The 72089-nt window shown below is 42.4% G+C and overlaps 3 protein-coding genes across 4 annotated transcripts; 2 read left to right on the plus strand and 1 right to left on the minus strand.

The window, feature by feature from the left end:
- Positions 1 to 4479: 4479 nt before the first annotated feature.
- LOC135550632 (transcription initiation factor TFIID subunit 9-like) lies at positions 4480 to 18105 on the minus strand. Its single transcript, XM_064981624.1, has 7 exons — positions 18029 to 18105; positions 17416 to 17497; positions 17152 to 17288; positions 16920 to 17054; positions 16724 to 16805; positions 16399 to 16509; positions 4480 to 4851 (listed from the first exon to the last, which is right to left on the minus strand). The coding sequence occupies exons 1-7, from the start codon at positions 18062 to 18064 to the stop codon at positions 4694 to 4696; spliced, it is 741 nt and encodes a 246-aa protein (XP_064837696.1). The 5' UTR covers positions 18065 to 18105; the 3' UTR covers positions 4480 to 4693.
- Positions 18106 to 18379: 274 nt separating this feature from the next.
- ap4m1 (adaptor related protein complex 4 subunit mu 1) lies at positions 18380 to 28062 on the plus strand. 2 transcript variants are annotated; one of them, XM_064981625.1, is made up of 16 exons: positions 18380 to 18599; positions 18763 to 18824; positions 18950 to 19035; positions 19146 to 19252; positions 19427 to 19523; positions 19685 to 19795; positions 19966 to 20046; positions 20183 to 20245; positions 23759 to 23825; positions 23981 to 24034; positions 24452 to 24558; positions 24675 to 24766; positions 24966 to 25010; positions 25254 to 25304; positions 25448 to 25565; positions 27698 to 28062. In XM_064981625.1, exons 2-16 carry the CDS (start codon positions 18767 to 18769, stop codon positions 27887 to 27889), a joined length of 1329 nt encoding a protein of 442 aa, XP_064837697.1. In that variant the 5' UTR covers positions 18380 to 18599; positions 18763 to 18766; the 3' UTR covers positions 27890 to 28062. The 2 variants fall into 2 exon arrangements, with proteins under 2 accessions (XP_064837697.1, XP_064837698.1); XM_064981626.1 differs by lacking the exon at positions 18763 to 18824 and having other exon boundaries at positions 18881 to 19035.
- Positions 28063 to 41168: 13106 nt separating this feature from the next.
- Positions 41169 to 60159, plus strand: LOC135550634 (arrestin red cell). The gene is made up of 14 exons (XM_064981627.1): positions 41169 to 41357; positions 43756 to 43786; positions 43900 to 43960; positions 44111 to 44155; positions 44260 to 44456; positions 44548 to 44607; positions 44781 to 44848; positions 44996 to 45216; positions 45338 to 45410; positions 48549 to 48686; positions 48966 to 49049; positions 57833 to 57909; positions 58392 to 58446; positions 58679 to 60159. The coding sequence occupies exons 1-14, from the start codon at positions 41335 to 41337 to the stop codon at positions 58761 to 58763; spliced, it is 1218 nt and encodes a 405-aa protein (XP_064837699.1). The 5' UTR covers positions 41169 to 41334; the 3' UTR covers positions 58764 to 60159.
- Positions 60160 to 72089: the final 11930 nt, after the last annotated feature.

The raw sequence follows: 72089 nt of genomic DNA on the forward strand, positions 1-72089 counted from the left end.
GTTGGTAAAACATGGCACTTGCACCACCAAGGTTGTGGGTCTGATGCCTGGGGCCACCCATACGTAAACTGTATGCAAGCATGACTGTAAGTGGCTTTGGATAAAAGCGTCTGATAAATGGCAAATATATAGTGAAGTACATTGACAAAAAAAGATAACAAACACATACCTGCACAAAGGACTGGCTATAATAGAGTATCAGAGGCATGAGGACCGGTTTCATGGGCTTAGTAGCCTCAAATGCAGAGAACTTGCTTACGCATTGGCACATCGAAACAACATTCCTCTCTCAGACAACTGGTCAAGAAAAGGGTAAGCGCTATTGAACAGAGATAGTTATATCTGAATGTTGGCATACATTTGAATGTCGGCAAAAATAGTGTTTAACATGATTTTTTAATGACTACCTCATCTCTGTACCCCACACATACAATTATCAGTAAGGTCCCTCAGTCGATCAGTGAATTTCAAACACAGATTCAACCACAAAGACCAGGGATGTTTTCCAATGATTTGCAAAAAAGGGCACCGATTGGTAAATTAGTAAAAATAAGAAAAGCAGACACGGAATATCCCTTTGAGCATGGGGAAGTTATTAATACACTTTCAATGGTGAATCAATACACCCAGTCACTACAAAGATACAGGCCTCCTTCCTAACTCAGTTGCCGGAGAGAAAGGAAACCGCTCAGGGATTTCACCATGAGGTCAATGGTGTCTTTGAAACAGTTACAGAGTTGGTAGAGTGGCCAGACTGAAGCCACTCCTCATTAAAAGGCACATGACAGCCCGCTTAGAGTTTGCCAAAAGGCACCTAAAGGACTCTCAGACCATGAGAAACAAGATTCTCTGGTCTGATGAAACCAAGATTGAACATCTCTGGAGAGACCTGAAAATAGCTGTGCAGCACCGCTCCCCCATCCAACCTGACAGAGCTTGAGAGTGTCCGCAGAGAAGAATGGGAGAAACTTCCCAAATACAGGTGTGCCAACCTTGTAGCGTCATACCCAAGAAGACTCAAGCCTGTAATCACTGCCAAAGGTGCTTCAACAAAGTACTGAGTAAATGGTCTGAATACTTATGTAAATGTGATATTTCCGTAATTTATTTTGCTTTGTCATTGTGGGGTATTGTGTGTAGATTGATGAGGGGGAAACAATTTTTTTAATCAATTTTAGAATAAGGCTGTAACCTAACAAAATGTGGAAAAAGTCAAGGGGTCTGAATACTTTCCGAATGCACTGTAGGTATTCCTCTTATCTAGGTGGGTGAGGTTAGTGTTGAGTGCAATCGAGATTTCATAGTCTACGGATCTGTTGGGGCGGTATGCAAATTGCAGTGGGTCTAGGTCAGGATTCCCCAACTGGTGGCCCATGGGTGATTTTATTTAGCCCCCCAAGTTTTCTTTCAAACAATTATGATTTTACTTTTTTAATCTGTTCCAAAGTATTCCCATGCTAACAGAGATATACACTGAGTGTACAAAATATTAGCAGGAACACCTGCTCTTTCATTGACAAACTGACCAGATTAATCTAAGTGAAACCTATGATCCCTTATTGATATCACCTGTTAAATACACTTCAATCAGTGTAGAGAGGTGACAGGTTAAAGAAGGATTTTTAAACCTTGAGATTATTGAGACTTTGAATGTGTATGTGTGCCATTCAGAGGTTGAAGGGGCAAGACAAAATATTTAAGTGCCTTTGAATGGGATATGGTAGTAGGTGCCAGGCGCACCAGTTTGAGTGTAACAAGAACTGTAGCGCTGCTGGGTTTTTCACACTCAACAGTTTCCTGTGTGTATCAAGAATGGTCCGCCACCCAAAGGACATCCAGCCAACTGTAAGAGGCATTGGATTTAACATGGGTCAACATCCCTGTTGGATGCTTTCGACACCTTATAGAGTCCATGCCTTGATGAATTCTGGCTGTTCTGAGGGCAAAAGGGGGTGCAACTCAACATTAGGAAGGTGTTACTAATGTTTTGTACACTCAGTGTATGTGATCCTATACAGTAAGCAAGAAATTATGTTTTAGTCAAATAGATCTGTTTGGGCTTCCTGCGGTTAATTTGCAGTACATATTATTTGCAATTATGTTCCAGTCCCCTGAACATCCACTCAATAAAAAAATTGTCCCGTGACTGAATCTAGTTGATGATCCCTAGTCTAGGGTGTCTGGGATGTTGGAGTTTATGTGTGCCATAACCAGCCTTTCAAATTACTTCATGCTTACATGTGAGTGCTACAGGGTGGTAATCATTATGGCAGGTCGTCTTAGATTTCTTGGGAACAGGAATGGTGGTGGTCAGCTTGAGACATGGGGATTAGAGACTGGGAAAAGGAGAACTGTGTGCGCGACCAATAAACTTTGATTTGGTCGGTTTCTTGGACCATACATCCATCCATCACTAATCCAGTTAAGAAGAATTTAGACCCATATGTCCTAATGTACATCTATACTTATGTTACTCCGTTATTAATGTGCAATATCTGATTGTTGTAGTAGCTGGGGAAGTTTTGACAGGACAATCAGTTTCTTACTGTTCATCTCAGGACAATGACAAAAAGTGCGCAAGTCTACTGCTTTGATATTCAAGTGTATATTCCCAATAAAATAATCAGATCATGGAGTCATCAGATTGATGTCTCCCTCTATTAGCAACTGAGTGGAACAAGTCCTCTAAACTATTCCCAGACTGAAGTGTAAAAATCCTATTGTATTCACTCATATCTTGCTTTCTGCATTTGAAGTGCCATTAGAAGTTTCAAGCTTTATATATACAGTGCCTTGCGAAAGTATTTGGCCCCCTTGAACTTTGCGACCTTTTGCCACATTTCAGACTTCAAATATAAAGATATAAAACTGTATTTTTTTGTGAAGAATCAACAGCAAGTGGGACACAATCATGAAGTGGAACGACATTTATTGGATATTTCAAACTTTTTTAACAAATCAAAAACTGAAAAATTGGGCGTGCAAAATTATTCAGCCCCTTTACTTTCAGTGCAGCAAACTCTCTCCAGAAGTTCAGTGAGGATCTCTGAATGATCCAATGTTGACCTAAATGACTAATGATGATAAATACAATCCACCTGTGTGTAATCAAGTCTCTGTATAAATGCACCTGCACTGTGATAGTCTCAGAGGTCCGTTAAAAGCGCAGAGAGCATCATGAAGAACAAGGAACACACCAGGCAGGTCCGAGATACTGTTGTGAAGAAGTTTAAAGCCGGATTTGGATACAAAAATATTTCCCAAGCTTTAAACATCCCAAGGAGCACTGTGCAAGCGATAATATTGAAATGGAAGGAGTATCAGACCACTGCAAATCTACCAAGACCTGGCCATCCCTCTAAACTTTCAGCTCATACAAGAAGAAGACTGATCAGAGATGCAGCCAAGAGGCCCATGATCACTCTGGATGAACTGCAGAGATCTACAGCTGAGGTGGGAGACTCTGTCCATAGGACAACAATCAGTCGTATATTGCACAAATCTGGCCTTTATGGAAGAGTGGCAAGAAGAAAGCCATTTCTTAAAGATATCCATAAAAAGTGTCGTTTAAAGTTTGCCACAAGCCACCTGGGAGACACACCAAACATGTGGAAGAAGGTGCTCTGGTCAGATGAAACCAAAATTGAACTTTTTGGCAACAATGCAAAACGTTATGCTTGGCGTAAAAGCAACACAGCGCATCACCCTGAACACACCATCTCCACTGTCAAACATGGTGGTGGCAGCATCATGGTTTGGGCCTGCTTTTCTTCAGCAGGACAGGGAAGATGGTTAAAATTGATGGGAAGATGGATGGAGCCAAATACAGGACCATTCTGGAAGAAAACCTGATGGAGTCTGCAAAAGACCTGAGACTTGGACGGAGATTTGTCTTCCAACAAGACAATGATCCAAAACATAAAGTAAAATCTACAATGGAATGTTCAAAAATAAACATATCCAGGTGTTAGAATGGCCAAGTCAAAGTCCAGACCTGAATCCAATCGAGAATCTGTGGAAAGAATTGAAAACTGCTGTTCACAAATGCTCTCCATCCAACCTCACTGAGCTCGAGCTGTTTTGCAAGGAATAGGAAAAAATTTCAGTCTCTCGATGTGCAAAACTGATAGAGACATACCCCAAGTGACTTACAGCTGTAATCGCAGCAAAAGGTGGTGCTACAAAGTATTAACTTAAGGGGGCTGAATAATTTTGCACGCCCAATTTTTCAGTTTTTGATTTGTTAAAAAAGTTTGAAATATCCAATAAATGTCGTTCGACTTCATGATTGTGTCCCACTTGTTGTTGATTCTTCACAAAAAAATACAGTTTTATATCTTTATGTTTGAAGCCTGAAATTTGGCAAAAGGTCGCAAAGTTCAAGGGGGCCGAATACTTTCGCAAGGCACTGTATATTTTTTTAACTTAGTTTCAAGCTAAATCCTGCACTGTGGTAATGTGTCCAGCTAGTGTTCCATAAAATACATTTCATAGACTACATTTATTCACACTTTTTTATTTTTATATACAAAAATTAGTGGCACACAAGCATGACACGACACTTACTAAATGTCCACAACAATGATGGGGGAAATTGTAGGCTGGCTGGCTAACCTCAAAACTACCTTCTACTATATTTACAGCACACTCTTGATTTCATCTAGCGGACTCCTTTATCAGATTATCCATGAGGTCATAATGCATCATAGTCATCGTCGTCTTCATGCTTCCTCTTCAGCGATTCGCTGGCCGAGTTCTGTGACACCATGTTTGTGGTGATGAGGATCTTTTTGGATCCGATCAGGGAGGGGTTGATGAGGACATTTTGAACCATTGGGGTGGATGGTGTGGCTGTCGGAAAACAAAAGCCAAAAATATCAGGATTTATTATGAACATTTAAAATGCACATTTTATTAAGTGAATAAACAACTGAATTGAAGCGTCTGAGAGACTTGAATTCAATTAAATCGCATTGGTTACATGCGCCAAATACAACAGGTGTAGACTTTTACAGTTGAAAAAATACAAATATTTGCCAAATAAAAATATTAACAACAATAAAAACAATAACAAGGGTATATACAATGAGTACCAGTACAGAGTCAATGTGCGGGGGTACGAGGTAGTTGAGGTAATACAGTATCAAGGGGTAGGGGTAAAAGTGACTAGGTAATCAGGATATAGAACAAACGGAGTAGCAGCAGCGTATGTAAAAGTGTGTCCGTGTGTGGCATCAATAAGCATATGTGGTTGTATGTACTGTGTGTGTTGAAGTGTCAGTGTAGTGTGTATGTGTGTGTGGATAGAGTCCAGTGAGTGGGCCAGTCAAGGGAGTCAGTGCAAAACAATTAAATTAAGATAAATAAATAAATAAATGGGAGGTCAATGTAAATCATTTTCAGTGCCTTCTGACACTGCCTGGTATAGAGGTCCTGGATGGTAGGGACTTCGGCCCCAGTGACGTACTGGGCCGTATGCACAACCCTCTGTAGTGGCTTGTGGTCGGATGCTGAACAGTTCCCATACCAAGCTGTGATGCAACAATTGAAGATACTCTCAATGGTGCAGCTGTAGAACTTTGAGGATCCGAGGGCCCATGCCAAATCTTTTCAGCCTCCTAAGGGTGAAAGAGGCATTGTCCTGCCCTCTTCATGAATGTGTTGGTGTGCTTGGACTACGATAGGTCATTAGTGATGTGAACACAGGAACTTTAAGCTCTTGACCTTCTCCACTACAGCCCTGACGTAAATGCGGGTGTGTTCGGGCACACCTGTTTCCTGTAGTCTACAATAAGCTCTTTTGTCTTGCCCACGATGAGGGAGAGGTTGGTGTCCTGGCACCACACTGCCAGGTCTCTGACCTTCTTGGGCACAGTCACTATGGTGGTCTGCTTAAAACATATACAGTGAGGCAAAAAAGTATTTAGTCAGCCACCAATTGTGCAAGTTCTCCTACTTAAAAAGATGAGAGGCCTGTAATTTATCATAGGTACACTTCAACTATGACAGACAAAATGAGAAGGAAAAAAATCCAGAAAAATCACATTGTAGGATTTTTAATGAATTTATTTGCAAATTATGGTGGAAAATAAGTATTTGGTCAATAACAAAAGTTTCTCAATACTTTGTTATATACCCTTTGTTGGCAATGACAGTTTGTCAGTCTTCACAAGGTTCACACACTGTTGCTGGTATTTTGGCCCATTCCTTCAGGTAGATCTCCTCTCGAGCAGTGATGTTTTGGGGCTGTTGCTGGGCATAACGCACTTTCAACTCTCTCCAAAGATTTTCTATAGGGGTGAGATCTGGAGGCTGGCTAGGCCACTCCAGGACCTTGAAATGCTTCTTACGAAGCCACTCCTTCATTGCTCGGGCAGTGTGTTTGGGATCATTGTCATGCTGAAAGACCCAGCCACGTTTCATCTTCAATGCCCTTGCTGATGGAAGGAGGTTTTCACCCAAAATCTCACGATACATGGCCCCATTCATTCTTTCCTTTACACGGAGTCGTCCTGGTCCCTTTGCAGAAAAACAGCCCCAAAGCATGATGTTTCCACCCCCATGCTTCACAGTAGTTATGGTGCTCTTTGGATGCAACTCCGCATTCTTTGTCCTCCAAACACGACGAGTTGAGTTTACCAAAAAGTTCTATTTTTGTTTCATCTGACATTCTCCCAGTCTTCTTCTGGATCATCCAAATTCTCTCTAGCAAACTTCAGACGGGCCTGGACACTGCAGGATTTGAGTCCCTGGCGGCGTAGTGTGTTATTGATGGTAGGCTTTGCTACTTTGGTCCCAGCTCTCTGCAGGTCATTCACTAGGTCCCCCCGTGTGGTTCTGGGATTTTTGCTCACCGTTCTTGTGATCATTTTGACCACACGGGGTGAGATCTTGCGTGGAGCCTCAGATCGAGGGAGATTATCAGTGGTCTTGTATGTCTTCCATTTCCTAATAATTGCTCCCACAGTTGATTTCTTCAAACCAAGCTGCTTACCTATTGCAAATCCAGTCTTCCCAGCCTGGTGCAGGTCTACAATTTTGTTTCTGGTGTCCTTTGACAGCTCTTTGGTCTTGGTCATAGTGGAGTTTGGAGTGTGACTGTTTGAGTTTGTGGACAGGTGTCTTTTATACTGATAACCAGTTCAAACAGGTGCCATTAATACAGGTAACGAGTGGAGGACAGAGGAGCCTCTTAACCTCTTGAAACTCTGGGGGCGCTATTTCATTTTTGGATGAAAAACGTTCCCGTTTTAAACAAGATATTTTGTCACAAAAAGATGCTCGACTATGCATATAATTGATAGCTTTGGAAAGAAAACACTCTGAAGTTTCCAGAACTGCAAAGATATTGTCTGTGAGTGCCCCAGAACAGGAGCTACAGGCAAAACCAAGATGAAACTGCAACCAGGAAATGAGCAGGATTTTTGAGGCTCTGTTTTCCATTGTCTCCTTATATGGCTGTGAATGCGACAGGAATGAGCCTGCCCTATCTATCGTTTCCCCAAGGTGTCTGCAGCATTGTGACGTATTTGTAGGCATATCATTGGAAGATTGACCATAAGAGACTACATTTGCCAGGTGTCCGCCCGGTGTCCTCCGTCAAAATTGGTGCGTCATTTTCAGCTGCTGGTATTTTTCCATGGGATTCTGAGACGAAAGCAGGCTTCCACGAACGGCATATCAATGAAGAGATATGTGAAAAAACACCTTGAGGATTGATTCTAAACAACGTTTGCCATGTTTTGGTCGATATTATGGAGTTAATTTGGAAAAAAATTGACGTTTTGGTGACTGAATTTTCGGTTCGGTAGCCAAATGTGATGTACAAAACGGAGCGATTTCTCCTACACAAAGATACTTTCAGGAAAAACTGAACATTTGCTATGTAACTGAGAGTCTCCTCATTGAAAACATCCGAAGTTCTTCAAAGGTAAATTATTTTATTTATTTGGTTATCTGGTTTTTGTGAAAATGTTGCGTGCCAAATGCTAAGCTAGCTTGCAATACTCTTACACAAATGCTTGATTTGCTATGGTTCAAAAGCATATTTTGAAAATCTGAGATGACAGTGTTGTTAACCTTTTGGAACTCTAGGGGCGCAATTTCATTTTTGGATGAAAAACGTTCCCGTTTTAAACAAGATATTTTGTCACAAAAAGATCGACTATGCATATAATTGCTACTGTTCGAAAGAAAACACTCTGACGTGTCCAGAAATACAAAGATCTTCTCTGTGCGTGCCCTTTAACGTTTGCAAAACCAAGAAGATGGCATCCAGGAAATGACAAGGATTTTTGAGGCTCTGTTTGTCATGATCTCCTTATATGGCTGTGAACGCAAGAGGAATGAGTCTGCCCTTTCTGTCGTTTCCCCAAGGTGTCTGCAGCATTGTGACGTATTTGTAGGCAGATCATTGGAAGATTGACCATAAGAAAATTTACCTTGACGACGTGTCCAAAGATCTTCTCTGTGCGTGCCCTTTAACGTGAGCTTCAGGCAAAACCAAGATGAGATGTCATGATCTCCTTATATGGCTGTGAACGCAAGAGGAATGAAAATTGTCCTGCGCCGAAATTGGTGCGCAAAAAGTCACCTGCCAGTATTTTTCCAAACAATACAGAGAGTTTCCACGAACTGCATGTCAATGAAGAGATATGTGAAAAAAACACCTTGAGGACTGATTCCAAACAACGTTTGCCATGTTTCGTCGATATTATGTAGTTAATCCGGAAAAAGTTTTACGTTGTAGGTGACTGCATTTTCGGTTCGTTTCAGTAGCCAGGCGCAATGTAGAAAACGGAACGATTTCTCCTACACACAGACGCTTTCAGGAAACACTGCGCATTTGGTGTGTAACTGAGAGTCTCCTCATTGAAAACATCAGAAGCTCTTCAAAAGGTAAATGATTTTATTTATTTGGTTATCTGGTTTTTGTGAAAATGTTGCGTGCTACATGTTATTCAAAATGCATTGCTAGCTTTGCATACTCTTACACAAATTAGTCAATTTCTATGGTTCAAAAGCATATTTTGAAAATCTGAGATGACAGTGTTGTTAAGAAAAGGGTAAGCTTGAGAGCAGGCATATTATTTTCATTTTCGTTAACGTTGCGTTATGCTAATGAGCCTGAGGCTGTATTCACGATCCCGGATACGGGATGGGTAGTATCAAGAAGTTAAAGAAGAAGTTCCTGGTCTGTGAGAGCAATAAATCTTGCTTGTTTGTAGGTGACAAAATACTTATTTTCCACCATAATTTGCAAATAAATTCATTAAAAATCCTACAAATGTGATTTTCTGGATTTTTTTTTCTCATTTCGTCTGTCATAGTTGAAGTGAAGTCTATGATGAAAATTACAGGCCTCTCATATTTTTAAGTGGGAGAACTTGCACAATTGGTGGCTGACTAAACACTTTTTTTGCCCCACTGTAGGTATTACAGACTCGGACAGGGAGAGGTTGAAAATGTCAGTGAAACTTGCAAGTTGGTCAGTGCATGCTCGCAGTACACGTCCTGGTAATCCATCTCGCCCTGTGGCCTTGTGAATGTTGACCTGTGTTACTCACATCGGCAGCGGAGAGCGTGATCACACAGTCTTCCGGAACAGCTGATGCTCTCATGCAAGTTTAAGTGTTATTTGCCTCGGATCGAGCATAGAAGTAGTTTAGCTCATCTGGTAGGCTTGTGTCACTGGGCAGCTCTTGGCTGTGCTTCCCTTTGTAGTCTGTAATGGTTTGCAAGCCCCATCACATCCGACGAGCGTCAGAGCCGGTGTAGTACGACTCGATCTTAGTCCTGTATTGATGCTTTGCCTGTTTGATGGTTCACCGGAGGGCATAGCGGGATTTCTAATAAGCTTCCGGGTTAGAGTCCCACTCCTTGAAAGTGGCAGTTCTAGCCTTTAGCTCAATGCGGACGCTGCCTGTAATCCATGGCTTCTAGTTGGGGTATGTACATAGTCACTGTGGGGGCGAAGTCATCAATGCACTTATTGATGAAGCCAATGACAGATGCGGTATACTCTTCAATGCCATTGGAAGAATCCCAGAACATATTCCAGTCTGTGCTAGCAAAACAGTCCAGTAGCTTAGCATCTGCTTCATCTTACTTTTTTATTGATCTGGTGGTTCCTGCTTTAATTGTAGCTTGTAAGCAGGAATCAGGAGGAAGGAATTATGGTCAGATTTGCCAAATGGAGGGCGAGGGAGACCTTTGTATGCATCTCTGTGTGTGGAGTACACAGTTGAAGTCGGATGTTTACATACACCTTAGCCAAATACATTTAAACTCAGTTTCAGAATTCATGACATTTAATCATTGTAAAAAAGTCCAAGTCTTAGGTCAGTTAGGATCACAACTTAATTTTAAAAATGTGAAATGTCAGAATAATAATAGAGAATTATTTCTTTCAGCTTTTATTTCTTTCATCACATTCTCCATGGGTCAGAAGTTTACATACACTCAATTTGTATTTGGTAGCATTGCTTTCAAATTGCTTAACTTGGGTCAAACATTTCAGGTAGCCTTCCACAAGCTCCCCACAATAAGTTGGGTAAATTTTGGCCAATTCCTCCTGACAGAGCTGGTGTAACCAAGTCAGGTTTGTAGGCCTCCTTGCTCGCACACACTTTTTCAGTTCTGCCCACACATTTTCTATAGGATTGAGGTCAGGGTTTTGTGATGGCCACTCCAATACCTTGACTTTGTTGTCCTTAAGCCATTTTGACACAACTTTGGAAGTATGCTTGGGGTCATTGTCCATTTGGAAGACCCATTTGCGACCAAGCTTTAACTTCCTGAATGATGTCTTGAGGTGTTGCTTCAATACATCCACATAATTTCCCCACCTCATGACGCCATCTATTTTGTGAAGTGCACCAGTCTCTCCTGCAGCAAAGCACCCCACAACATGATGATGCCACCCCAGTGCTTCACGGCTGGGATGGTGTTCTTCGGTTTGCAAGCCTCCCCTTTTTCCCTCCAAACATAACAATGGTCATTATGGCCAAACAGTTATATTTTTGTTTCATCAGACCAGAGGACATTTCTCCAAAAAGTACAATCTTTCTCCCTATGTACAGTCGGAAACCGTAGTCTGTTTTTTTTTAATGTTGGGTTTGGAGCAGTGGCTTCTTCCTTGCTGAGCAGCCTTTCAGGTTGTGTTGATATAGGACTCGTTGTACTGTGGATATAGATACTTTTGTACCGGTTTCCTCCAGCATCTTCACAAGGTCCTTTGCTGTTGCTCTGGGATTGATTTGTACTTTTCGCACCAAAGTACGTTTATCTCTAGGAGACAGAATGGGTCTCCTTCCTGAGCAGTATCGCGGCTGCGTGGTCCCATGGTGTTTATACTTGCATACTATTGTTTTTACAGATGAACGTGGTACCTTCGGGCATTTGGACATTGCTCCTAAGGATGAACCAGACTTGTGGAAACTAACCGACATGCCAAAACTATAGTTTGTTAACAAGAAATTTGTGGAGTGGTTGAAAAACAAGTTTTAATGACTCCAACCTAAGTGTTTGTAAACTTCCGACTTCAACTGTAGGTGGTCCATAGTTCTTTCCCCTCTGGTCGCACATTTAACATGCTGATAGACCAAATTTCTATCTTATTTAAGTTTCCCTGCATTAAAGTTCCCGGCTACTAGGAGTGGAGCCTCTGGGTGAGCGTTTTCTTGTTTGATTATGGCAGAATACAGCTCATTCAATGCCATCTTAGTGCCAACCTCTGACTGAAGTGATATGTAAAAGAGCTATGAAGAATACAGATGAGAACCATCTTGGTAGGTAGTGTGGTCTACAGCTTATCATGATATACTCAACCTCGGGAATGTAATAGCTCGAGACTTCGTTAGATATAGTGCACCAGCTGTTATTTACAAAAATACAAAGTCCGTCGCCCCTTGTTTTACCAGGCGCCGCTGTTCTAACCTGCCGGTACATTACGTGTTATTTCTTACATTAGTACCCCAGGTCATCTTAGGTTTCATTACATACAGTCGAGAAGAACTACTGTATATAAGATCAGCGTCAACTCACCATCAGTACGACCAAGAATATGTTTTTCGCGACGCGGATCTTGTGTTCTGCCTTACAAACAGGACAACGGAATGGATCGCATGCAGCGACCCAAAAAACCGACTCCGATAAAGAGGGAAACGAGGCGGTCTTCTGGTTAGACTACGGAGACGGGCACATCGTGCCCCACTTCCTAGCATTCTTCTTGCCAATGTCCAGTCTCTTGACAACAAGGTTGATGAAATCCGAGCAAGGGTAGCATTCCAGAGGGACATCAGAGACTGTAACGTTCTGTGCTTCACGGAAACATGGCTCACTGGAGAGACGCTATCCGAAGCGGTGCAGCCAACGGGTTTCTCCACGCATCGCGCCGACAGAAACAAACACCTTCCTGGTAAGAAGAGGGGTGGGGGTGTATGCCTTATGGCTAACGAGGCATGGTGCGATGAAAGAAACATACAGGAACTCAAATCCTTCTGTTCACCTGATGTAGAATTCCTCACAATCAAATGTAGACCGCATTATCTACCAAGAGAATTCTCTTCGATTATAATCACAGCCGTATATATCCCCCCCAAGCAGACACATCGATGGCTCTGAACGAACTTTATTTAACTCTTTGCAAACTGGAAACCATTTATCCGGAGGCTGCATTCATTGTTGCTGGGGATTTTAACAAGGCTAATCTGAAAACAAGACTCCTAATTTTTAAATTTTATCAGCATATCGATTGCGCAACCAGGGGTGGAAAAACCTTGGATCACTGTTACTCTAACTTCCGCGACGGATATAAGGCCCTGCCCCGCCCCCCTTTCGGAAAAGCTGACCACGACTCCATTTTGCTGACACCTGCCTACAGACAAAAACTAAAAAAAGAAGCTCCCACGCTGAGATCTGTCCAACGCTGGTCCGACCAAGCTGACTCCACACTCCAAGACTGCTTCCATCACGTGGACTGGGACATGTTTCGTATTGCGTCAGATAACAACATTGACGAATACGCTGATTCTGTGTGCGAGTTCATTAGAACGTGCGTTGAAAATGTCGTTCCCATAGCAACAATTAAAACATTCCCAAACCAGAAACCGTGGATTGATGGCAGCATTCCCGTGAAACTGAAAGCGCGAACCACTGCTTTCAATCAGGGCAAGGTGTCTGGTAACATGACTGAATACAAACAGTGCAGCTATTCCTTCCGTAAGGCTATCAAACAAGCTAAGCGTCAGTACAGAGACAAAGTAGAATCCCAATTCAACGGCTCAGACACAAGAGGCATGTGGCAGGGTCTACAGTCAATCACGGACTACAGGAAGAAATCCAGCCCAGTCACGGACCAGGATGTCTTGCTCCCAGGCAGACTAAATAACTTTTTTGCCCGCTTTAAGGACAATACAGTGCCAATGACACGGCCTGCAACGGAAACATGTGGTCTCTCCTTCACTGCAGCCGAGGTGAGTAAAACATTTAAACGTGTTAACCCTCGCAAGGCTGCAGGCCCAGACGGCATCCCCAGCCGCGCCCTCAGAGCATGCGCAGACCAGCTGGCTGGTGTGTTTACGGACATATCCAATCAATCCCTATACCAGTCTGCTGTTCCCACATGCTTCAAGAGGGCCACCATTGTTCCTGTTCCCAAGAAAGCTAAGGTAACTGAGCTAAACGACTACCGCCCCGTAGCACTCACTTCCGTCATCATGAAGTGCTTTGAGAGACTAGTCAAGGACCATATCACCTCCACCCTACCTGACACCCTAGACCCACTCCAATTTGCTTACCGCCCAAATAGGTCCACAGACGATGCAATCTCAACCACACTGCCCTAACCCATCTGGACAAGAGGAATACCTATGTGAGAATGCTGTTCATCGACTACAGCTCGGCATTCAACACCATAGTACCCTCCAAGCTCGTCATCAAGCTCGAGACCCTGTGCAACTGGGTACTGGACTTCCTGACGGGCCGCCCCCAGGTGGTGAGGGTAGGTAACAACATCTCCTCCCCGCTGATCCTCAACACTGGGGCCGCACAAGGGTGCGTTCTGAGCCCTCTCCTGTACTCCCTGTTCACCCACGACTGCGTGGCCACGCACGCATCCAACACGATCATCAAGTTTGCGGACGACACAACGGTGGTAGGCTTGATTACCAACAACGACGAGATGGCCTACAGGGAGGAGGTGAGGGCCCTCGGAGTGTGGTGTCAGGAAAATAACCTCACACTCAACGTCAACAAAACTAAGGAGATGATTGTGGACTTCAGGAAACAGCAGAGGGAACACCCCCCTATCAACATCGATGGAACAGTAGTGGAGAGGGTAGCAAGTTAAGTTCCTCGGCATACACATCACAGACAAACTGAATTGGTCCACTCACACAGACAGCATCGTGAAGAAGGCGCAGCAGCGCCTCTTCAACCTCAGGAGGCTGAAGAAATTCGGCTTGTCACCAAAAGCACTCACAAACTTCTACAGATGCACAATCGAGAGCATCCTGGCGGGCTGTATCACCGCCTGGTATGGCAACTGCTCCGCCCTCAACCGTAAGGCTCTCCAGAGGGTAGTGAGGTCTGCACAACGCATCACCGGGGGCAAACTACCTGCCCTCCAGGACACCTACACCACCCGATGTTACAGGAAGGCCATAAAGATCATCAAGGACATCAACCACCCGAGCCACTGCCTGTTCACCCCGCTATCATCCAGAAGGCAAGGTCAGTACAGGTGCATCAAAGCTGGGACCGAGAGACTGAAAAACAGCTTCTATCTCAAGGCCATCAGACTGTTAAACAGCCACCACTAACATTGAGTGGCTGCTGCCAACACACTGACACTGACTCAACTCCAGCCACTTTAATAATGGGAATTGATGGGAAATGATGTAAATATTTCACTAGCCACTTTAAACAATGCTACCTTATATAATGTTACTTACCCTACATTATTCATCTCATATGCATACGTATATACTGTACTCTATATCATCGACTGCATCCTTATGTAATACATGTATAACTATGCCACTTTGTTTACATACTCATCTCATATGTATATACTGTACTCGATACCATCTACTGTATCTTGCCTATGCTGCTCTGTACCATCACTGGGGCGGCAGGGTAGCCTAGTGGTTAGAGCGTTGGACTAGTAACCGGAAGGTTGTGAGTTCAAACCCCGAGCCGACAAGGTACAAATCTGTCGTTCTGCCCCTGAACAGGCAGTTAACCCACTGTTCCCAGGCCGTCATTGAAAATAAGAATGTGTTCTTAACTGACTTGCCTGGTTAAATAAAGGTAAAAAAAAATTTTTTACTTGTAAGTCGCTCTGGATAAGAGCGTCTGCTAAATGACTTAAATGTAAATGTAATGTAAATGTAAATATTCTTTATCCCCTTACACTGTGTATAAGACAGTAGTTTAGGAATTGTTAGTTAGATTACTTGTTGGTTATTACTGCATTGTCGGAACTAGAAGCACAAGCATTTCGCTACACTCGCATTAACATCTGCTAACCATGTGTATGTGACAAATAAAATTTGATTTGATTATATAACCAGCCAGCTGTATGTTGATATTGACTCCGTGAAGCATAAGATGTTACTCTTTTTAATGTCCCATTGGTAGTTTAATCTTCCCCGTAACTCGTAGATTTTATTGTCCAAAGATTGCATGTTTGCTAGCAGATTTGAGGGAAGTAGTGGTTTATTCGATCGCCTTCTCAGAAGGCAGCCCGCTCTCCGGCCTCTCTTTCTCCACCTCCTCTTCACGCAGATCACGGGGGTCTGGGCCTGCTCCCGAGGGAGCTGTATATCCCCCGCCTTGGGCTCGTCAGAGTTGTGAAAGAAGAAAAAGGATTCTGCTAGTTCGTGGTGAGTAATTGCAGTCCTGATGTCTAAAAGTTATTTTCGGTCATAAGAGACAGTAGCAGCAAGTTACAAATGCAGATAAACGAACAACAAAAAAAATCAGTTGGGGGCACGTCTGCCTTCTGCTCCGGCGCCATCTTACCCTGCACAGGGGCACTGGTAGAAATGAGGTAAAACGGAATTCAGTTTTTTTATGGTCCTATACAGCTCGCTGATTAAAGTCTTTGTGCCAGCAACAGTTTGTGACAGTAAATAAACAGCCACGAAAAATACAGATGGACTACAGACTATTATGAAGTATTCTATACTAACTAAGGTGAGAAGAACCTTGAGACGTCTTTAATATTAGAGATCGCACAATTGGTCAGGAGCTCGTAAACCGGCCACCATTTCCTCCGGCGACATTCTCTAATGATGTAAATACATAGTATAAAAGATTACAGTAGACTCCTTCACCAGCAATCTGAAGCAAGTTAGCAGCAAGTTAGCAGTGTGAAATTAAGGTTAGTCTTACAGGACTTGGAGGCTGCAGTCTGTGAGGATGGGATCTGAACGCTGAAGCGCTGCCCCGACAGTGACACTGGCGTCCCCACTTTGGTTGTGACTGACTGCACCGAGGGAGTGCCTGGAAACATGCAGGAAGGAAGGAGTACATGTATTTTCTGTTTCATTACAAAAACAATAGATATGGTAGCAACAGGTCTGCACACCAGGAAGCAAACCCACATCCCACTGTCAAATAAGGACTTGGAGCAGTGTGTTAAAAAAAATATTTTAAAAAATGCAATAAAATGACATGGTATGAGTGAAAACGTAGATTGCACAAAAGGGTTCCTCACCAAGGGTAGGCGTGCTGGGCCTGCTGGACACAGCTCCTATACTGAGGCGAGGCACTGTTATTCTCCCTGCAGATGAGGACACCTGCACAGAAGAGGAACAGTCAGAAGGATTCACAAAAGAGAACATGCTGGAATAGAATACAATAAACATTGATTGCAAGTGCAGTAAAATCTGCAAAGCAGAACATAAGGTTACCTTTTTCTGTATGGACTTAAGCCTGTAGTTAGGAGCAGTAAGACAGTAACGGTCAGGGGGCAAGCGTGGCCCAGTGTATGGCTTAATCAAGGGCAGAGGGGTCTGGTTCTTCTGCCTAGCTACATCCAGCAGGAACTACACAAAGACAACATTGTCAGGAGTTATTCTAGATCATTTATGAACATCAGAAAAAAAATGTAATGTCTGTCTTGGCACTAGTTTTAAATCTTACATCTCGTGGTGGTGGGGAGGTGAAGGACTGGTCCATTCGACACTGGATTGCAAGTCTTATGTCATCAGCATCCACAATGTTCTTCTTGGCATGTGTTGCATAGATTTTGGCATCCTCAATAATAGTTGTCACATATCCTGTAAAATCAAATGATATATAAGGACAGCTGTTCATTGTCTTGATACGTTGGTGTCTTGTAACTACTAAACATGCAATATTGCACACTGAGCATAACTAACCTGCGAGAGTTGAATGTATACTTACTGTAGGTAAATTCCAGCATTTGATTAATAACTCTGGGCTCATACTCTGTTATCCCCATGTCTTTGAGGATTTGGATCATAACCTTTACAATGGAAAAATATGAGCACATAAGCAAGAAATGCAGTATGCTGTGTGGCTGCATGGACAAACATGAAGTAGAATAACATTTCCATGTGTTGTCATCAACTGCACTAGCTAGTTACAACAATAACAGTCAGCAGCTGACGTTAGCTTGTCCTGCTAACTAACAAGCACGCTATTAGTTACCATTCCCACTAGGCAAGTAGATGCCATTACACAAAAACAACGTTAGAATGATATGGAGTTATATTGCTGGACAGCTACTCTACAAATGCACATTTAAAATGAAGAGCGTCTGTTCTTCTAGTTCTAACGTTAGCTAGCTGACAAATAAATAACAAGCTAGCTAAATTGCCTAGCTAGTTACCGTAGTTAGCTAACGTTAGCGAGCTCACAAGCTAGCGAACTTTGACACAATCCTGCAAAAACTAGAAACTTTTATTCAGCTGTCATAAAAGACATCGAACTAAACATTCATCACTAATGAAACTATGACATCTCAGAAATTGTACCTTCGACGGTTTACTCCTACCTGTGCATCTTTAGGAACAGTTTTCGGAGAAGCCATTTTCACGTTTGACCCTTACCCCGCCCATCCACTTCCGCACAGCCGTACTAAGATAAAATCAATATGCATATAGTACCGCCACCCTCTGGTTCACCGCGTTCATGGCACTTAGCTTTATTGTATATTAATTGGGGGCTTTATAAAATATACACATTTACTGTAAATGCATTGATCCAATAATATATATAGCTAGCTATTCTATGATGCAAAAATACAACTCTTAGCTGTTGTGAAATTGAAAGTGCAGGAATTGAAATAATCTCCCTAGGTGGCGCTGTGAAACTCGAGGTTGATTTAGCTGCCAGTCAACAAACACCAAATAAGAATTGACGTGTAAATAAACGATGGCTAGCTAGCCAGCTAGTTACGAATAATGTGATTACCTATCTTCTTCGAGTTTACATTTCTGTCAACGTAGGGATTTTGGTATTTTGCATTATCAAGTAGCTAAGCAACCATCCTGTAGAAAAGCAGACACGATTGGAGGCACGATTCATAGACAAGTAACGTTAAGTAGACTGCTATTTGGCTGCTGGTACGTAAATCTCATAAACACTGAATAACATTTGAAATGCTGATGTTTGATAGTCAGAGCCCACAGTGGGTTTGTCGATGTCATGGTTGTTATAATGTTAGTTGGAGCTAACTTCGGTTGATGTTACCGACTAATATGCATAGTTTTTTTTATTTCCCTCTAGGAAGATGATATCCCAGGTGTTTATATTGTCCTCCAAAGGAGATCACCTCATCTACAAAGACTGTATCCTACATCATAATATCTTACCTTTCCCTCTTACACATATCCTTAATCTTCAGGCATTTCTCCCAGTGAGTTGTGAGTGGAAATGCTGTGAATAATGAATGGCCTTAACCCCGAGTTGTCAGTCCGTGGTGAAGCTGGAAAAGATGCTGTCAACAAATTCTATGAGATGGTTACTGCATTGACTGGTGGCCAGCCTCCAGTTGTAATGGTAAGTTGAAGGGTTTGGCAAATAGGCATGGTGTGGGTTTTGATCAGCCGTCTATTACGGTATAATCATAGTTTCAAACAGTAATGTGATTTCCCTCTGGTTGCCCACAGAAACACAAGGAGCTGCATTTTGTTCACATCAGACAGGGAGGGCTCTATTGGGTTGCCACGACGAAAGCTGATGCCTCTCCCTTCACCATCATCGAGTTCCTAAATAGGTAATTGTGTCTGTAAGGAATGTATTCTACAAGTAGCTTTCTGTGTATTTAATATCTCATTTGGTGTGCATCAGTCTCTCCACAACAACCTGATTTACAGGTTGGCTTCTACTGTGTGTGTGCGTGTGCGTGTGTGTGTGCGTGCATTCATGTTTTGCTTACTGTGTGTCACAGATTAACAGCCCTGGTTAAGGACTACTGTGGTTGTCTGTCAGAGAAGTCTGTCCAGATGAATTTTGCTCTCATTTATGAGCTGTTGGATGAGGTATTGGTGAGTATTCTCTCTCCTCTGGCATCCATCTTTATGCCATTTTGAAGGCCCTATATTTGGTCCTAGTTATCCGTGCCTATCTCCGTTCCTCCTTATTCCCACTGTCATCTATTTTCCTCCCTCTCTCTCGTCCCACCTTTCTCTCACTTTATCCCCATCAGGACTTTGGTTACATTCAGACGACCTCTACTGATGTCCTGAAGAACTTCATCCAGACTGAGGCGGTCAGCTCCAAACCCTTCAGCTTGTTTGACCTTAGTAATGTGGGGCTGGTAAGACACCAATGCATGGTCACAATCACACTGACTCTTGGGGCTGCCCTGAAAATAAGTGCACTGGGTCCCATTTGCTAACATTTCCTGGTTATCTGCTTTTTAACCTTAACATGTTGAGCCCTACTTACTCAGCTCTTTTATTCCACTTTCTTTTCCCTCCTGGTCAGTTTGGAGCAGACACCCAGCAGAATAAAGTGGCCCCCAGTGCAGCTGCCACACGGCCCATCGTGTCAAGTCAAGGAGAACAGGTAAAGAATGTGTCTACTGCTGGATGTTATGGGCTATTTCTAGGTGCTAGTGTGTTGATCGATGAAGATGTACAGATATGTATGAATTCTTTGTATATATGTATTCAACACCTTGTTTTTTCCCTTCTGTCTTCAGGGAGGCAAAAATGAGATATTTGTGGATGTGATTGAAAGGATGTCTGTAGTCATTGGTGCCAATGTAAGTATCACTGACTACATGGTGGAGCCATGCATATGATCAGTATCTCTTCCTTTTTAATTTTTTAAATTTTTAATTGGCAAGTCAGTTAAGAACAAATTCTTATTTTCAATGACGGCCTAGGAATAGTGGGTTAACTGCCAGTTCAGGGGCAGAACGACAGATTTGTACCTTGTCAGCTCGGGGATTCGAACTTGCAACCTTTCGGTTGCTAGTCCAACGCTCAAGGTCAAGTCTGTCTACATATGTGAAAATGGCACATTTCTATGATCTGTAGTTAAGAGGATAAGAAGAACGGTCCTAAAACAAACGCTGCTCTGTAGCTAGGTGTCCATCCAATTGGCAACAGATAGTTAGTCTTGTCTCATCGCTGCAACACCTGTATGGATTCGGGAGAGGTGAAGGTCAAGAGCTGTCCGTCCCCCGAAACACAGGTTGCGCTGGTGCGCGATGGGACAAAGACATCCCTGCCAGCCAAACCCTCCCCTATTGTGTGCCGCCCCATGGGTCTCCCGGTCGCGGCCGGCTGCGACAGAGCCTGGACTCGAACCCAGAATCTCTAGTGGCACAGCTTGCACTGCGATGCAGTGCCTTAGACCACTGGGCCACTCGGGAGGCCGTGTTTCTACCAAACTGACATGTTGCGGGATAAACGTCAGTGCGTGATGATGTAGTGCACACAAAATGAACTTTTTCGCTTAAGTTTTCAATAGAAAATGTGCCTACTACTTTGGTCTTGGCACGTTGCAGATACAGTGCAGGTGGGCTAGTCTACATGGTGAGATTATTATGGATAAGTGAAAATATTTTTATTTGTCAAGCATTGATCATCATGTCACCAGAATAAGACCCTCGACATTTATTGGAAAGGAGCATCAAGATCACAGTGTACTTTCACCACCCTGTGAAGCTCATCATAAATTAGTTAATCTGTAAGGACAGACACTGGAGACGAGAAGCATGTACAGGGAGTGAACATTTGATTAAACACAGATATGAAACGGGGCAGGACAGCGTCCGGACATGAAAACATAATAACATTAATGCTGACACGGGGAACCAACGGAGGAACAGACAGATATAGATGGGGCGGCCATTAACAAAGTGAAGGAGTCCAGGTGAGTCCAGTAAGCGCTGATGCGTGTAATGATGGTGACAGGTGTACGTAATGAAGGGCAGCCTGGCACGCTTGAGAGGGAGAGCGGGAGCAGGCATGGCGTAATCGATAGCCTACTAAACTGCATGGTTTCCAGAGTCGCAGTAGGACCACACACACCACATACACATACGTACAAATCTGTCGTTCTGCCCCTGAACACGCAGTTAACCCACTGTCCTCAGGCCGTCATTGAAAATAAGAATTTGTTCTTAACTGACTTGCCTGGTTAAATAAAGGTAAAAAATAAAATAAATATCATCGCATGACTAAATTTACTTCGATATGATGGTTATTATATCAATATTTGCATATACAGTGCCTTGCGAAAGTATTCGGCCCCCTTGAACTTTGCGACCTTTTGCCACATTTCAGGCTTCAAACATAAAGATATAAAACTGTAATTTTTTTTAGAAGAATCAACAACAAGTGGGACACAATCATGAAGTGGAACGACATTTATTGGATATTTCAAACTTTTTTAACAAATCAAAAACTGAAAAATTGGGCGTGCAAAATTATTCAGCCCCTTTACTTTGTGCAGCAAACTTTGCTCCGAAGTTCAGCTTGAGGATCTCTGAATGATCCAATGTTCTAAATGATGATTTAATCCACCTGTGAGTAATCATTTTTTCCCATTCCGCCTGCACTGTGATAGTCTCAGAGGTCCGTGAGGTTGCACAGAGAGCATTTGAAGAACAAGAACACACCAGTTATTTCCACAGATTCTCGATTGGATTCAGGTCTGGACTTTGACTTGGCCATTCTAACACCTGGATATTTTATTTTTAAACATTCCATTGTAGATTTTGCTTTATGTTTTGAAATGGATTGTCTTGTTGGAAGACAAATCTCCAAGACCTGGCCGTCCCAGGTACACTTTCAGCTCATCAAGGTTCTTCAGAGATGCAGCCAAGATTTGGCTCCATCCATCTTCCCTGGATGAACTTCAGAGATCCCAGCTGAGGTGGGCAGACCCTGTCCATATGCTGACCACAACCATGTTTGACAGTGGGGATGGTGTTTATGGTTGCTTTTGGCCAAACATAACATTTCATTAAAGATATCCAAAAAGTTAGTTTTGGTTTCATCTGACCTGGGAGACACCTTCAAACATGTTGGAAGAAGGTGTCTCTGGTCAGATGAAACCAAAACTACACTTTTTTGGAACAATGCAAAATGTTTGTTTTGCCACTCTTCCATAAAGGCCAGATTTGTCAAACATGGTGATTGTTGTCCTATGGCATCCCACCTCAGCTGTAGATCTCTGCAGTTCATCCAGAGTGATCATGGGCCTCTTGGCAGGCATCAGGGAAGTCTTTAAAATATGGGAAGATGGATGGAGCCAAATACAGGACCATTCTGGAAGAACCTTGGAGTCTGCAAAAGACCTGAGACTGGGACTTGGGATTTGTTTCCAACAAGACAATGATCAAAACATAAATCAAAATCTACAATGGAATGGTTCAAAAATAAACATATCCAGGTATTAGAATGGCCAAGTCAAAGTCAGACCTGAATCCAATCGAGAATCTGTGCTTTTAACTGGAACTCTGAGACTGTTCACAAATGCTCTCCATCCAACCTCACGGAGACTTGATTACAGCACAGGTGGATGGGAAAATTTATCATCATTCAATGTGCAAAATTAGATCATTCAGAGATCCTTAAACTGAACTTCGCAGCAAGAGTTTGCTGCAGTATTAATTTAAAGGGGCTGAATAATTTTGCACGCCCAATTTTTCAGTTTTTGATTTGTTAAAAAAGTTTGAAATATCCAATAAATGTCGTTCCACTTCATGATTGTGTCCCACTTGTTGTTGATTCTTCACAAAAAAATACAGTTTTATATCTTTATGTTTGAAGCCTGAAATGTGGCAAAAGGTCGCAAAGTTCAAGGGGGCCGAATATTTTCGCAAGGCACTGTAAATGTGTTTCAAAGAATAACAAAAAAATTGTCTGCATTTTTTTTACACAATATGACTTTACTCGCAAAAACTGTGAAGGGAAACGTAGTTAGTGATGTCACAGGGTAGGATTAAACGTTTTAAAATATTGTGATTTTCAAAACCTGTAACGAGTTTCTTGCTCTCCAAGTCACCACACATCTCATAGTGTTTGAAAATCGCTGTAACTTCTGATGAGGTCATTGGGTAGAACCAATTATATAATTATATTATGTTGTATATTTTTTTTTTTCAAGGCGTAGAAATGCGCTGTTTTCACATCTCTGGCTTGGTGCTGGAGATCATGAATATGAGCTTGAAAAGGGGCAGAGTTGCACTTTAACCTATACTTACTTTCTGTCCTTTCCATTTCTCTTTCTCAAAGCAATTAATTCCTTCACTGTTCTCCAGGGAGTTCTGATGAAGGCAGACATTGAGGGAGAGATCAGAGTGAAGTGTTACATGCCAAGTTGCTCAGGTGAGTTTTGTGTTTCAAGTCTTCATTTTGAATGATAAGCTGCCAGAGTAGGTACGGTAAATAGAGGGCAAGTACAAATCCAAATTCCTCCGTGTCAAATTCTCATCACTTTCTCTCCCTTTCCCCCTCTACTCTGTTCCTCACCCTGTTGATAGAGATGCGGATTGGACTGAATGAAGAGTTCAGCATAGGAAAGTCCCAGCTGAGCGGTTGGTACCATCCCTTTGCAAATACTACATCCTTCACTGGCAATATTAGTCAATTTTATAAGATCAGTTGTCACTGTGCTGACTGTATGGGTGACCTGAATTATTACTACACTTCCTGTAAAATCCTGCATAAGATGAATATGAGGCCATTGTATTAAAACCTATGATTCCCTGCCACGGCATTGATTGTCATAATGGATGTTATTGACCTTTTAGTTGTACTCTTATCCATGTTGTGGAAGAGCACAGTCACTATGGGCTGAATTCCTATGGATTCATATTTGCACACATTCTCGTTCAGCTCTCTCATTGACATCAAGGCATTACACAAAAGTCTGCTATCGACTTTTATTCAAATTAGGATTCTGCCATATATTCCAAATGTAATTTCCCTTCCCCCACCCTCTCTCCTCTCAGGTTATGGGGCAGCTGTTCGTGTGGATGAGTGCAGCTTCCACCAGGCTGTCAGGCTGGATGAGTTTGACACCTATAGAATTCTGAAAGTGTGTCCCAGCCAAGGAGAGGTGCTCATGGAATTTACTAAATCACACACACAAACACTACAACAATACTTGTATCTCACTGTTATATAAACCAATTTATTCTCTCACAGTTTCTTACAAACATTTTCCTTCTCTAGCAAACAGTGATGCAATACCAGTTGTGTGATGACCTGCCCACAGCCCCTCCATTCCGTCTATTCCCTTCTATAGAGAGGGACAGTGGTGGCAGGTACATAACCCTTTTCATTCATGTTGGATAGAGAACCCTTTACCAGAACCATCTCAAAATATGTAGAACACACAGATTTCCCTTACTCTTTGATGACAGTCATTTTAACATCCCCATTTTACTAACTTGAGTGTTGGGAAATCAAGTCTTTAAACAACCCAACCACCACCCTTAACACACACTTGTTCTTCCCCTGTAGGTTGTTGATGTACCTGAAGCTGCGGTGTGACCTGCCCCCAAAGAGGTCAGTTCTCCATTAACAGGAAATGCTTATTTGCTGATATGCATCTTCTGTATGTTGAGAATGTAGAGTTTGCATGGAGCATATGTGGTAGTCATTGAACACTTTATCATGTTGTATGATGCACATTATAATAGTGTAATAACATATGATCGTGTAGTCTGTCAGTGTGATTGTCCTTGCCTTCTCTGACTGGGCTGCAACTTAGGTCCCTCTGTCACTGAGGCAATCTCTTTTCTCTTACAGCGCTGCTATTAGTGTTTCTATTACAATACCGGTACCCAAGGGCTCGCTTCGGTGAGAAGAAACTCCTTTTTCTATCTCATGTTCCCTCCATCTTTTGCTTTGTCTCTCACTATGTGTAACCCCCCCACACACACACACACACTACATAACAAGCTCCCCCTCCTCTCTCTTTTCTCACCTTCTTTGTTCTCCAGTCTCTCTCAGGAGTTGAGCAGCCCAGACCAGAGTGCTGAGCTGCAGCCAAAAAACAAGGCTGTCCATTGGGAGATCCCTCGCTTCCCTGGGGGCGCACAGCTCTCCGCCCTGTTCAAGGTGACTAAACATATCCGAACAACAATGAGAAACATAGAAATAGTAGATACTGGTAGTGTGAGAGTATAATAGGCCAGTTTCAATCATTATGATGTCAGGAAATCAGGAACTTCTTATCAATCAGGAAGAATCACCTCTGCACACGTGTTTGCTGTAGATCAGATTGTTAGGTGCCGATCAGGTTCTCAAAATCCATGAGCCATTTCGCATAGAGCAATGACGCATATGCAGACAGCATCGAATGGTTAACATGCAGTACCATTCAAAAGTTTGGACATAGCTATTCATTCAACGTTTTTTCTTTATTTGTACTATTTTCTACATTGTATAATAATAGTGAAGACATCAAAGGTATGAAATAACACATATGGAATCATGTAGTAACCAAAAAAGTGTGAAACAAATCAAAATATTTTATTTTACATTTGAGATTCTTCAAAGTAGCCACCCTTTGCTTTATTGACAACTTTGCACACTCTCGGCATTCTCTCAACCTGCTTCATGAGGAATGTTTTTCCAACTGTCTTGAAAGAGTTTTCACATTCTGAACACTTGTTGGCTGCTTTTCCTTCACTCTGTGGTCCAACTCATCCCAAACCATCTCAATTGGGTTGAGGTCGGGTGATTGTGGAGGCCAGGTCATCTGATGCAGCACTCCCTCACTCTCCTTCTTGGTCAAATAGGTCATTGTCCTGTTGAAAAACAAATGATAGTCCCACTAAGAGCAAACCAGATGGAGATGGCGTATCGCTGCAGAATGCTGTGGTAGCCATGCTGGTTAAGTGTACATTGAATTCAAAATAAATCACACAATGTCACCAGCAAAGCACCCCCACACCATCACTCCTCCACCATGCTTCACGGTGGGAACCACACATGTGGAGATCATACGTTCACCTACTCTGCTTCTCACAAAGACACAGCGGTTAGAACCAAAAATCTCAGATTTGGACTCATCAGACCAAAGGACAGATTTCCACCAGTCTAATGTCCATTGCTCATGTTTCTTGGCCCAAGCAAGTATCTTCTTATTTATTTATTTATTTAAAAACATTTTTTTTTACCTTCATTTAATTAGGCAAGTCAGTTAAGAACAAATTCTTATTTTCAATGACAGCCTAGGAACAGTGGGTTAACTGCCTGTTCAGGTGTAGAACAACAGATTTGTACCTTGTCAGCTCAGGGGTTTGAACTTGCAACCTTCCGGTTACTAGTCCAACGCTCTAACCACTAGGCTACCCTTGCTGTCCTTTAGCAGTGATTTCTTTGCAGCAATTCGACCATGAAGGCCTGATTCACACAGTCTCCTCTGAACAGTTGATGTTGAGATGTCTGTTGCTTGAACTCTGTGAAGCATTTATTTGGGCTGCAATCTGAGGTGCAGTTAATTGGCCATTTTTGAGGCTGGTAACTCTAATTAACTTATCCTCTGCAGCAGAGGTAACTCTGGGTCTTCCTTTCCTGTGGTGGTCCTCATGAGAGCCAGTTTTATCATAGCGCTTGATGGTTTTTGCGACTGCACTTGAAGAAAGTTCTAGAAATTTTCCAGATTGACTGACATTCATGTCTTAAAGGAATGATGGACTGTCGTTTGTCTTTGCTTATTTGAGCTGTTCTTGCTATAATATGGTCTTTTACAAAATAGGGTTATCTTCTGTATACTAACCCTACCTTGTCACAACACAACTGATTGGCACAAACGCATTAAGAAGGAAAGAAATTCCACAAATAAACTTTTAACAAGGCATACCTTTTAATTGAAATGCATGCGCTGGTTGAGAGAATATCATGTGAGAGAATACCATGTGTGTGCAAAGCTGTCATCAAGGCAAAGGGAGGCTACTTTGAAGAATCTCAAGTATAAAATATATTTTGATTTGTTTTACACTTTTTTTTTGTTTCTACATGATTCCATATTATTTCATAGTTTTAATGTCTTCACATTTATTCTACAATGTAGAAAATAGTAAAATAAAGAAACCCTTGAATGAGTAGGTGTGTCCAAACTTTTGACTGGTCTTGTACGTTAGTGGAAACTTTGCAAGTGCATTATATGCCTCTAATAGTAGATAGACACCTTTGTTTATGATTGACCAACATGCTGACCACTTCCTCTCTCTCTGTACATTCAGCTGGAGGTCTCTGGCCTTAGCGCTGCCTCGTTACAGGAAGTGGGACCGGTCAGTCTGAGCTTTGAGCTGCCGAAGTACACCTGCACAGGACTGCAAATTAGATTCCTCCGCCTGTCCCCGATACAGCCTGGACCGTCGCAACGTTGGGTCCGCTATGTAACCCATTCAGACTCGTATACCATCCGTATCTGATACGGACATACAGTACATACACACACCATTGATCAGTCAGACTCTGGCTTACTCTCAGTACAGATGTGAGCCCCGATCTTGACTGCCTGAAAACGTCAAGGGACTTTTGTATCATATGTTTATTCTGTATATGGCGGAGTGACCCAATACAAATCTACTACATCAAAAGGTTACACCTACATTTCACTATTGTCATTATATTATGTCATGTGGGAAATCATTCAGGAAAGTCTATGAATGTGCATAAAAACATATTCAGCACATTTGAGTTTCTGCAATGCAGGGATAATCAGGATCAATATACAAATAACCAGGACCAACCCCTGGAGTTCCGCAGAGGTACTGCAGGGGGTCCACAGCTAGATAAAAAAAGTATGTGTGTATATATACAGTACCAGTCAAAACACCTACTCATTCAAGGTTTTTCTTTATTTTAACTATTTTCTACATTGTAGAATAATAGTGAAGACATCAAACTATAAAATAACACATATGTAACCAAAAAAGTGTTAAAAGAAAATATATTTGAGATTCTTCAAAGTAGCCACCCTTTGCCTTGAGTCCACTTGTGGTAAATTCAATTGATTGGACATGATTTGGAAAGGCACACACCTGTCTATATAAGATCCCATAGTTGATAGTGCATGTCAGAGCAAAAACCACTGAGGTTGAAGGAATTCTGTCTATAGAGCTCTGAAACAGGATTGTGCTGAGACACATTTGGGGAAGGGTGCCAAAACATGTCTGCTGCATAGAAAGTTCCCAAGAACACAGTGGCCTCAATCATTCTTAAATGGAAGAAGTTTGGAACCACCAAGACCACCAAGAATGGCCTTGGTTAGGGAGGTGACCAAGAACCTGATGGTGACCAAGAACCCGATGGTCACTCTGACAGAGCTCCAGAGTTCCTCTGTGGAGATGGGGGAACCTTCCAGAAGCACAACCTTCTTTGCAGCACTCCACCAATCAGGTCTTTATGGTAGAGTGGCCAGACGGAAGCAACGCCTCAGTAAAAAGGAACATGACAGCCCGCTTGGACTTTGCCAAAAGTCACCTAAAGGACTCTCAGACCATGAGAAACAAGATTCCCTGGTCTGGTGAAACCAAGATTGAACTCGTTGGCCTGAATGCCAAGCATCACGTCTGGAGGAAACCTGGCACCATCCCTACGGTGAAGTATGGTGGTGGCAGCATCATGCTGTGGTGATGGTTTTCAGCAGCAGGGACTGGGATACTAGTCCGGATTGAGAGAAAGATGAACAGAGCAAAGTACAGAGAGATCCTTGATGAAAACCTGCTCCAGAGCACTCAGGACTTCAGACTGGGGTGAAGGTTCACCTTCCAACAAGACAACGACCCTAAGCACACAGCCAAGTCAAGGCAGGAGTGGCTTCGGGACAAGTCTCTGATTGTCTTTGAGTCGCCCAGCCAGAGCCCAGACTTGAACCTGGCCGAACATCTCTGGAGAGACCTGAAAATAGCGGTGCAGCGACGCTCCCCATCCAACCTGACAAAGCTTACAGAGAAGAATGGGGAGAAACCTAAATACAGGTGTGCCAAGCTTGTGGCGTCATACCTAATTTGCAACAAAAATTTCGAAAAAACTGTTTTCGCTTTGTCATTATGGGGTATTGTGTTTAGATTGATGGGGGAAAATGTAATCCATTTTAGAATAAGGCTGTAACGTAACAAAGTGGAAAAATGGAAGGGGTCCGAATGCACTGTATAGTGGTGTATGACTCCAGGATTTTTGGAGTCGACTCAGACTCCTGTGGTTGGAGTCGACTCTTGCTCAACTCCCAAAACACGCTGAAACTGATATGCATACAGCACCTCATTGCAGAGTCCTACTCGGCAGTAGCGGTATATAGGTAAAATCACTAGAGAAGCGCTGTTTGCTCTACAACCTGTTAATTCATATGCCTTGCGACTGATATGTAAGCCAAAAGGCAGAGACCATAAGAAGGCAGAATAAATTCAACCACACCTTTGTTTTATCACAAAACTGGATAGCAACCTCTGTCCATTGAAGTCCACAATCCATATTGCATGTATAAAAAATCAAATCAAATCACATTTATTTATATAGCCCTTCATACATCAGCTGATATCTCAAAGTGCTGAACAGAAACCCAGCCTGAAACCCCAAACAGCAAGCAATGCAGGTGTAGAAGCACGGTGGCTAGGAAAAACTCCCTAGAAAGGCCAAAACCTAGGAAGAAACCTAGAGAGGAACCAGGCTATGAGGGGTGGCTGGTCCTCTTCTGGCTGTGCCAGGTGGAGATTATAACAGAACATGGCCAAGATGTTCAAATGTTCATAAATGACCAGCATGGTCAAATAATAATAATCACAGGCAGAACAGTTGAAACTGGAGCAGCAGCACGGCCGAGTGGACTGGGGACAGCAAGGAGTCATCATGTCAGGTAGTCCTGAGGCATGGTCCTAGGGCTCAGGTCCTCCGAGAGAGAGAAAGAAAGAGAGAATTAGAGAGAGCATACTTAAATTCACACAGGACACAGGATAGGACAGGAGACGTACTCCAGACACAACAAACAGACCCTAGCCCCCCGACACAAACTACTGCAGCATAAATACTGGAGGCTGAGACAGGAGGGGTCAGGAGACACTGTGGCCCCATCTGATGACAACCCCGGACAGGGCTAAACAGGAAGGATATAACCCCACCCACTTTGCCAAAGCACAGCCCCCACACCACTAGAGGGATATCTTCAACCTCTAACTTACTATCCTGAGACAAGGCCAAGTATAGCCCACAAAGATCTCCGCCACGGCACAACCCAAGGGGGGGCGCCAACCCAGACAGGAAGATCACATCAGTGACTCAACCCACTCAAGTGACGCACCCCTCCTAGGGACGGTATGAAAGAGCCCTAGTAAGCCAGTGACTCAGCCCCTGTAATAGGGTTAGAGGCAGAGAATCCCAGTGGAAAGAGGGGAACCGGCCAGGCAGAGACAGCAAGGGCGATTCATTGCTCCAGAACCTTTCCGTTCACCTTCACACTCCTGGACCAGACTACACTCAATCATATGACCCACTGAAGAGATGAGTCTTCAGTAAAGACATAAATGTTGAGACTGAGTTTGCGTCTCTCACATGGGTAGGCAGACCATTCCATAAAAATGGAGCTCTATAGGAGAAAGCCCTGCCTCCAGCTGTTTGCTTAGAAATTATAGGAACAATTAGGAGGCCTGCGTCTTGTGACTGTAGCATATGTGTAGGTATGAACGCCAGGACCAAATCAGAGAGATAGGTAGGAGCATGCCCATATAATGCTTTGTAGGTTAGCAGTAAAACCTTGAAATCAGCCCTTGCCTTGACAGGAAGCCAGTGGATGGAGGCTAGCACTGGAGTAATATGATCCATTTTTTTTGGTTCTAGTCAGGATTCTAGCAGCCGTATTTAGCACTAACTGAAGTTTATTTAGTGCTTTATCCGGGTAGCCGGAAAGTAGAGCATTGCAGTAGTCTAACCTATAAGTGACAAAAGCATGGATTCATTTTTCTGCATCATTTTTGGACAGAAGGTTCCTGTTTTTGCAATGTTACGTAGATGGAAAAAAGCTGTCCTTGAAACAGTCTTGATTTGTTCTTCAAAAGAGAGATCAAGGTCCAGAGTAACGCCGAGGTCCTTCACAGTTTTATTTGAGACGACTGTACAACCATTAAGATTGATTGTCAGATTCAACAGAAGATCTCTTTGTTTCTTGGGACCTAGAATAAGCATCTGTTTTGTCCGAGTTTAAAAGTAGAAAGTTTGCAGCCATCACTTCCTTATGTCTGAAACACATGCTTCTAGAGAGGGCAATTTTGGGGCTTCACCATGTTTCATTGAAATGTACAGCTGTGTGTCATCTGCATAGCAGTGAAAGTTAACATTATGTTTTCGAATGACATCCCCAAGAGGTAAAATATATAGTGAAAACAATAGTGGTCCTAAAACGGAACCTTGAGGAACACCGAAATGTACAGTTGATTTGTCAGAGGACAAACCATTCACAGAGACAAACTGATATCTTTCCGACAGATAAGATCTAAACCAGGCCAGAACTTGTAGCGTGTAGACCAATTTGGGATTCCAATCTCTACAAAAGAATGTGGTGATTAATGGTATCAAAAGCAGCACTAAGGTCTAGGAGCACGAGGACAGATGCAGAGCCTCGGTCTGATGCCATTAAAAGGTAATTTACCACCTTCACAAGTGCAGTCTCAGTGCTATGATGGGGTCTAAAACCAGACTGAAGCATTTCGTATACATGTACAGTATCAAACAGTTACATGACCTACAGCATGTTTAAGGTAGTTTAATGTTTACGACTTCTTGGACCACTAAACAACCACAGAGAGTTACCGCAAGTCGCAAAGAAAACAGGACTTGCCTCCACTATTCCAGCACCATTTCAACATCAACATTTCAACATCATCAAATCACCTCTGCTTAGTCTAATACAATGACAACTAAATGATACAAAAAAAACGATTTAGTCCAATCAACGTAAGCTAAATATGATGTAGCTGTCCATGGTTCTAATTTGTGTGTGTGTGTGTACGCGCTTTCATGCAAGTAGGAAAAACCTGTTGAATAACCCTACTTGTAGAGAAATGCCATCCTCTTCTCTTTCATTTTGATGGAACGGTCTATCACTCTGTCATACAGTACAAACTTTTGTTTTTTGTTGTCCCAGGCTACCTGGCTAAAATGCTTCCTTGCATTTCCATTCATGGACAACATTTGCTTGTTAACATTAGCCTTCTACATATTGAACTTCCATCCTCTCAGTTCAGGGGCACAACAATGTATGAATTAATGGTTGGATCAGAATCGCTGTTATAATCATTGGCCAGTATGGAGATTTTAAGTAAAACCACAAGTCCATCCATGGCTAATTTAGACAACAACACAACGAGATGCAACAATTCAAGTTTTTCTGTCAATGATGTGTGCTCTCAATGGGATTTGATAGGAGTGAAGCCAAATCCAAGCTGGCTTCCCTTGACACTTTTTTGTGGAGCACCAGGACCATTCAATAACTCGCTCAGTTTAGCTCGATGCTGATTGGCTAGTTTTTCATACTTTTTTTGTCAAGGGAGGTAAGATGCTCGCTGGCTTCCCTTGCTTTCAATGCTATGGGCGGCAACAATGTCATACTCGTTTGGACCAGACAGCATCAGATAGATGGCCTACACGTAGAGAGACAGAGGGGCGCTGTTTCCAGTGAGAACGCACATTCAGCCTCTTACAAATTTAAGGGAAATTATGAAACAGAGAGATTATTTATGTTTTTATATTTTTTTTATTTCATTTTTTGGGGGCCTGGCTACCCTTGGTATCGATGAATACACACTACTGCTACTAGGAAGACTACATTTGCGTTCTAAAGGACTGACATGAGCATGATGCTTCCCTTTTTCTCATGCATTTAGCCTATAAAAGGCCTATATCAAATCAAAGTGTATTTGTCACGTTCGCCGAATACAACAGATGTAGACCTTACATTGAAATGCTTACTTACAAGCCCTAACCAGCAGTTCAATTTTTAAGTAAAAAAATGGTATTGGGTAAAGAAAAAAAAGTGAAATGAGAGTGAAAATAACAGTAGGGAGGCTATATACAGGTGTTACCGGTACAAAGTCAATGTTAGTCGGGCTAATTTGAGGTAATATGTACATGTAGGTATAGTTTAATGTGACTAAGCATAGATGATAAACAGAGTAGCAGAAATGTGAAAGAGGGGGGGGGGGCTGGACACAGTGAAAATAGTCCGGGTAATCATCAGGTGCACCGGTTAGCCGGGCTAAGTGAGGTAATATGTACCTGAATGTAATGTTATAGTTAAAGTGACTGCATTGAGGGTAGTAGTAGCGAGGGGGGGGAGCAATGCAAATAGTCCGGGTAGCCATTTGATTACCTGTTCAGGAGTCTTCTGGCATGGGGGTAAAAGCTGTTGAGAAGCCTCTTGGACCTAGACTTGGCGCTCCGGTACCGCTTGCCAAGCGGTAGCAGAGAGAACAGTCTATGACTGGGGTGGCTGTGGTTGTTGACTATTTTTATGGCCTTTCTCTGACACCGCCTGGTGTAGAGGTCCTGGATGGCATCTTGTTTGAATATAGAAGGTAACGTGTAGGAACTAAAATATTTCTGCGATATTTCTGCAGTGTGCCGACTTGACGGATCCCATGGGATGATGCGGCACACTCTGCTGGTTTTGTAATTGTTATACAAGCATGTGCGCTATTCCACGGCACGATTCACACAAGATTTGTTTTTCAAAACTCCCCTGTAATTCAAAAAAATGTCAATTTGGATTGACTCTTATGACGGAAGCATGGAGTGTTTTGTTGTGGCGTAAAGCTATTTGATGTCTAGACGATAATAGGCAACACTGATGACTCTTATTTGGCTCCAAATGTATAGGTCTCCCCATAATATTTAAATTGATGAAGTGCGATCATAGGCTAATCATTATTTTAACGATCCATGATAGACGTCCTTCCTAATAACGATGGCCCACCCTGCTGATTTGAGCTTCTGAACCATATTTGCACATGATTGTGTTTGTGGATGAGAAAGTGAACATGCCTTTTCCAAAAAGTTTTGTGGAAATAGTATAGTGCTTTGCGATGTAGCTATCATCCTCTAGGTTTTCACGCCAACCCTAATCTAGCTCGTCTGATTCAATAATTAGGTGGTTGAAAAACTGATCAAGTTAGTTACAACTGGGGTTGGAGCGAAGACCTACAGGAATTTAGCTCTCAGAGAATAAGGTTGGAGAGCCCTGACCTAGGACATCAACAGCCAACCAGTGTTTCATTAAATAATCTATAGGCACAATTTTTTTTTGCACATTTAGGCCTACTTAAACTGATGCTGTTGGCGATTTTCAAATTCAATTCACTGGCACTATGAAGAATAGCTTAACCATACTCATTGATATACTTTTGGTGAATTTACGAGGCATTGCTAAACATGCCATTGCTACACTGAACACAAATATAAACGCAGCATACCACAACTTCAAAGATTTGACAGAGTTACAGTTAAATATAAGGAAATCAGTCAATCCAAAATAAATGTATTAGGCCCTAACCTATGGATTTCACATGAATGGGAATTCAGATATGCATCTGTTGGTTCTCACAGAATGTAGGTGAAAGGATCAGTTAAATGAAACAATCTGAAAACCAGTCAGTATCTGACCACCATTTGCCTCATGCAACGTGACACATCTTCTTCGCATAGATTTGATCAGGCTGTTGATTCACGCTGTCTGCCATCTGCCCGGTACAGTTGAAACCAGGATTCATCCGTGAAGACCACACTTCTCCAGTGTGCCAGTAGCCATCGAATGTGAGCATTTGTCCACTGATGCTGGTTACTACGCCGAACTGCAAACGTGACCCAACACTTTACAGGTTGCGTTTTTTTTTCAGTCTGTATATAATGTGTCACCCTCACTTTCTTCCTGTATTTTCTCTCTCTTCATGTCTTCTCTCTCGCGCGATTCTAGGTGTGGTATCCCAGCTGATTGTCTGTTTAAAGGTTACTGTGCATATGAGTACACAGAAGTATGAAAGGTGAAGACCACTGTGTGTGGGACTACAACTTGAGAAACAGCAGCACCAGCAACAGCTTTGGGAATAAGGGAAAACTCACAGTAAAATCCCTGCCTTACGTTTTTGTAACACAAAGAAATAAAACTTGATTGTCTTCATTACTTCATTGATGCACTGGTACAGTATGAGCCAAAATGTGTATTTTTAATAAGGTTTTCCAGAACAATCCTCATTCCATGCAATCTCACACATTGATCTTGTGTTTATCAGATCCTCAAAAGGTTCTACAGCTGCACCACCGAGAGCATCCTGACTGGTTGCATCACTGCCTGGTATGGCAACTGCTCGGTCTCCGACCACAAGGCACTACAGAGTGTGTGTGTACGGCCCAGTACGTCATTAGGACCAAGCTTCCTGCCATCCAGGACGTCTATATCAGGCGGTGTCAGAGGAAGCTCTAAAAATTGTCAAAGACTCCAGCCACCCTAGTCATAGACTGTTATCTCTGCTACCGCACGGCAAGCGATACCGGAGCGCCAAGTCTAGGTCCAGAAGTCTTCTTAACAGCTTCTACCCCAAAGCCACAAGACTCCTGAAGAGCTCATCAAAGGGCTACCCAGACCCCTATTTTACACTGCTGCTACTCTCTGTTTATTATCTATGCAAAGTCACTTTAACTCTAGCTACATGTACATATAACCTTGACTAACCAGTGGCCCTGCACATTGACTCTGTACCGGTACCCCCTGTTTATAGCCTTGCTTGTTATTTTACTGCTGCTGTTTAATTATTTGTTACTTTTTTCTATTTTTTACTTAACACATTTAAAATATTTTCTTAACTTCATTGTTGGTTAATGGCTTGTAAGTAAGAATTTCACTGTAAGGTCTACACCTGTTGTAATTGGTGCATGTGACAAATAACATTTTATTTGTCACGTATATATGTATGATTAAAATGAATAATAATAATAAACCTTTGCGAAGTGAATTGTCTGTGTACAGTGCAACAGACACTCGAAGTGAAATACAGTTTACATGGAAATGACACATTGGGACACATTTAATTGCAAAGTGATCTTTCATATAATTGATATACATTTTAATTACTGATACCTCCACTATGCTCACATGTTCTTGACCTGATTTGTTTTATGTTGTTTTTACAGCCAATGCTCTCACAGGAGTATTTACATGAACATTCCTGCTGGCCTACTTTTCCAAGAATCCATTCATACCACAGAAACATAACCACTGAAGGTTGGCCTTTCTCAGTTTGGTACGGAAATCCATTAATCCAATCCTAGTCTCATGGCCATCCCACACTTGAACTGGATGCAGAGATTTGTCAAATCCCGTACAACAATCGCAGGTCCTGCAGCCAGGCAGCCACTTCCTGTAGTTCAGGAACAGGATGTGATGCCATCAGGCGAGGCCAGCCATCTTGTTGAGCAGGGCCTTCTGGTGCTGGAGGTCAGAGTTTGCAGTGGGTTGGAGTAGCCCTGAAACCGAGGTGGAGGAAAGAAAATAGGATAACAGAAACAGTCAATTTTACAATTGTAAACTACCCGGACGGTGTCTTCAGTAATGACACTTCTGCAATATATATATTTACTTTCATTGTACTGGTGTGAGTATATAGTCTGTCACTGCTACATGGTTCCACAATGATATTGAATTACCTACCATCATCTCAGCCAGGGGCACGGTGGCCAACAGCAACGTTATGGCGAACCTGGATGTCCCGGATGGCCCCTCGCCCTTGAGCTAGGTTACCCAGCACGAGGTTCAGGTGCTCCTCCCCCACCGTCACCTCCAGTGTCATCAAAGGCTCCAACACCTGCCCCCCGCCTGCCTCAGAGCCTACAGAAATGGACAAACACTACACTGTTACTACTGTAGTATTACTATCACCAACAAACATGCTACTGTATTGCTAATGGCTTTTTTCTTCTATGGGCAATCACAAACCACTGAGGAGACTGCAGTACATAGGCAGAGATCATCTCACATTGTGTACACAACTCTATCAAAGGTGTTCCTGTGCAGGTGTTAATGTACAGTACTAGTCAAAAGCTTGGACACACCTACTCATTCAAGGGCTTTTCTTTATTTTACTATTTTCTACATTGTAGAATAATAGTGAAGAAATCAAAACAATGAAATAACACAGATGGAATCATGTAGTAACCACAAAAGTGTTAATTGTACATTTGAGATTCTTTAAAGTAGCCACTCTTTGCCTTGATGACAGCTTTGCACAAGCTTGGCATTCTCTCAACCAGCTTCATGAGGTAGTCACCTGGAATGCATTTCTGTTAAACAGGTGTCTTGATAAAGGTTAATTTGTGGAATTTTTCTTTCTTAATGTGTTTGAGCCAATCAGTTGTGTTGTGACAAGGTAAGGTTGGTATACAGAAGATAGCCCTATTTGATAAAAGACCAAGTCTATATTATAGCAAGAACAGCTCAAATAAACAAAGCAAAATGACAGTCCATCATTACTTTAAGACATGAAGGTCAGTTATTCTTGAAAGTCAAGAACTTTGAAAGTTTCTTCAAGTGCAGTCGCAAAACCCATCAAGCGCTATGATGAAACTGGCTCTCATGATGACCGCCACAGGAAAGGAAGACCCAGAGTTACCTCTGCTGCAGAAGATAAGTTCATTAGAGTTACCAGACTCAGAAATTGCAGCCCAAATAATTGATTCACAGAGTTCAAGTAACAGACACATCTCAACATCAACTGTTCAGAGGAGACTGCTTGAATCAAGCCTTCGTGGTCGAATTGCTGCAAAGAAACCAATAATAAAGGACACCAATAACAATAAGACTCTTGCTTGGGCCAAGAAACATGAGCATTGGACATTATACCAGTGGAAATCTGTACTGATGAGTCCAAATTTGAGATTTTTGGTTCCAACCGCCGTGTCTTTGTGAGACGCAGAGTAGGTGAATGGTTGATATCTGCATGTGTAGTTCCCACTGTGAAGTATAGAGGAGGAGGTGTGATGGTGTTGGGGTACTTTGCTCGTGACCCTGCCAGGGATTTATTTTGAATTTGAGCGACTCTTAACCAGCATGGCTACCACAGCATTCTGCAGCAATACGCCATCCCATCTGGTTTGCGCTTAGTGGGACTATCATTTGTTTTTCAACAGGACAATGACACAACACACCTACAGGCTGTGTAAGGACCGCATGAGATGACCTGTTCTCCACAATCACCCAACCTCAACCCAATTGAAATGGTTTGGGATGAGTTGTCCCACAGAGTGAAGGAAATGCATCCAACAACTGCTCAGCAAATGTGGGAACTCCTTCAAGACTGTAGGGAAAGCATTCCAGGTGAATCTGGTTGAGAGAATGCCAATAGAGTGCAAAGCTGTCATCAAGGCAAAGGGTGGCTACTTTGAATAATCAAAAAAATAAAACATATTTTGATATGTTTAACACTTTTTATTTCATAGTTTATTTCATAGTTTTGATGTTTTCACTATTATTCTACAATGTAGAAAATAGTACAAATAAAGAAAAGCCCTTGAATGAGTACTTTTGACTGGTACTGTATATTTATAAATGTATTTATTTAGTTTTTAGGGGGTGCTGCGGCACCCTCAGCACACCCACTTACTGCAGCTATGTTCATATAGAAAAGTAGTGTAAGGAGTTGTGTCTGTTCTATAACTTCCAGTGCATTCGGAAAGTATTCAGACCCTTTGACATTTTCCAAATTTTTGTTATATTACACCCTTATTCTAAAATGTATTAAATTGTTTTTTTTTCACCTCATCAATCTACACACAATACCCCATAACGACAAAGCAAAAACTGTTTAGACATTTTCGCAAATAAATTACAAGTAAAAAAAACGAAATATTATATTTACATAAGTATTCAGACCCTTTATTCACCACTTTGTTGAAGCAGCATTGGCAGCGATTTCAGCCTCAAGTCTTCTTGGGTATGACGCTACAAGCTTGGCACACCTGTATTTGGGGAGTTTCTCCCATTCTTTTCTGCATATCCTCTTAAGCTCTGTCAGGTTAAATGGGGAGTGTCACTGCACAGCTATTTCCAGGTCTCTCAAGAGATGTTAGATCGGATACAAGTCCGGGCTCTGGCTGGACCACTCAATGACATTCAGAGGCTTGTCCCGAAGCCACTCCTGCGTTGTCTTAGGGTCGTTGTCCTGCTGGAAGGTGAACCGTCGACTCAGTCTGAGGCCCTGAGCACTCTGGAGAAGGTTTTCATCAAGGATCTCTCTGTACTTTGCTCTGTTAATCTTTCCCTTGATCCTGACTAGTCTCCCCAGACCCTGCTGCTGAAAAACATCCCCACAGCATGATGCTGTCATCACCATGCTTCACCGTATTGATTTTGCCAGGTTTCCTCCAGACGTGACGCTTGGCATTCAGGCCAAAGAGTTCAATTCTGGTTTCATCAGACCAGAGAATCTTGTTTCTCGTGGTCTGAGAGTCTTTAGGTGCCTTTTAGCAAACTCCAAGCGGCCTGTCATGTGCCTTTTACTGAGGAGTATCTTCCGTCTGGCCACTCTACCATAAAGGCCTGATTGGTAGAGTGCTGCAGATATGGTTGTCCTTCTGGAAAGTTCTCCAATCTCCACAGATAAATTCTGGAGCTCTGTCAGAGTGACCATCGTGTTCTTGGTCACCTCCCTGACCAGGACCTTTCTCCCTTGATTGCTCAGTTTGGCCGGGCGGCCAGCTCTAGGAACTTCTTCCATTTAAAATCCAGACTGTATCACATCCAGCCATGATTAGGAGTCCCATATGGAGGTGCACAATTGGGCCAGCGTCATCCGGGTTTGGCTGAGGTAGGACGTCATTGTAAATAAGATTTTTTCTTAACTGACTTGCCTAGTTAAATAAAGGTTAAATAAAAAATAAAAATGTTGGAGGCCACTGTGTTCTTGGGGACCTTCAATGCTGCAGATTTTTTTCCGTAGCCCTACCCAGATCTGTGCCTCAAGACAATCCTGTCTCGGAGTTCATGGCTTGGTTTTTGCTCTGGCATGCACTGTCAACTGTGGGACCTTATAAAGACAGGTGTGTACCTTTCCAAATCATGTCCAATCAGTTGAATTTACCACAGGTGAACTCCAATCAAGTTGTAGAAACATCTCAAGGACTAGCAATGGAAACAGGATGCACCTGAGCTCAATTTCGATTCTCATAGCAAAGGGTCTGAATACTTATGTAAATAAGGTATTTCAGTTTTGTATTTGTGATACATTTGCAAACATGTCTAAAAGCCTGTTTTCACAGTGTTATTATGGAGTATTGTGTGTTGATAGATGATGAAAAACATTAAAAATCTAAGTGTATTTGTCACATGCGCAGAATACAACAGGTGTTGTAGACCTTACAGTGAAATGCTTACTTACAAGACCTAACCAAAAATGCAGTTTAAACAAAGAGGAATAAGAAATAAAAGCAACTAATAATTATAGAGCAGTTGTAAAATAACAATACTTTAATCAATTTTAGAATAAGGCTGTAACATAACAAAATGTAAAAAGTCAAAGGGTCTGAATACTTTCCAAATGCACTGTATACACATTGCAATTCAATCTGCAACGCTCCCAAAAAGCGTACCATTTTGGCGTAGGGCATTCTGAGAGTGCGTAGCTATTGCGCAATGCTACACTGTTCCCAAAAGCGCGTCTTTATCACAACTGCACGGATCGGATGAGTTCCTGCTTTTGCGGAAGCGAAAAGGAACGGAAGCCAGCGCCAGATAGCTTGCAAGGGTGGAGTAAAATACACCATACAATAAACAGATAACAATTCACAGAAATACACACGGCTTGTTCTTTTGCCACCAATATACCGAAAGCCTGCCGAGGAGATGGGGGACAAGGCGGGCACCAGGTAAGGATTCATTCCCCCGCAATCTCGTATTTTCTACTCCCTTGTCAGTGTGTGTTTTTGTTGTGTGTGAAGGCACGAGCACGGGGAGCTAGCTACGCTAGCATCTTAGTATCACTTGAGACTAGCCTATTCCCCTTACGTCAACATCAGATTGGTCCATACTTACCAAGGCAAGAATAGCAACTAGCTATCTAATTAAACGTTAGAGACCATTTAGCCAAAACGACCATACTCGTAGGATTTCGAGATCAGTGTTTGTGTTGTTGTTAGCCAGACCCATATGTTTCCTAGCTAGCTAATGTTAGCAGAGGTAGTTAGCGAGCTAGAACTCTTCGGACGGAAGAGTCTTCACAATCCACCGGAATATCCCTGTTTTACCTACACCTTGATGACGATAACATAATTTCTAGTTTAACTAGACAACTAGCTAGTTTCACCTCAATTGCAACAGTTTTAGTAAGCATGTTCTAGCTAGCTGCAGGGTGGGGTAAACGGTGTTATGATGGTCCCCGTGGTGTGTGTGGGTTTAGGTACAACTCGCATCCAACAACTAACGTTACTGTAGCTAGCTCAAAATGAACGAATGAGCTGATATGCAAGATTGATGTACTGTTGTGAGTTCTGGCTAATTAGCTTGTCTGTTTATTTGGCCCTCAGTGACATCTATTTGATGTACATTTTACGCTTAATCGCCCAGTGTTATTTCATGCATAGATAAATATCCTGCATGTAAACAAACAAACACAAACAGTCTATCCAGCTATTGATACCATGTGCCATATACACGTGATTGCTGTATATAGGCATGTTGTATAGCCACTGTTGTGTGCTGTTCATATCAGGCCAGGACAAAGATGCAGCTATTCATACACTTGCCGGCCTGACACCTTTGATAACTTCAAAGTATTTTGCTCTTGGTAATCAGCTGCTTGGAGCTTCATCAGTATGTACAGTCTGACTCTGAGCAGCTGTACTTCTCCACTAGGTTATTCAGGATCGATGTCCTCTGCAAGTGACTATAAATAATGTGGAATATATTTGGAGAATGCAGCATGGTTCTCTACTGACATTTTTCATTGATTTTATTTATTGGTTATTGTGCAGTGGACAGGGTCACTTTAATGTAGAAGGTTTGACGTAAAAGGTCAGATTGGTGTTTAGGTTCAGTGTTTTGAGATTTAGGGTCAAGGTCAGGTTAATAGGTGTTTCTCTTGTGGTTTCTGAAGCGTCAGCAGCAGTGATGACGACCCCCTGATGGATGCTCGTGAGCAAGTGGCGTGGTGTTTTTGAGGGGTCAAGGGTTTGGATGGTAACTAGTCAGGAGGTATAAAATGTAGCACTGGCTCATAAATGAAGAGTCAGCAGGGCACTAGGCCAATGAGATTCAAACTGAGCATGTGCGACAAGACATGCCCTGTCCTGTGTCCACTACACACTCACTATAGTTAAATTATATCCCAAGTCAAACTTACTACCATATGCTGTTAGTGTGCTCATGTTCACCACTGGTGGGAAAGGGTAAAGTGTTCACCTTCCTCCACTAGTCCTGGTCAGAAATGGACTAGTAGTCAGTGGTCCCTATTCATTCTCCTAATGTTAAGGAGTTGTTGACTTGTCCTTATCAGTTAGTTATCAGCAGTCACTGGGATGAGTTTCTATGCAAATTTAGCCTAGACATCCCATTTATGACAGGACTACAGTCGTTCAATGCTCGCCAGTTAATATCCTCTTTCCTCCTATATGCACGCACACACTGTGTTACACCTTGCCACATTCCATGAACCTCTCACAAGTATGTGTGTTTGCGTACCTAGGTTAGGTATGCATAGGGTGTGTGTTGGCCTAGTCTGTGATAGTGAAAGTGCTCTCTGAGAATTTAGTTCAGAAACTATTGTTGAACAGAATTTTTTTTCTGCATGCTGTAATAGGCGTAAAGAGTACGCACAGTATGTATCAATACTCCTTTGTAGATATTCCTCGTGAAATGAGGAAGGAGTTTTTTTTGTCATGTTGTGTTTGTGGCAGTCGGCAGCAGGAAATGGCCTCTATTTGCTGGGAGAGAGTTTCCTGTCCAGATGCAGGATATTGGGTCTAACCCTACACCTCTGGGACATGATAGAGGACAAACTGGACGAACACCAGGGGCGTATTCATTACGTGGATTCGGTTGCTAAATGTTTCTTAAATGGAAGCAAACAAAACGAGGAGTGACCTACCTTAATTTGTCCAATTAAAACACTAATTCTAGTAGCAAAATGTTACATTTTGCAACTGTTTGGACTAATGATTACACCCCAGAGGTGTGAAAGTTACACCCCATACTTTATAGGCTATAGCTTCTTACTTGATCAAATCTCTCTTTCTCTCTCACTTTCTATCTCCTGTGTCCTTTTGTCAGAGTCTTCAAGAAGTCAAGCCCCAACTGCAAGGTAAAGGACATGAGTATTGCATGACTAGTTGTATCCTTTGATGGTTTATGTTATTAATTGTGACACTTTCACATTTTTATAAAGTCCTCTACTTCCTTCCCTCCTTTCTGCAGGTCACAGTATACCTGGGAAAGAGAGACTTTGTGGATCACCTTGACCAGGTGGACCCAGTCGGTAAGTGCTGGATGGTCAATGAGTTTACTGGTGAGAGCATCATGGGACTCTCATAAAACTGCCTCATTTTATTGTTTGTAAACTCTGTGTTTCAAACAATTAATGTTGTCTAATCAAAACCTTACCTCTTTACATGTTCCTTTCTCACAGATGGTGTGATTCTAGTGGACCCCGACTATCTGAAAGAAAGGAAAGGTATAAGTTGGCATCTTCCTCATTCTCTCCACTGTTTTGTCTCTATTTTTTGCCATTTTATATCAACCTCTTCTGATGTTCAAACCCCTCCTCCTTCTCCCCAGTGTTTGTGACTCTGACGTGTGCATTCCGCTATGGCCGTGAGGACCTGGACGTGCTGGGCCTGTCCTTCCGGAAGGATCTGTACATCTCCACCTTCCAGGCCTTTCCTCCAATCACAGAGGAACGCAAAGCCAACAGTCGCTTGCAGGAAAGACTACTGAAGAAACTGGGCCAGCAGGCACACCCCTTCTACTTCACAGTGAGTCAAGTAGACACACACAACCACACACGCACATGAACATACATATACTTTGTGTCTGTAAAATATGGCAAATTTGTGTCTCTCTCAGATTCCCCAGAACCTGCCGTGCTCAGTCACCTTACAGCCAGGACCAGAAGACACTGGGAAGGTGAAGACGCTTGAGCATCACTTCATGCAAACTTACACTATATGACGTATATCTAAACTCAGCAATTTCCATACCTTTAGAGTCAACAATACACACCCACATGGCGCTAATAATGCCGATTTGATCGTTTATGTCCATGTCGCTTCTCCTTTCCTCCACCTTTCCTTCTTTAGGCATGTGGGGTAGACTTTGAGATCCGAGCGTTCTGTGCCAAATCGATAGAGGAGAAGATTCACAAACGGTACAAAAGCCATTTTACTCTGTTTCTTCTGCAGGAGCTTTTGAGGGTCTGTAATCCTTGAAAACATATGATATGCATGTCTGTGCATTTCTCTATGTTTTTAGTTAGTCAGCAAAGTTGGTGATCTGTAACGTGTGTGTTGTGTAGGAACTCTGTGCGGCTAGTGATCCGTAAGGTGCAGTATGCCCCAGAGAAGCCTGGGCCTCAGCCCATGGTGGAGACCACACGGAGCTTCCTCATGTCGGACCGCTCACTACACCTGGAGGCCTCTCTGGATAAAGAGCTCTACTACCATGGAGAACCCATCAGCGTGAATGTTCACGTCACCAACAACTCCACCAAGACTGTCAAAAGAGTCAAAATCTCAGGTATCTGTCTTTCATCAAAGTTGTATCAATTGTTATTTTATGACTCTATGCTCTATTCGCTCTTCTCTCCTCTGTTTTCTTTTGTATGTGTGTGGTTATCTCTTTCTTTCCCTCTCCCCAGTGCGACAGTATGCTGATATCTGTCTGTTCAGTACGGCTCAGTACAAGTGTCCAGTGGCTCAGGTGGAGGCAGAGTGAGTATTTTACCTGACTATTATACCTATCACTCCTCAGTTCCTTTATTTCCACTTTGCCTGTTTCCTTTTATATATCACACTCAGGGCTGTTGCGGTGACATATTACTGCCACACTGGCAGTCATGAGTCATGACCACAGTAAAATTCTACATGAACGTTGAGTCAGGGTAATCTCTTTTTATGCACTCTGGACATGCATTAGTAGTAGCTTACCCAACTCCCTAACGATCATCAGGTGGCTAATGGCCTGGTACTCAGGGCTCTATTGTTCCTCTAACCCAGTGGTTCCCAACCAGGGGTACTAGGACCCCTGGGGGTACTTGGCCTATCCACAGGGGGTACTGGAAGACTGATTGGTCAAATTTACATGAGGGGGTACTCCGGGCAGAGCAAAATTAAATGGGTGGTACAGTACTGCCCCAACCACTCTGACATCTATGCAAATGTGATCGAAAATCACATCCAACACTTATCATCGAGACAGAAGGTGCTTTTACAACTTAGCTCACTGTGCTTGATCAATTTGAAGAAAGAAGTTCAACAATAGGTTGAAATTGAGTGAAAAACATGGTCGTTGTGGATGTTGTTTCAAAGCCTAACACAACAAAATGGACAGCGCTTTCTAAGGTGATGATTAATTCAAAGCATACATATGCATTTTAGAGCTTATGCATAGGCCTATATATGAGACCAAGTCCCCAAATCCCCCTGAATTTAAATAAAGATTGTGCCATTAAATAGCCAACTACATATTATGCATGGCAGAAAAACATAAATACTGATTCATTATATCTTTGGTACATAATTGGTCTATCTTAAATTAAATACATTTAGATTTAGACTATAATTATAGTAAATTTGTTGTAGATTTTGAGTGGCCAAGTAATAGGGAATTTAAACAAATTATAATAATGGACTGACACATTACGTTTCAATCTCCTCTCCTTTATTTATAGAGGGGCTGCTATAACAGTTTAATGAAATATGTTTAGTTGTGAAAACATGTTACTATCGATGTTCCCAAACAGATTTCACAAATTAAACACTGGGTAGCTGCAGGAACAGGGTTGGAGAGCACAGAGTTTGGGCTGAATATCACCTGTGTCGCAGCGAAATTACTGGAATAGTCTACCCAACATGAGTGAAAACCACACCGGCAGGAAAGTGGCCTCCATTCGCTATTCCAGTGCATACGGATGACATGTATGTTTGTATTGCTTGTTTGATAATGGGCCATTATAAATCGCAACTAATTTGACATATTAGCAAAGACGATTTCATATTCAGAATAGTCTGATTGGTGGAAATATGATCACTTGATGAGAGAACAGCGTATGCAGCCTGAGGTAAGGAGCAGAGCTCAAGCTTTTTTGTTGTTGCGATTTTCTCAAATCATCAATAGCCTATAGTCGGATCATACAGCCCATATATCTTTGATTTCTAAATCATTTTAAGGTTTGTATCATTCACAACTAAAGTTGCCAAATAACTCTAAACCTAGCGCATAGGACCTGTTTCAAACAATCACTTTTATGCTCAACATAGCCACTTCATATGCGCGCTCTCTCTTATACGCATATATTGTCTGCTAAATGAACAAGCCTACAGCTTAAGGCATATTTTTTAATTAAAAAAATAATAATTTTATAGCCAGATAACACACAGCAGGCCAACTTATATTCTGTTCTTCTGAAATACATTTATTTCAAATCATAATGTTTTTTGTTTTTGTTTTTTTAGACCTGCCTAAAATAAATACATTTATTGTTATGGTGTATATTCAATTAGTTTTATTCAACTTTTTAAAATGTCAATGTTCCAAAGGTGTGCGTCAGAGGCTTGTATGCTACTTGTCTGAGTGGAGCCTGGAGATGTTAATTTAACATGATTGTTAATTAACAGTCTGTGAGACGGCCAGACTTTTGCATGACAATAACCTGCTGACCACTGCAGCACCAGACGTCATGGTATATAGACTATGTTGGTGAGCATTAAAGGTTTAGTTACACCATGTTTGATTTCTGGCGCCATTCTGCCATTGTATACCAGTATTTTAGGATGAACAAATGTTGAAACAACATTTACCCTGGTCTGGCACGGAACAACAAAATGTTGAGTTTGTAATTCTAAACAAAGTTCCTTCTATGCTACAGGTAGAGGACAAAACATGGAAACTCTGTGGGAATGAGAAACAACAAGTACCCAAAGCAGAGGCTACATTGGTAACCTGTTCATAAAAATTTGAGGCTACTTTAGATAGCAGAGAAACACTCTGTAATTTTGTGTATGTCAAAAAGAGTGGGGAAGCACTCTCTGTTACCCTGAGCACATCCCCCATCCTCTGGTAGTTCTGAACTACTGCAGTATAGCCAGTCATGCATTGTGGCTGGTAGCACCTGGTGATTTGCTGTTAGCTGGAATGACGCTGTGTAAAGCTTGTGTGTGTGGGTGTGTGTGTGTGGGCGCGTGTTTCTTTGGGTCGGAGCTTTCTCAGGGGCTACGTAGCAGATCTTAGATTGTTCTCGGATCTAGTTTGACTGTGTCTGCCTTGCTCGGTGGCGTTGGTGGCATCCATCCGCAAAGCCCAACAACAGGAGGGAAGAGAGTGGATTTGAACCGCCATTCCTGAAGTCAGAACAACAACCCACTTGTCAGATATTGTTCACTTCTTCTTTTGTTTTCATCAATTTCCTCTTTTGCTTTCTGTTAACCTTTAATATTTTAAACATGCAAGAAAGAAAAATAGTATCATGTTTATAGCTAAGTTAGCTAAAAAGTCCTCTTCCAGCCCACAGCCTCATCCAGCAAGTATGGCTGCTGTTCAAACAAATTCACCGTAGACTTGATATTTATCTATGCAGTGTAAGGCAATATGAATAAATCATACATATTTATCTTTTCAATAGTGTATGATCCATGTACTGTATGAATACTTTCCAGGAGTAGCCCTGTTATTTTATATTAGTGCGGACGTTTGATTTGGTACAGGGGACCCTTGCTTCTAATAATATCCTGTACAGTTCTGGCTCGGGCTTGCTCTCCCTCCCCCATACCTCTGTACCTTCTTGTCCAGATCTATTGATATTCCAGTTATGTCCCAGGTGTGCTGATAGGTGTGTGTGTTCCTCTCCTCAGTGACCAGGTGTCGTCTAGCTCCACATTCTGTAAGGTGTACACCCTTACACCCACGCTAGACAAGAACCGTGAGAAGAGGGGCCTGGCCCTGGACGGAAAGCTCAAACATGAGGACACCAACCTGGCCTCCAGCACCATGTATGATGACTCACACACACAAACACTGTAGTCTGGCATCCAGAACCATGTTAGATAATAATTACACTCTCTCTAGCTTGGCCTCAGCAATATTTCACACACCACACACACTGTAACTTGGCCAGAATGTGACTTTACACATGCTAAGGGAGTGGTTGAGCTCATAAATGCATTTATTCTGATTTATTTTCGACCGCAGCACCCTAGAAGATGCAAGAACCCATCCCTTACTGAGAACCCTTTTCACCACCCTCTCTTTCTCTCATGTTTGTGTTTCAGTGTTAAGGATGTAACTAACAAGGAGGTCCTTGGAATCCTGGTGTCCTACAGGGTCAAAGTAAAACTGGTGATCTCTCGTGGAGGGTGAGTTCCACATGAGTCTGGTCAATATTAATACGTTGTTGTGGGGGGGTTCTATGCAGTTACACACTGCAGTGTTTTCCTTACACACTACTTTTTATATTATATTACTTTATATTAATATTACTTCATATATTAACTAGTCTTCTTTTAATTTAAAAACCTCAAAGTCTAAGGGTGTTTCTCAAAATACATACTACCTCCGAACACGCAAGTTGGAGCACTTGAGGTTCGGAGTATGAGTTCAAATTATAAGTATGTGAAACAGAGCACAGAGGGCACTTCTTGAATGCGTACTCCATTTGTACATATCTTGAAGCATGCATCGACACAAGCTTCAACGGAAAGTATGCAAAGAATTATGACGCAACCACGTAAAAAATTATGCCACATTTCTTGAAATCAATGGCAGGCATTATTTGAGCTGAAGCGAGAGAATGAAATGTTGCCTGTTCACATCTCATATATTTCCTGACTACAATATTTTATCTTGATATGTTAATAAATACATGCTGTGTTAATTTTGGCATGTTTTCCTGCCTATGTACCGTATACTGGCTAGCTACTAGTACTGTTAGATGGCCACAAAGAATTGTTAGCTAGAATTGACATCTATCTTGTATAATATTAGTTTTAGGTAATTTTTGCTTGATTTTATTTTATTTAACCTTTTATTTTACTTGGCAAGTCAGTTAAGAACAAATTCTTATTTGCAATGGAGGCCTACCCCGGCCAAACCCGGATGACGCTGGGCCAATGGTGCGACCTATGGGACTCCCAATTACGTCCGGATGTGATTCTGTAGTGACACCTCTTGCACTGAGATGCAGTGCCTTAGAACGCTGTGCCACTCGGGAGCCCAACTGTTAAACTGGTTAGCTACATTATTATGATTCACATATAGCTAGCTGATAGTTATGAAGTAAAACAGTTGTTTTGTGTTTATCTTGTTTCGTCTCTGTTGTCATGATTGGAAAACAGTTCAGTGAATGGGTAAGTCAATAGGGCTAACTGGCTAGCTAGCCATGAAGAATTGGTAGCTACCCATGAACAATGTACATCTACCTTGCACAACATTAGTTTTAGGTCAATTTTGCCTGTTTAACTACATACTATTACGATTCACATATCTAGTTGATTATTATGAAGTTAAATGTTTGCTTTGTGTATATACAGTGCCTTGCGAAAATATTCGGCCCACTTGAACTTTGCGACCTTTTGCCACATTTCAGGCTTCAAACATAAAGATATAAAACTGTATTTTTTTGTGAAGAATCAACAACAAGTGGGACACAATCATGAAGTGGAACAACATTTATTGGATATTTCAAACTTTTTTAACAAATCAAAAACTGAACAATTGGGTGTGCAAAATTATTCAGCCCTTAAGTTAATACTTTGTAGCACCACCTTTTGCTGAGATTGCAGCTGTAAGTCGCTTGGGGTATGTCTCTATCAGTTTTGCACATCGAAGACCGAATTTTTTTCCCATTCCTTCTTGCAAAACAGCTCGAGCTCAGTGAGGTTGGATGGAGAGCATTTAAGGGGGGTGTTAACTTAAGGGGGCTGAATAATTTTGCGCGCCCAATTTTTCAGTTTTTGATTTGTTAAAAAAGTTTGAAATATCCAATAAATGTCGTTCCACTTCATGATTGTGTCCCACTTGTTGTTGATTCTTCACAAAAAAATACAGTTTTATATCTTTATGTTTGAAGCCTGAAATGTGGCAAAAGGTCGCAAAGTTCAAGGGGGGGAATACTTTCGCAAGGCACTGTATCTTGTTTCATCTATTGTTGCCATTGTCCTGGCTGGAAGAAGGTTCAGTGAATGGTGAGGTAAAGTGTGAGGTAATACCGTAGGGAGAGTAGTGCTTCTCAAATGTATTGTTTTATTACATTTACATTACATTTAAGTCATTTAGCAGACGCTCTTATCCAGAGCGACTTACAAATTGGTGAATTCACCTTCTGACATCCAGTGGAACAGCCACTTTACAATAGTGCATCTAAATCATTTAAGGGGGGGGGTGAGAAGGATTACTTATCCTATCCTAGGTATTCCTTGAAGAGGTGGGGTTTCAGGTGTCTCCGGAAGGTGGTGATTGACTCCGCTGTCCTGGCGTCGTGAGGGAGTTTGTTCCACCATTGGGGGCCAGAGCAGCAAACAGTTTTGACTGGGCTGAGCGGGAACTGTACTTCCTCAGTGGTAGGAGGCGAGCAGGCCAGAGGTGGATGAACGCAGTGCCCTTGTTTGGGTGTAGGGCCTGATCAGAGCCTGGAGGTACTGCGGTGCCGTTCCCCTCACAGCTCCGTAGGCAAGCACCATGGTCTTGTAGCGGATGCGAGCTTCAACTGGAAGCCAGTGGAGAGAGCGGAGGAGCGGGGTGACGTGAGAGAACTTGGGAAGGTTGAACACCAGACGGGCTGCGGCGTTCTGGATGAGTTGTAGGGGTTTAATGGCACAGGCAGGGAGCCCAGCCAACAGCGAGTTGCAGTAATCCAGACGGGAGATGACAAGTGCCTGGATTAGGACCTGCGCCGCTTCCTGTGTGAGGCAGGGTCGTACTCTGCGGATGTTGTAGAGCATGAACCTACAGGAACGGGCCACCGCCATGATGTTGGTTGAGAACGACAGGGTGTTGTCCAGGATCACGCCAAGGTTCTTAGCGCTCTGGGAGGAGGACACAATGGAGTTGTCAACCGTGATGGCGAGATCATGGAACGGGCAGTCCTTCCCCGGGAGGAAGAGCAGCTCCGTCTTGCCGAGGTTCAGCTTGAGGTGGTGATCCGTCATCCACACTGATATGTCTGCCAGACATGCAGAGATGCGATTCGCCACCTGGTCATCAGAAGGGGGAAAGGAGAAGATTAATTGTGTGTCGTCTGCATAGCAATGATAGGAGAGACCATGTGAGGTTATGACAGAGCCAAGTGACTTGGTGTATAGCGAGAATAGGAGAGGGCCTAGAACAGAGCCCTGGGGGACACCAGTGGTGAGAGCGCGTGGCGAGGAGACAGATTCTCGCCACGCCACCTGGTAGGAGCGACCTGTCAGGTAGGACGCAATCCAAGCGTGGGCCGCACCGGAGATGCCCAACTCGGAGAGGGTGGAGAGGAGGATCTGATGGTTCACAGTATCGAAGGCAGCCGATAGGTCTAGAAGGATGAGAGCAGAGGAGAGAGAGTTAGCTTTAGCAGTGCGGAGCGCCTCGTGATACAGAGAAGAGCAGTCTCAGTTGAATGACTAGTCTTGAAACCTGACTGATTTGGATCAAGAAGGTCATTCTGAGAGAGATAGCGGGAGAGCTGGCCAAGGACGGCACATTCAAGAGTTTTGGAGAGAAAAGAAAGAAGGGATACTGGTCTGTAGTTGTTGACATCGGAGGGATCGAGTGTAGGTTTTTTCAGAAGGGGTGCAACTCTCGCTCTCTTGAAGACGGAAGGGACGTAGCCAGCGGTCAGGGATGAGTTGATGAGCGAGGTGAGGTAAGGGAGAAGGTCTCCCGGAAATGGTCTGGAGAAGAGAGGAGGGGATAGGGTCAAGCGGGCAGGTTGTTGGGCGGCCGGCCGTCACAAGAAGCGAGATTTCATCTGGAGAGAGAGGGAGAAAGAGGTCAGAGCACAGGGTATGGCAGTGTGAGCAGAACCAGCGGTGTCGTTTGACTTAGCAAACGAGGATCGGATGTCGTCGACCTTCATTTCAAAATGGTTGACGAAGTCATCTGCAGAGAGGGAGGAGGGGGAGGGGGAGGAGGATTCAGGAGGGAGGAGAAGGTGGCAAAGAGCTTCCTAGGGTTAGAGGCAGATGCTTGGAATTTAGAGTGGTAGAAAGTGGCTTTAGCAGCAGAGACAGAGGAGGAAAATGTAGAGAGGAGGGAGTGAAAGGATGCCAGGTCCGCAGGGAGGCGAGTTTTCCTCCATTTCCGCTCGGCTGCCCGGAGCTCTGTTCTGTGAGCTCGCAATGAGTCGTCGAGCCACGGAGCGGGAGGGGAGGACCGAGCCGGCCTGGAGGATAGGGGACATAGAGAGTCAAAGGATGCAGAAAGGGAAGAGAGGAGGGTTGAGGAGGCAGAATCAGGAGATAGGTTGGAGAAGGTATGAGCAGAGGGAAGAGATGATAGGATGGAAGAGGAGAGAGTAGCGGGGGAGAGAGAGCGAAGGTTGGGACGGCGCGATACCATCCGAGTAGGGGCAGTGTGGGAAGTGTTGGATGAGAGCGAGAGGGAAAAGGATACAAGGTAGTGGTCGGAGACTTGGAGGGGAGTTGCAATGAGGTTAGTGGAAGAACAGCATCTAGTAAAGATGAGGTCGAGCGTATTGCCTGCCTTGTGAGTAGGGGGGAAGGTGAGAGGGTGAGGTCAAAAGAGGAGAGGAGTGGAAAGAAGGAGGCAGAGAGGAATGAGTCAAAGGTAGACGTGGGGAGGTTAAAGTCGCCCAGGACTGTGAGAGGTGAGCCGTCCCAGGAAAGGAGCTTATCAAGGCATCAAGCTCATTGATGAACTCTCCGAGGGAACCTGGAGGGCGATAAATGATAAGGATGTTAAGCTTGAAAGGGCTGGTAACTGTGACAGCATGGAATTCAAAGGAGGCGATAGACAGATGGGTAAGGGGAGAAAGAGAGAATGGCCACTTGGGAGAGATGAGGATCCCGGTGTCACCACCCCGCTGACTAGAAGCTCTCGGGGTGTGCGAGAACACGTGGGCGGACGAAGAGAGAGCAGTAGGAGTAGCAGTGTTATCTGTGGTGATCCATGTTTCCGTCAGTGCCAAGAAGTCGAGGGACTGGAGGGAGGCATAGGCTGAGATGAACTCTGCCTTGTTGGCCGCAGATCGGCAGTTCCAGAGGCTACCGGAGACCTGGAACTCCATGTGGGTCGTGCGCTGGGACCACCAGATTAGGGTGGCCGCGGCCACGCGGTGTGGAGCGTTTGTATGGTCTGTGCAGAGAGGAGAGAACAGGGATAGATAGACACATAGTTGACAGGCTACAGAAGAGGCTACGCTAATGCAAAGGAGATTGGAATGACAAGTGGACTACACGTCTCGAATGTTCAGAAAGTTAAGCTTACGTAGCAAGAATCTTATTGACTAAAATGATTGAAATGATACAGTACTGCTGGAGTAGGCTAGCTGGCAGTGGCTGCGTTGTTGACTTTGTAGGCTAGCTGGCAGTGGCTGCGATGTTGACACTACACTAATCAAGTCGTTCCGTCGAGTGTAATAGTTTCTACAGTGCTGCTATTCGGGGGCTAGCTGGCTAGCTAGCAGTGTTGATTGCGTTACGTTATGTTAAAAGAACGACAATAGCTGGCTAGCTAACCTAGAAAATCGCTCTAGACTACACAATTGTCTTAGATACAAAGACGGCTATGTAGCTAGCTAGCTACGATCAAACAAATCAAACCGTTGTACTGTAATGAAGTGAAATGAAAATGTGATACTACCTGTGGAGCGACGCGGAAGTTAGTTGAAGTTCTATTCGGTAGAGGTTGGCTAGCTGTTGGCTAGCTAGCTAGCAGCATCTCCTACGTTAAGGACGACAAATAGCTGGCTAGCTAACCTCGGTAAATTAAGATAATCACTCTAAGTCTACACACTCTAAACTACACAATTATCTTGGATACGAAGACAGCAAAGACAACTATGTAGCTAGCTAACACTTCACTAATCGAGTCGTTCAGTTGAGTGTAATAGTTTCTACAGTGCTGGTGGACAGTGGACGTTAGCTAGCTGCTTAGCTAGCTGCTGGGCAGATAGCAGTGTAGACTACGTTAGGACGACGAAATACGATAATTACGCAATTATCTTTGATACAAAGACGGCTATGTAGCTAGCTAAGAAGAAATTGCTAAGATTAGACAAATCAAACCGTTGTACTATAATGAAATGTAATGAAAAATGTAATGAAACGTTATACTACCTGCGGACCGAAGTGTAGATGCGACCGCTTCCAACCCGGAACCGGAATTTCCAAGGCACTGTGGGTTTTTCCCCACACTTTCGTCTTCACAAGAACATGATCTGAGAATGCACTCTTGAGCATGAGAGTGTGTTGCGCGGTAGTATGAAAAATTGAGAAACACCCTAAGCCTCTCGGTTCTAAGCTGACATGTGGAATTGTTTTAAGGTGGTCATAACAGATCATTTAGCTATTTGTTTTGGAATTGTAGGACCCCTTTAGGTATAAAAAAAATAACTATGCATATAAATATAAAACAAGTATTGAATTTGGCATTTACTTCTATAGCCCATAGAAACGCATTGAATAACATATTCATAAATGGCAAAAGACAGAAAAAAAATGAATTATAAGGTTTAATAAGAACGCTCAGGAAATATACACACTACAGGCCAAAAGTTTTAGAACACCTACTTATTCAAGTGTTTTTCTTTATTTGTACTATTTTCTACATTGTAGAATAATAGTGAAGACATCAAAACAATGAAATAACACAGATGGAATCATGTCGTAACCAAAAAAGTGTCATAAAATATGTTTGAGATTCTTCAAAGTAGCCACCCTTTCCCTTGATGACAACTTTGCACACTCTTTGCATTTTCTCAACCAGCTTCATGAAGTAGTCACCTGGAATGCATTTCAATTAACAGGTGTGCCTTAAGTTAATTTGTGGAATTTCTTACCTTAATCCTTTGAACCAATCAGTTGTGTTGTGACAAGGTAGGTGGGCTATACAGAAAATTTGGTGAAATACCAAGTCCATATTATGGCAAGAACAGCTCAAATAAGCAAAGAGAAACGACAGCCCATCGTTACTTTAAGACATGAAGATCCGTCAATACGTAACATTTCAAGAACTTTGAAAGTTTTTTCAAGTGCAGTCACAAAGACTATGATGAAACTAGCTCTCATGAGGACTGCCCTTGAGAATTTTCCTGCAGTTCTATATTGTTTCTCAACAGGGAATCCATGTTTACTTGACAGAACACAACCTTTTTTCTTAGGTTTTTGCCACAATAAATGTAATTGAATGACTAGACTAGTTTTTTTGACTAGATTACTAATCTACCGCCTTCCCTTCAAGTCTGAAACCCTACCTACTCTGTGACTCACAAACATCCTGTCCCCTCCCTGACAATTCCACCCACAGTGATTGATTGACAGGCCAAACTGTTAAAGGGATGGTTTGCCCACATTTCTAAATGACACATTGGTTTCATTACCCTTAGTGTCCATAGCCACAGAGCCAATAAAATACATCATTTTAAGAACAAACATCATTGTGGCAGTTCATATCTTGCAGTAAAACTGTAAATATAATTTTAATCTCAAGAGACTGGTTTAGTGATATATACGGTTATATTACTTAGAAAATAGCTCTGATCGTATAGGCCTAGACAATTTCCCAAACATTAACAACACAGTGAATTCATACATTTTAATTAAGTCACAACCCATTTTACCAATATGGGAGGTAAAGTCGTTAAAGTATTCAACAATTAACTGTATTTCGAATAGAGTCAAGGAATTAGAATGTATCAGAGGTCACCGAAATAAAGCTTGTTCTGCAAAAAAACAATATCCAGGAGGGCATGACACACACACCTACCACTGACCACACACATGCTGTAGTCTACACACACACACACCTTTACACTCGAATCTGTTTCATACGCTCCTGATACTCTGCCACTACAACTTGTGTATAAACAGTCATAAAATCACATCTCTCAGACCCTCACTCGTCTCTCTGCTCCTCCCACTCCACTCACTGGTGCGCCATGCTTTGTGGTCTCCCCTCTTGGTTGCGGTTGCCTTGGTTTTGAGTTCCCGCCTCATTCCATCTTCCCTCCTGTGGTTTGTGTCTCTCTCGCCTCCTGTGTTTGTCCGCCCATCTGTTTGTTTGTGCATATCTCTCCCTCCATCTGTGCATCTGCTCTTGCATTGGGTCATCTCAGGCTGCTGAGTGTTGTGTTAGAAAGGTAATATGACATCCCAGCCACCACCTGCATGTGTGTGTGTGGTGATCTTATGCCCTACTGCCATTTGTGTGTGTGCGCGCTTGGTTGAGTGTCTGTGCGTCAGAAACGCAATCGGTGCCTCTTAAGTGTGTGTATGTGTGGTTATTTTACATACCAGCCATTGTATGTCAAATCTCACCTGCAGATGCTAAGCTACGGCCTCCTGTGTTCTCCCTGCCTGAGTCAGTCCTTACCCTAAGGATGGTGTGAGGTTTCATTAGGCTGTGGCCCAAAGTCACACTGATGCAGCGTTATCAATGCAGTGTTGAGGGGAATTAAGCTTTAATATATTAAGTCTGCACATCTTGGTGTTCAGGCTTTGATTTATTACAATTCATTGGTTATTACTGTATAATGACTGTTTGGAAACAAAGTGCTACCTAGACCTGAAGAGTTCCCATTGGTGAAGATCAATGTTCGACAGCGAAGGAGGGTTGATGGGGATAATTGCCCCTTCACTGATCAAACATGTCACTAATCACTATTTCCTGGGTGGTTTCCTGTCAGATCTGGATTATTAATTGTGCAATAGTATATCATATGAATGTTTCCATAGAATAACATTGTTATTGATTGACATGCATAATTGAACATGCATGTGGTCCTTCGTAGCTCATTTGTTAGAGCATGGCGCTTGCTATGACAGGATAGAGGGTCCAATTCCCGGGACCCCCCATACTTAATGTATGGACGCATGACTAAGTCGCTTTGGAATAAAGCGTCTGCTAAATGTCTTATAATATATATGCATGCATAATAATAATTATTGATCTCAATAAATGTTGTTTATGTTCTGTGTTTTTCCAGAGATGTGTCGGTGGAGCTGCCCTTTGTCTTAATGCATCCCAAACCCACAGAACTGCCCATATCCCACCCACAGTCAGGTACCTACAGACTCCCACCACCACTCCATAAGCCCACTATCAGCTCTTTTATCTCAGTATTTCGGGATCCTCTCCTTCCCTTCATTTGCAGTGAATTGAGAGTTGAACAAATCCTCTGGCAAGCTTCCACCATATTCTTCCACCTTGTTACATTCACATATTCAAATGTTCCGATCAGTTCAAATTAAGGAAGATGGGCACTTTAGAGTCCCTCAAGGGGCTTGCTTTTTTTGTGTGATTGGGAAGCAGTGAATTAGTGGAGACTCTACTTATCCTATAAGTGAAGAGGAATTGACAATGGACACAGTCTTGTGAAATATCTGTCAGTAGTTTAGTTCAGCCTTGTGGGCAGGGAACAACAGTCCCTCATACACAAGCACATCAAATACATAATCTCACTCTGGTATTTCCTGCCTGTAAATTACTACGGAGTTGCCATGGTGACATCGCACTGACATGTCATTATCTGTGTGTTCTAACAGCTGTGCTGGAGTCGGACCCTCCCATCGACACCAACCTGATAGAATTTGAATCAAAGTGAGTATTAATCTGGTCTGTCTGACCATTGTAATCACTGCTTCTTTACTGCGTTTACACAGGCAGCCTAATTCTGATCTTTTGCCCAATTATTGGCAAAAGACCAATAAGTGAAAAAAATATCAGAATGGGCTGCCGGTGTAAATGCAGCCAAAGACACCCTAAGACTATTCCCAAAGATCTAAAACACTCACACTTCTGCCATGTTTCCTTGTTTCTTGTCGTCCTGCAGTAGTTTCTCCCAAGATGACGACTTTGTGTTCGAGGACTTTGCCCGCCTGCGGCTCAAAGGAATGGCAGACGACGAGGACTGTTAGAGCTCACACACACTCTTGCGCAAACTCTTACACACACACACGGTGGGATGAAGGCATGTGGATGGAGAGATGTGGTGGCCTCGTGGTCTTCCCTATGTTGCTTGCGGTGTTCTTTTGTCTTGCTTAAGCCACTTTTCTTGTACATGTTCTCTGTATTGCGTTCTCGCTGTCTGCAGTGGTTGTTGTTATGGGGGGGGGGGGGGGAACACAAGTGAAAACCCAGCACCATGTAAATGTTGATGTAATATTGTACCATGGCAATGCTGACAGATCCACAGGTGTCATTTGGCCACCAGTTTTTAGGAGCGGTGTAATAAGTGCTATAATGGATAAAAAGTAGATTTAAATGTCATAAAGAGGGATGATGTGCCATGGCTGTCCACGCCGAGGGAGTGCCATTAAAAGGAAGGGGGCTTTATCGTTCTTTTTCCACCAATAGTGATTTAAATGTAATTATTTCTACAAATATTGATCATATTGATCATGTATTGATCATTGATATAAAACGAGGTTTAGAGAGTACCTGTAAACACACAGAGAGAAGGGCAAACACACAGACTGACACACTTTGGATTCGTGATGTAATTTAGACAACCCTTTCATCTGCCCCATCTTGACATTCCTGAATTTCTACCCTGTCATTCATTCTGTAAAAACCTTCATGTTTTAAGGGAAGAATAGAGGTATCTATGATTCACTCTCTTCTACAATAAAAAGAGGACAGACAATACGCTCCCACTTACAATAAACTTGCACACACTGGACCTGCACTGTATAGCCTAGTGATACTTCTCATTGTCAGTTAATCTCAATGCACCACTGACATTCATCAGATTCTTTTTCAAATAATTTCTACATCAGATTCCATTCACTTTTGTGCTGAATCCCAAACTGGCCCTAGCTCTTCTCCTGTAGATCTGAAAGGATTGGATAGATATAAGTAATGTGGGGAAATTCCAACTAGCCAATGAGAAGGCAGGGTGAATCAATTACTATAATATTTATACCTATCCAATCCTAGAAGTGCCTAGTGACAGGCTAGCTAGGGGTCAGTTTGAGATTCATCATTGGTGTCAGAGCTTTGTAGAGCAACAGCAACACCAATGGAGCATGTTTTTCAGCAGTGTTGTGAACTATGATCTGTGATTATTGTTGTTGTGCATCTATGGGTTACCTGTTTGCAGCTCTAAGTGTGAATATTTGAAAGTGCTGCCACTGAGCTGCGGGAGAGTCTTAATGTCTACAGAAAGTATGCTGATATGATTTTGATGGAACATGACAGAACTATTAATATTATTACTACTGTATCATTGACTATGATTATTCTCAATCATTTAATACTTTTGTTTGCCTTTTTTCAGATTTTTTTTTTAAATTAAAGGCAAAATGAATTAAATTCGCTAGTAGATACTCCTTTTTGTGTACGATCTAAGTCTCATCCAAAGACGGAAGAGAAGTTAATCTGACTGTTGAAGTGATGAAGTTAAGTATCCAAACATGGGCTCAGATGACTTCCTCGTCAGAAGTTCAATTTCTTTATCTACAATGTGTGTTCGCGTTAAATTTGTTTTGCACAGTAGCTTGTCAGAAGTTATCAAATTGGCATCATGCTTCACCATTTGGGGCTCAAAGTGCCACTGACACATTTATACCTACTTTGCAGAAATGTGTAGTTAGGTAAGCTCCTCTGTGGGCCAGTGAGTGACCATTAAAAGGATGGTCGCACATAAAAACAGGAAGCAGTCACAGGACAGAGAGTGGTGTCTAAGTGAAGTGAAAAACATAACAGAAGTTTTACTTTATTGCTCATAGTATTTTAAAACAGTTAATGATAAAACATTGAGTTAGGTCTTAGGTACTCACTTAAATAAGCCTGTACATACAGTATCTGAAATTCACAACAGTATTACAGTTTGGTTTATAATTAGCTTTACCTATAGCTACATTGATTAAAATCAATATATTTCAATAGATACGTGTAAAAAAAACAAAAGAAACATTGAGCCACATTCAAGGTCTGTTTTAGTACAGGAAGTTTTGGGAAAATGTGTCAAGGTCCACCCTGGGCAGTGTGCACCATCCTCCTCTGGGCAAAGCAGACCTTGATATTAGTTGGGATGCAAGCGAGTGCCTGACACTGCTGTGTGTTCTGTGTCTGTTTGTGTGTCTCCTTACAGAGAAAAGACAGGAGAATGGACAGTTATGCATACGTGTCACTACACGTCACTGTGATTAGAGTATGCAATCAGATCTACAATAGCAACCCCCCAATGAGGATAATTTAAGGCTATTGGAAGTCTTACTCTGTATGGCAGTTACTGGTACTGTTGAAGGCCTACCAGTCATCCAGGAGTTGGTCTGCTCACCTGGTCGCAGCATCGTTCTACGGAGGTGCTTGTTGAGCCGACGGGTGAAAGGACACCATCTGGTGGGGGAAAAGCATTCAATCACTGTACCTTTATCCACGTCCAGTACTACACACATCTCTCTTAGCCCCAACCACATGTACATTTGTACATTTTAGTCATTTAGCAGACGCTCTTATTCAGAGCGACTTACAGGAGCAAATAGGGTTAAATTCCTTGCTCAAGCGCACAATAACAGATTTTTAGCACTTAGTCGGCTCAGGGATTTAACCAGCGACCTTTCGGTTACACCTAGATATATTACTTTACCTCAAGGGGAATAGGCTAGGAGTTTAAATGTTCTAAGTATTCAAACTAATTATAGAACCCTTGCTCTGTCACCTTTCCTGTGCCTCATTGTGCCTGTACACCTTCTCTGCCGCCGCCGCCTCCTCATCCATCCATCTCTCCAGAAGCCCCTCTTTCTCTCTCCAGGCCGCTGCAAGCTCCTCAACTCCCGTTGCTCCAACCGCAGGACTGCCAACTCCTTTGATTGGGTCTCCAATTCAAATTAACGCTCTGAAAGGCTGGCCTGCAGAATGTTGCCCCCCCCTAGCTTGAGTGACAGCTTCCTTCTGATGGCGGGAGACTAATAGAAGATGGTGACATGAGTCTATGTAAGTTTATATCAGACAACCTCACAACTAAGATCCCTCTCAGTTTCAGTATCTTTGAAGACAATGTCATGGATCCATTATTAAACCATATAGACGACTGTACCATAACAATGTATGAACAGATTTCAATGGTTGATCACTTACTGTGAGTGGCCGTATTGAAGCTCTGCTTCTTTCAGGTACACGAGGGTGGTCAGGTCAGAAACTGTCCGAGAGAGCTGGGGAGGAAGAAGAGGAAGATTGGACTGGTAAGAGCAGGTCAAAAACAAGACAAACAATCACTGTTTTGATCCAATTCTGGGCAAGAAAGGCAAGGAGAAGCAATCTTGTGTACAAGGCCACTATGTAAGGGCTGGGTTGCCAGATGCAGCACAAGCGAAGACATCAGAGAATCCAATTGACTGGATGACATTGAATGGAACCAATGTAGCAGCAGCACCCACAACTATCTTTCCACAATCTATGGAAAAGTGCACAAGAATCTTGAAACTGACCAAGAAATATGGGTTGAGTGGGACTGGATCCAGTAAGATAATTGACAGTCACCTTTTCTGTTATACGTTCACTCTCTCTGAGGATGAGGTGTAATTCTCTGTGGTCAGCTGTCATTCCACCATATCCTTCAGAACTGTGGAACATGTTGATATATGGTCAGAGAATGCTGATGGACATCAAATCAAACATTAGGTTTGTATGTCAGTTGATCTTTCCAGATCAATAGGATGCATTGTTTGCATTAAAACACATTTGCACAATTCTGGATTTTCTCTAGGTGTTTCCATCTCCAAGCCTAGTCTGACCTTTACTCTGTTCCAGCTGGCAACTCCTACCTGGGTCTCTGTAACTCATCCCAAAATGTCTCCCTTAAATCAAGCCGCTCTGCTAATTTGGACACTGAAAAGAGACAATCACAACATGTTTGCAAATATATTCACAAATAACTCATTATTCAAATGTAATAAATCCACAGATAACTCTGACAATTTACAGGTGTTGAAGACACCAGTGAATGGGTCATTTTGTGTACAATCTCTCTGGAACAGTCCAGCGCGCACGTGACTATTCCACCTTTCCATTGCCGTCTTTACTCTGAAGTTCTTATGGTAAAGTATTTAAACGACTTGTTGGAGGTTGCGATTGCTGTTGGCATAATTTTAAAACGTAACATTGACAAGAAACCTTGTCAGTACTTGCATGTCTTCAGACTGAACACAGCGTCTGTCACAACGCTACCAAACGTTCTACTGAGTGTAGTCAGAGACGAAAGACGCGAAGCGAGAGGTTTTTCTCCGCCCACGAAAATATTTGTTTGTTTGGAGGTCACTAACCACGTTTCCATCCGACATTTTTATGAAGATGAATTACAAGTGACGACTCGGTTTATGGAAACATGAAATGCCGGTAAAATTGTATAAATGCCGACATTCAATTTGTTCTTCAACATGGTGGGCTCTTTTTGTGTAGGTAAAATTAAATTATGGCGAAATGGCAGTGGAAACGCTTTTATGCGCAAATATTGATATAATAACCATCATATCGAAGTAAATTTGGAGTCACGCGATGATATGTTGTGTGGTCCTCGCACATCGACTCATGCATATTATTAGGCTACATATGAACTTCACAGGGTGGTGAGTGAGTTTGATGCTCCTTTCCAATAAATAGGTTCTTATTCTGACAAATCGTTTCGTTTTTATCCAGAATAATCTCATAATGTAGGTAGCCTACCCTCACTGCGAGTTGTTGTATTATTTTGTTTAGGAATGTAGTGGAGTAAAAGGCAAAGTTGTCAAAAAATATAAATAGTAATGTACAGATATATATTTTAAAATATTTCTGTAGTACTTTAAAATATTTTTACTTAAGTACTTTACACCACTGCTTTTCCTATGAAATGACATGCACATTTCTTTTTAGCCTACATTTAGTTTCAGGGCTGGGTTTTATTTGAATCGTACCATCCACCAGCACGGCATTGTTTATTAATCAAAACCACCTGCAAAGTTTGCGAGTCGCGACTGAGCTGATCATATTTATCTGCAGCAAAGATGGTGGATAAATAAAGATAATTCACTCAGGCGTTTACCATTTAAAAATGTTTGTCAGTTTCGAAGGACACATGGCCCTCGACCTTCGCATCTCCCGAGTCCGTACGGGAGTTGCAGCGATGAGACAAGAGTGTAACTACTACCAATTGGATACCACGAAATTGGGGAGAAAAAAGGGCTAAAAAAAGATTTCCTTTCACTGGAACTCAGGGGCCTAGCCTGAAATATAAAAAACAACCCTAGACTATTATTCCTCCTCCACCAAACTTTACAGTTGGCAGGTACCATTCTCCTGGCATCTGCCAAACCCAGATTTGTCCGTCAGACTACCGGATGGTGAAGCATGATTCATCACTCCAGATAACTTGTTTCCACTGCTCCGAAGTCCAATGACTGCTAGCTTTGCACCACTCCAGCCGACGCTTGGCATTGCGCATGGTGATCTTAGGCTTGTGTGCAGCTGCTTGGCCATGGAAACCCAGACGAACTGTTCTTGTGCTGACAATGCTTCCAGAGTGTTGCAACCGAGAACCGAAGATTTTACATGCTACGCGCTTCAGCACTTGGCAGTGCCATTCTGTGAGCTTGTGTGGCCTACCACTTCACGGCTGAGCCATTGTTTCTCGTATATGTTTCCATTTCACAATGTCAGCAGTTACAGTTGACCGGGGTAGCTCTAGCAGGGCAGAAATTTGATGAACTGATTGACTTGTTGGAAAGGTGGCATCCTACATACTGTATGACGGGACCATGTTGAAAGTCACTGAGCTCTTGAATAAAACCATTCTACTGCCAATGACTATGGAGATTGCATGGCTGTGTGCCAAATCCACTTACGTGAAGAGGTGACCACATACTATTGTATATATAGTGAATGTAATAGGCAATTGATAAACACTATATATATATATATATACAGGGCATTCAGAAAACCCTTGAATGAGTAGGTGTGTACAAACTTTGGACTGGTACACACCTACTCATTCAAGGGTTTTTCTTTATTTTGTACTATTTTCTACATTGTAGAATAATAGTGAAGACATCAAAACTATGAAATAACACACATTGAAACATGTAGTATCCAAAAAACTGTTAAACAAATCAAAATATATTTTTGATTTTAGATTCTTCAAAGTAGCCACCCTTTGCCTTGATGACACACTTGGCATTCTCTCAACCAGTTTCATGAGGTGTCACCTGGAATGCTTTTCTAACAGTCTTGAAGGAGTTCCCACATATGCCGAGCACTTGTTGGCTGCTTTTCCTTCACTCTGCAGTCCAACTCATCCCAAACCATCTCAATTGGGTTAAGGTCGGGTGATTGTGGAGGCCAGGTCATCTGATACAGCCCTCCATCACTCTCCTTCTTGGTCAAATAGCCCTTACACAACTTGGAGGTGTGTTGGATCATTGTCCTGTTGAAAAACAAATGATAGGCCCACTAAGCCCAAACCAGATGGGATGGCGTATCACTGCAGAATGCTGTGGTAGCCATGCTGGTTAAGTGTGCCTTGAATTCTAAAGAAATCACTGGCAGTGTCACCAGCAAAGCACCATCACACCTCCTCCTCCATGCTTCACGGTGGGAACTACACATGCGGAGATCCTCAGTTCACCTTCTCTGCATCTCACAAAGTCACAGAGGTTGGAACCAACATCTCAAATTTGAACTCATCAAACCAAAGGACAGATTTCCACAACTGAAGTCTATTGCTCGTGTTTCTTGGCCCAAGCAAGTCTTTTCTTCTTATTGGTGTCCTTTAATAGTGGTTTCTTTGCAGCAATTCTTCCATGAAGGCCTGATTCACGCAGCAACACACTGCCTGACAAACAATGTATACGAAATGCTTCAGTCTGGTTGTAGACCCCATCATAGCACTGAGACTGCACTTGTGAAGGTGGTAAATGACCTTTTAATGGCATCAGACCGAGGCTTTGCATCTGTCCTCGTGCTCCTAGACCTTAGTGCTGCTTTTGATACCATCGATCACCACATTCTTTTGGAGAGATTGGAAACCCAAATTGGTCTACACGGACAAGTTCTGGCCTGGTTTAGATCTTATCTGTCGGAACGATATCAGTTTGTCTCTGTGAATGGTTTGTCATCTGACAAATCAACTGTAAATTTCAGTGTTCCTCAAGGTTCCGTTTTAGGAGCACTATTGCTTTCACTATATATTTTACCTCTTGGGGATGTCATTCGAAAACATAATGTTAACTTTCACTGCTATGCGGATGACACACAGCTGTACAAGCCCCAAAATTGCCCTCTCTAGAAGCATGTGTTTCAGACATAAGGAAGTGATGGCTGCAAACTTTCTACTTTTAAACTCGGACAAAATAGAGATGCTTGTTCTAGGTCCCAAGAAACAAAGAGATCTTCTGTTGAATCTGATAATTAATCTTAATGGTTGTACAGTCGTCTCAAATAAAACTGTGAAGGACCTCGACGTTACTCTGGACCCTGATCTCTCTTTTGAAGAACATATCAAGACCATTTCAAGGACAGCTTTTTTCCATCTACGTAACATTGCAAAAATCTGAAACTTTCTGTCCAAAAATTATGCAGAAAATTAATCCATGCTTTTGTCACTTCTAGGTTAGACCACTGCAATGCTCTACTGTCCGGCTACCCGGACAAAGCACTAAATAAACTTCAGTTAGTGCTAAATATGGCTGCTAGAATCCTGACTAGAACCAAAATATTTGATCATATTACTCCAGTGCTAGCCTCCCTACACTGACTTCCTGTCAAAGCAAGCGCTGATTTCAAGGTTTTACTGCTAACCTACAAAGCATTACATGGGCTTGCTCCTACCTATCTCTCTGATTTGGTCCTGCCGTACATACCTACACGTACGCTACGGTCACAAGACGCAGGCCTCCTAATTGTCTCCTAATTAGAATTTCTAAGCAAACAGCTGGAGGCAGGGCTTTCTCCTATAGAGCTCCATTTTTATGGAACGGTCTGCCTACCCATGTCAGAGACGCAAACTCAGTCTCAACATATGTCTTTACTGAAGACTCATCTCTTCAGTGGGTCATATGATTGAGTGTAGTTTGGCCCAGGAGTGGGAAGGTGAACGGAAAGGCTCTGGAGCAACGAACCGCCCTTGCTGTCTCTGCCTGGCCGGTTCCCCTCTTTCCACTGGGATTCTCTGCCTCTAACCCTATTACGGGCTGAGTCACTGGCTTACTGGTGCTCTCTCATACCGTCCCTGGGAGGGGTGCGTCACCTGAGTGGGTTGAGTCACTGATGTGATCATCCTGTCTGGGTTGTGCCGTGGCGGAGATCTTTGTGGGCTATACTCAGCCTTGTCTCAGGATGGTAAGTTGGTGGTTGAAGATATCCCTCTAGTGGTGTGGGGGCTGTGCTTTGGCAAAGTAGGTGGGGTTATATCCTTCCTGTTTGGCCCTGTCCGGGGGTGTCCTCGGATGGGGCCACAGTGTCTCCTGACCCCTCCTGTCTCAGCCTCCAGTATTTATGCTGCAGTAGTTTATGTGTCGGGGGGCTAGGGTCAGTTTGTTATATCTGGAGTACTTCTCCTGTCCTATTCGGTGCCCTGTGTGAATTTAAGTGTGCTCTCTCTAATTCTCTCTTTCTCTCTTTCTTTCTCTCTCTCGGAAGACCTGAGCCCTAGGACCATGCCTCAGGACTACCTGACATGATGACTCCTTGCTGTCCCCAGTCCACCTGGCCGTGCTGCTGCTCCAGTTTCAACTGTTCTGCCTTTTTATTATTGGACCATGCTGGTCATTTAAGAACATTTGAACATCTTGGCCATGTTCTTTTATAATCTCCACCCGGCACAGCCAGAAGAGGACTGGCCACCCCACATAGCCTGGTTCCTCTCTAGGTTTCTTCCTAGGTTTTGGCCTTTCTAGGGAGTTTTTCCTAGCCTCCGTATCTGTGTCTGTTTCTCTTTGCGTGCATTTCTCTCTCTCTCTCTCTCTCTGTCTGTTTATCTTTCTCTGTCTCACTTTCTCTTTCTCTTGTGATCAACAATAACCAACCTTGGCCTTGGGTCCTATGTGATTCTTCTTTGTAATTGCTCCTAATTTTTAAATGCCTTTATTCTCTCTGTCTAGGTAATATCAGCATCTGCAATGATGACCTGACATTCAGGAACATGGACATGAGCAAGATCCTAGAATCGTCCTGCAGTGACACGGAAGGAAAGGAGAGTGAAGAGAAGGAAGCGCTAAGGGTGGTCACACCCTAGTGGATTCCTACCTACTCGAATACCCCAACAACATCCTGTCGGTCCCCATGCCAGACCTATCTCAGCTCACACTCTCCTCCCATGACACCTCTCAGGTAGGGACCGCTGGTTTACTAACAGACAAACAACAAGTGAACTTCTACAAACTTGTTTATTTGTCTAGATGGAGTTGTATTGATACCAAATACACTTTTTTAATATCTCCTTATATTACCTAACCAAACAGGTGCCACGAGTTCCATTCCAAACCCTGGCCATGGTGGAGCCAGACAGAGTACCCTCCAACATCACAAGACCTCCACCCATCATCACAAAAGGTCATTCCCACAGTAAATATAGGTCTAACTTTGTTAATTCCCTGACCAAAAAGACAACTAGACACCAGTTGACTGCACAAGGCAGTAAAGCATTATAATGATTACATTAATGTGGGTACAACCTTGTAGATAACTGGTTGTGTTGTCCTGTGTACAGTGGCGTCCCATCATACACACACTACCGGCCAAAAGTTTTAGAACACCTAAACGGTTGGAAAAGCATTCCAGGTGAAACTGGTTGAGAGAATGCCAAGAGTGTGCAAAGCTGTCATCAAGGCAAAGGGTGGCTATTTGAAGAATCTCAAATATATAATATATTTGATTTGTTTAACAATTTTTTTGTTTAGTATATTATTCCATTGTTTTGATGTCACTATTATTCTACAATTTTTTTTTTTTGTAAAAATAAAGAAAAACCCTTGAATGAGTAGGTGTTCTAAAACTTTTGACCAGTTGTGTATATATAATTTATAAATCCAAAAAATGTGTACAAGTTTGAGCATATGTTCATTCGGCCTATGGATTTTTTTGTTTGTTATCAGCAAAAATTAGATTGAGCAATAAAAGCCCCTCTTTTATTCCATAGGTTTGGGATCCACATTATGCAGCTGTTGCAAGAGCTCAGTGTTCACTGTCTGTTCATTTGTTTAAAAAACAATGATTGATAGGCAGTTTAAACTTCTTGAATTCAACCAATATTGTGTTGAAATACACATTTAGATTTGTAATCAGCCGTCCACAACAACCACAATCCGTAAGGCACAAATAGCTAAATGAGAGAGCAGCAGTGTGATTCACATCAATGCGTAATGTAGATATCAATAGTAAGTGATATCTGCATCGCCGTAGACGACACCACTGCTGTCATCCTTACCTCCAAGCGTTTATTCAAATGGGATAATCTTTGGATGCCGATGGCAGTCGCACCATTGGAAGACACAGCTCTTTTCCCGCGATCCATCAAACACATTTGGTGTGTCATCATAGTGGTCTCTGACTTGTGGTCAGACTCGCTCAGGTAGAACAAACTTACATTTGCGCCTTTTTTCAATGTTGATTTGAAATGTCATTAAGAAAACAGAAGTGTCAAAAAAAAAATTCAGCAAACATACTTTCTGAATGTAAAAGCAATCCTCGAAGTCATCATCTAGTTTTTCAAAAGTATCTGTAATCTGATTGCTGGTAATGTAACGGATTACAGTTACCGGTTTTCGTAATCCTTTACATGTAAGGGATTACATGTAATCCGATACTCCCCAACCCTGCAGTTAGGGCACTTGCCAAAAGAGATTATCTGTGTTCTTTACATTTTGTTGTGTAGGAAATAGAAATGTGTCTGTCATTATTTACACTACAGTCTAACTGTTATTCAACTAAGCTGTTTTTGGAATATCAAATGCCAACAACAATGGTGGTTTAGTTTGTCTTGCAAAATAACCTTTTTTTGTCGAACATTGTGGATGTCAATGTCAACAATTAAATGTTTAAAAACAATATATTATTAGCTTTTTTTAAGTAGCTTAAAAAATATATTTCCTTAGTAAATTAGTAAACTATGTGACTGACTTCCTATTCATCTGTAGACTAATTATTTTTTTTTTTTTTATCAGAACACAAAAGGTTTGGAACGGCAACAAGCTGTCAATCATTTACATAACTACGTTTCACAGGTCATGTGCATGACACAAGTAATTTTTCCAACAATTGTTTACAGACAGATTATTTCACTTATAATTCACTGTATCACAATTCCAGTGGGTCAGAATTTTACATACACTAAGTTGACTGTGCCTTTAAACAGCTTGGAAAATTTCATGAAATTATGTCATGGCTTTAGAAACTTCTGATAGGCTAATTTACAGAATTTGAGTCAATTGGAGGTGTACTTGTTGATGTATTTCAAGGCCTACCTTCAAACTCACTGCCTCTTTGCTTGACATCATGGGAAAATCAAAAGAAATCAGCCACGACTTCAGAAAATAAATTGTAGACCTCCACAAGTCTGGTTCATCCTTGGGAGCAATTTTCAAATGCCTGAAGGTACCACACTAATCTATACAAACAATAGTATGCAAGTATAAACACCATGGGACCACGCAGCCATCATACCGCTCAGGAAGGAGACGCATTCTGTCTCCTAGAGATGAACGTACTTTGGTGCGAAAAGTGCAAATCAATCTCAGAACAACAGCAAAGGACCTTGTGAAGATGCTGGAGGAAACAGGTACAAAAGTATCTATATCCACAGTAAAACGAGTCCTATATCGACATAACCTGAAAGGCCGCTCAGCAAGGAAGAAGTCACTGCTCCAAACCCACCATAAAAAAGCCAGACTACGGTTTGCAACTGCACATGGGGACAAAAATCGTACTTTTTGGAGACATGTCCTCTGTTCTGATGAAACAAAAATAGAACTGTTTGGCCTTAATGACCAACATTATGTTTGGAGGAAAAAGGGGGAGGCTTGCAAACCGAAGACACCATCCCAACTGTGAAGCACGGGGGTGGCAGCATCATGTTGTGGGGGTGCTTTGCTGCAGGAGGGACTGCTGCACTTCACAAAATAGATGGCATCATGAGGCAGAAAAATTATGTAGATATATTAAAGCAACATCTCAAGACATCAGTCAAGAAGTTAAAGCTTGGTCACAAATGGGTCTTCCAAATGGACAATGACCCCAAGCATACTTCCAAAGTTGTGGAAAAATGGCTTAAGGACAACAAAGTCAAGGTATTGGAGTGGCCATCACAAAGCCCTGACCTCAATCCCATAGAAAATGTGTGGGAAGAACTGAAAAAGCGTGTGCGAGCAAGGATGCCTACAAACCTGACACCAGCTCTGTCAGGAGGAATGGGTCAAAATTTACCCAACTTATTGTGGGAAGTTTGTGGAAGGCTACCTGAAACCTTTGACCCAAGTTAAACAATTTAAAGGCAATGCTACCAAATACTAATTGAGTGCATGTAAGCTTCTGACCCACTGGGAATGTGATGAAAGAAACCAATTATTTTGACTATTAATCTGACATTTCACATTCTTAAAATAAAGTGGTGATCCTAACTGACCTAAGACAGGGAATTTTTTACTAGTATTAAATGTCAGCAATTGTGAAAAACTGAGTTTAAATGTATTGGCTAAGGTGTATGTACTTTTCCGACTTGAACTGTAGATGTTCACTTGACAATTATTATTTTAATTTTGTCATGCCAATTTTGAGCAGAATTCATTGTGACTAATTTGTTTTAAGGTCCAGAGAACAAGGTGCAAGGGGAAAATAACAAGGTATGGGCCCATTTTGCAATCCATTTACAAGCTGATGTTAGCAAAACAGATACTTTGAACTGGTATAGGTGAGGATGGTTTGACTAAACCCCCCATATAATTACAGTAATATTTATGTATGTTCTACCCATTATGTTTATATGACAGAACCACACATATTTTTACTTTCTCAGGGTAATCCTCCCCCCTCTTCCAAGTGCAAATCCAACTCCTGTGTAAGTTTGGCTGTATTTACACAGGCAACCCAATGCTGATATTTGTTTCACTTATTGTTTTTTTTTACCAATCAGATAAATTCTTTAGCCAATAATTGGGAAAAAAAATCAGAATCTGTCTGCCTGTGTAAACTCAGCCTATCCTTTTCTGAACCCTGAAGACTCATTAGGTCCCAGAGCTTGAGTCACACAGACGCCTACAGTCAAGGGTTAAATA

This window comes from Oncorhynchus masou, chromosome 12 (assembly GCF_036934945.1).
Source record: "Oncorhynchus masou masou isolate Uvic2021 chromosome 12, UVic_Omas_1.1, whole genome shotgun sequence".
Lineage (NCBI taxonomy): Eukaryota > Metazoa > Chordata > Actinopteri > Salmoniformes > Salmonidae > Oncorhynchus > Oncorhynchus masou.

Bases quoted from the DNA above. Each gene is read 5' to 3' on its own strand.
- LOC135550632 (XM_064981624.1), bottom strand. From the start codon at position 18,064: ATGGCTTCTCCGAAAACTGTTCCTAAAGATGCACAG. The intron at 17,289-17,415 runs GTAAGTATACAT...TTGATTTTACAG, and splicing joins AATGCTGGAATTTACCTACA to GATATGTGACAACTATTATT. The intron at 17,055-17,151 runs GTAAGATTTAAA...GTCTTTGTGTAG, and splicing joins CCTCCCCACCACCACGAGAT to TTCCTGCTGGATGTAGCTAG.
- ap4m1 (XM_064981625.1), top strand. From the start codon at position 18,767: ATGATATCCCAGGTGTTTATATTGTCCTCCAAAGGAGATCACCTCATC. The intron at 19,524-19,684 runs GTGAGTATTCTC...TATCCCCATCAG, and splicing joins AGCTGTTGGATGAGGTATTG to GACTTTGGTTACATTCAGAC. The intron at 24,559-24,674 runs GTGCTCATGGAA...TTCCTTCTCTAG, and splicing joins TGTGTCCCAGCCAAGGAGAG to CAAACAGTGATGCAATACCA.
- LOC135550634 (XM_064981627.1), top strand. From the start codon at position 41,335: ATGGGGGACAAGGCGGGCACCAG. The intron at 49,050-57,832 runs GTGAGTTCCACA...GTGTTTTTCCAG, and splicing joins CTGGTGATCTCTCGTGGAGG to AGATGTGTCGGTGGAGCTGC. The intron at 58,447-58,678 runs GTGAGTATTAAT...GTCGTCCTGCAG, and splicing joins CTGATAGAATTTGAATCAAA to TAGTTTCTCCCAAGATGACG.